Source organism: Hippopotamus amphibius, chromosome 1 (assembly GCF_030028045.1).
Source record: "Hippopotamus amphibius kiboko isolate mHipAmp2 chromosome 1, mHipAmp2.hap2, whole genome shotgun sequence".
In the NCBI taxonomy this organism is placed as follows: domain Eukaryota; kingdom Metazoa; phylum Chordata; class Mammalia; order Artiodactyla; family Hippopotamidae; genus Hippopotamus; species Hippopotamus amphibius.
Window position 1 is genome coordinate 116,501,121 of NC_080186.1, and position 70,392 is coordinate 116,571,512.

Here is a 70,392-nt window from a genome sequence, read left to right on the forward strand (position 1 = left end):
GCTACTCTTCATTGTGGTGTGCAGGCTCCCGTTGCCGTGGCTTCTCTTGTTATGGAACACGGGCTCTAGGTGCATGGACTTCAGTAGTTGCAGCACATGGGCTCAATAGTTGTGGCTCACAGACTCTAAAGTGCAGGCTCAATTGTTGTGGCACATGGGCTTAGTTGCTCCAAGGCATGTGGGATCTTCCTGGAGTAGGGATCAAACTCATGTCACCTGCATTGGCAGGTGGATTCTTAACCACTGCACCACCAAGGAAGCCCTTCCTTATTCATTTTCTGTTTGGATGATCTGTCCATTGGTGTAAGTAGGGTGTTCAAGTCTCCTACTATTATTGTGTTACTGTCAATTTTCCCTTTTGTGGCTGCTAACATTTGCCTTATGTATTGAGGTGCTCCTATGTTTGGTGCATAGATATTTACAATTGTTATATGTTCTTCTTGGATGGATCCCTTGATCATTATGTAGTGTCCTTCCTTGTCTCTTGTAACAGTCTTTACTAAGTCTAATTTGTCTGATATGAGTATTGCTACTTCACCTTTCTTTTGACTTCCATTTGCATGGAATATCTTTCCATCCCCTCATTTTCAGTCTGTATGATTCCCTAGGACTGAAGTGGTTTTCTTGTAGGCAGCATATATAAGGGTCTTGTTTGGTATCCATTCAGCCAGTCTGTGTCTTTTGGTTGGAGCATTTAATCCACTTACATTTAAGGTAATTATTGACATGTGTGTTCCTATTACCATTTTCTTAATTGTTTTGGGTTTGTTTTTATAGGTCTTTTATTTCTTCCCTCCTGTCCCTTGAGTCTGTCTCCACACAGCCAACAGTGTTTCTCACCCTGAACCAGTTCTCCAGTTCCCTCATTCCAGCTCCCAGACACCCGTACAGTGTGAACCCATGTCTTAGTTTGGGACCCACAGAGCCATGGTACCGACCCTCTGTGTATTTTTCACTCTTTCCTGTCTGCCACAGGTTGGCCGCTTCACCCTCTTTGGACAGTCCCAAATGCCTCCCTTCTGACTCAATCAAATGCCCCATCAGATAAGGGGGGTTTCCCCAAATTTGGCAATCTCTCCTGTTTCATCTCCCCCCCACCCCAGAGTGTAGGACCCATCCCTTTCCTTTCTTATCTTCCTCTTTCTCCTTTTTTTCCTCCTCTGTTCTGCCCAGCTATGTCAGGATCTTTGCAGTCCTTTCTGGTCTCCAAGGTCTTCTGCTAGTGTTCAGCTGGTTTTCTGTGGGAATTATTGCATCTTTTGATGTATTCCTGATGCGTCTCTGGAGAGAGATGCACTCCACGTCCTTCAACTTCACCGCCATCTTTTTCCTCCTAAATTTCTTAATTGCAAAAAAGAAGAGGTGAACTAGATCAGAACCTCTAAACCTTTATGTGCACATAAAACTTACCTGAAGTGATAACAATAAATGCAAAATTTTCAAGTTTCACCTCTCAGAGAGTCTGGAGTGGAACCTAGGAATTCACATCTTAATGATTATCCAAGGTATCGCTGATGCATGTTGACCTAAAACAAGTAGAAAGCCAGTTATTTCTCCACCAAAAATTGATTTATTCAAGATCAGCAAAGAATTGCAATATGGAGTCTGCAACCATAGCGAGCCACTTGTATATCTCCACACAGCAAGAAAAGGAGAACGTTTTCATAGAGGGGAAAAGGAAGTTGGGAGGGCTATAGCAAAAAAGAATCCACTGGAGGAATTGAGAGTTCAAAGTATAGTGACTTTTCATTTGCTGATTTATGACAGTCTCTCAATGGCTGAGCTCTTGCCAGGCAAGAAGAAGTCTTTCTTTTTTCCAGTTGGGATCTGCTGTTGTTGTAAGGTATAGGCGCTCCCCCTTCTGGTGTCATAACTTTATTTTAATTGAGGTTTCTCTTTATTAATTCTCACCTGCAGATGGTCCAAGGTGCATTCTTAGAAAAACACAGTTAGATTTTATCTCAGAGTGCCTCCAGTTCTGACAGTGACTTGTCCTAAGATTTGGCCATCACAGGGTAGGCATGTTGGTTGATCTAGTGTTTTGTATCTTGGTGGCCACGTGGTGATAATGTGGTGTGAGAGAATTCCACTTAATTTCCCTAAGGCTCCTTTTTCAATCACAAAATGCAGATAATCACTCTTATGTAGAGGAAAATGTGAAACTGAAATGAAATAATGTAGGTACAATTGCCCAGCCCACTGTTGGTGCTCAAGAAATATTAATTTATCAAAAGAGTTTAAAAGTGTGTTTTGATGTCCATTGTGAATTATCCCTTCCTTTAGTCCCTACTCTTTAGCTTTTCATGGAAGACCATCTACATCTTCCACCTACTTGCCCCATCTCCCATTATTCCCACTCACACCTTTTGCTCCAATCACGTCAAATGCTGCGCATTCCAGGAAACTTGATGTTTTCTTTAATGGTTTCATATAGCCCTTCTCCTTCTTCACCTAATTACTTCCTATTCTTCTAGGATGCCTTTCTCAATCCCCCAGCCCCTCACTTGTGTTGCCTTAGGGCCGCATATACCTCCATGGTAGCACTTCCCAGTTTTCATTGTTTTCCCACTGATATGTTTGTTTTATTCACCTGCCACATGTTAATATTGGGTTATCACTTAGAATAACCCTGGCTGACAGGACAGAAGAGAGTCCACACTGACCCATATCAGACTTGTCACGAGTGACAAGTCAATCTTTGTTGTATTAGGACACTGCAACTTGAAAGGCTGTGATAGCTAGTGAAGCCTATCGTGACTAATTCAATTTCCAACCAACAGCATAGAGGAAAATGTCCAAACACATATAGGGTAAAAGTTAAAATTCATACAAAGAACAGAGAGGAGTTAATATCTGACACCAATTTCAATGTGTGAGTTTTCCAATACCACCAAGTGAATCTCTGACACCAGCCGGGTATCCTAACAATTCAACTCAATTCTGACACTATCTATCTGGAAATAGTGTCAGATCCCACAGGTTAAGGGTTCAGTCCTATAAGATTTCCCCGCCACCAACACTTCAGATGCCAATCACAAGTCCAGGTTGTCACCTGTGCTGTAGATTGGCGGTTCCAACGACCTCCTGTTGGATTGAGTTAATTTACTACAGTGGCTCACAGAACTCAGAGAAATGTTTTACTTGCTCGATTACAGGTTTATTATAAAAAGATGTAACTCAGGGGTTTCCCAGATGGTGCAGTGGTTAAGAATCTGCCTGCCAATCCAGGGGACACAGGTTGAATCCCTGGGCTGGGAAGATTCTACATACTGCAGAGCAACTATGCCCATGCGCCACAACTACTGAGCCTGCACTCTAGAGCCTGTGAGCCACAACCACTGAGCCTATGCACCGCAACTACTGAAGCCTGTGTGCCTAGAGCCCATGATCCACAACAAGAGAAGCCACCACAATGAGAAACAGGCACACTGAAATGAAGAGTAACCCCCGCTTATCACAACTAGAGAAAGCCCTTGCACAACAATGAAGACCCAATGCAGCCAAAAATAAAATAATAAATAAATAAATAAATAAAGTAACTCAGAACAGCCAGATGGAAGAGATGCACAGGGAAAGGTATGAGGAAAGGGTGCAGAGCTCCCATGCCCTCTCCAGTGTGCCACTCTCCCAAATCCCCACATGTTCACCAACCCAGAAGCTCTCCAAACCCAGTGCTTTTCAGGGTTTTTTCTTTTTTCTGTTTTTTAATTTTTATTGCAGTACACTTGATGTACAATGCTGTGTTAGTTTCAGGTGTACAGCAAAGTGATTCAGTTACACATATGCATATATTCATGCTTTTTCAGGTTCTTTACCCATATAGGTTATTACAGAATATTGAGTAGAGTTTCCTGTGCTATATAGTAGGTCCTTGTAGGTTATCTATCATATATATATAGTAGTGTGTATATGTTAATCCCAAACTCCTCATTTATCCCACCCTCCCTTTCCCCTTTGGTAACCATAAATTTGTTTTTGAAACCTGTGAGTCTGTATCTGTTTTGTAAATAAGTTCATTTGTGTCATTTTTTAATTAGATTCCTTATATGAGTGATATCGTATGATGTTTGTCTTTCTCTGTCTGATTTACTTCACTTAGTATGATAATCTTTAGGTCCACCCATGTTGCTATAATGGCATTATTTCATTCTTTTTTATGGCTGAGTAATATTCCCTTGTGTATATGTACCACATCTTCTTTATCCATTCCTCTGTCAATAGACATTTAGGTTACTTCCATGTCTTGGCTACTGTAAACATTTGAAATGAACATTGGGGTGCATGTATCTTTTCAAATTATGATTTTCTCCAGATATATACCCAGGAATGGTATTGCTGGATCATATAGTAGTTCTGTTTTTAGAACTATCACATGTGTAATGGAGGCTTGTTTCATTACACAGGCTTGATTGATTAAACATTGACCATTGGTGACTGAACTCAATTTCCAGCCCCTCTCCCCTCCCTAGAGATGGGAGTGGCACTGAAAGTTTTAACCCTCTAATCACATGGTTGGCTCCATTGGCAACTAACCCCCATCCTTAGGTGCTTTTTTCCCAAAGTGGTGTTAATCCCCTCATTAACAAAAAAAAAAAAAACATTTTTATAGCTCTCATCACAGGAAATTCCAAGGGTTTTAGGAGCTCTGTGTCAGGACCAGAGATGAACAAATATGTATGTCTTATAAATCACAATGTTACAGGATATAACTTTATACTAACGGGCATCTGAACAGCTATGGGCTTAACTGAGTTCCCCTCCCCAAATTCATATGTTGAAGCCCTAACTCCCAATGTGATGGTATTTGGAGATGGGGACTTTGGGAGATAATTAGGTTTAGATGAGGTCATGAGGATGGGCTCCTCGTGATGGGACTAGTGCCCTTATGAGAAGAGACATGCTCTCTCTTCCTCTCTACCATGTGAGGACACAGCAAGAAGGCAGATGTCTGAAAGCCAGGAAGAGAGCTCTCCCCAGAACCTGACTGTGGTGGCACCCTGATCTCAGACTTCAAGCCTCCAAAACTGGGAGAAAATAAATATCTGTTGGCTAAGCCACCCAGTCTGTTGTATTTTGCTGTGGCAGCCCAAACTGACTAAGACATGGACTTTGTGACTACTTAGTAGATAACTAGCATATAGTTGATAAATTAATAAATAAAAGCCTTCCCTGAATTCTGCAGCTATACCCAGGAGAAGCAACACCAAAGAGTTCCCTTCAAAATTATCTCCTCTGCTCCTGAAGAAAGCATTTGGAGGTAGTGTGTTCCGTGTCACTGGGAATTTCAAATGGGGTCAGTTCTTTGGTGGACTGGGCAGGTAAATAAGAGGTAGAATTAACTGTGTGGAAATGTCATATATATGTTTGTAAAATTGTCACATCCACCAATGCGATGTGCCAGAAAGAGCCCAAGATGTGCAGTAAAATTTGGGGACCCAGGGCTTGCAAGGCCTTGTGACCTTGGACAGACCACCCAACCTATCTGAGCCTCTGTTAAATGAGGGCAATAAAGTCCACCTCACAGCGCCACTGTGCAGCTCACAGTTCTAAATCACAGTCTAGATGGAAGGAGAGCATTTTTGCTGCTTTTTAATCTCAACCTACCTAACAGTCCCTGACAACGTTCCAGGGTTCCTGCATCCCACACTTGAACAAGGGCAAACTCGCCCACCCCCTGCTGGTGAACAGTGGCACTGCACATTATCTCCGTCATTTGGAATCTGTCCAAGCCCTAGGTTTAAGGTTTCCTTTCCACTCCCACAAGTGTTTGCCTCATTTGATCTCAGGGCTGTACAGGTGGCCTTGTGGGTGATTAGCATTGTCTGACAAAGGCTCACTGGACTCAGTCATAATTTTCACAAAAAAAGGGGGTAGAGTGTCCCTGTGTCCCTATGACTAGAGGACATTAAACTAGAGGAAAGTGCACTGGCTTTGAAGTCAGAGTTTGCAGACCCTAACCCTGTGCCCTTTCCAGCTGAGCCACCTTGGGTTCCTCATTGGCACTTACTGAGAGCCACTTGGTTGTCCCTTTTCTGAGGCCACTTGATCTTTTAAGAAAATACCAAAATATTAAGAGAAATAAAAATGTGTTAGCCGAGACCAACAGTTTCCTTTTACTAAAAAGATTGTCACTCTGTCCCTGTAGAAAACAGAAGAAATCTCCCACAGCAACCATCTTACAGATGCAGATGAAAAAACTGAGGCTCAGTGAGATTAATCTGTCCAAAGGCAGCAGGTTTATTTTTATTTCTGTTTTTATTGTTGTTTAAGTGTGGTCATCATCTTAAACTCAAGGAAAAACTCATTATGGTAGAGGAGGAATGGGTAGGTGAAGGTGTAGGGAGTGGAGGGAGAAACCAGGAAGTCATTTCCCATGGAAGAAGGCAATTCTATTCCAATGAACCCCCAAGAGAAGCTCCCAGATTCCTTGCTGGGGGCTAACTCAGCCTAAGCCCCCACCTGCTAAGTATCAGCTGAACAATTTTAACCTGAGGGCATCCCCATGTCCTTATCCATGGTGACATTCAGCTCTCACTTTTCCATTCGCTCACAAAAGCTATTAAGTAACTATGACATTCAGGAAGCCAACCAGACACTAAAGACACAAAAATAAATGGCACACAGGCTGTAGCTCTTTCAGAGTTCAAGTTCCAGTAGGGAGACAACCATGTAGACCAACAATACCATTAGTTCATTAATCATGCCACAAATGTTTATTGATCCTTTAGGAGCTGAGAGTACATCAAAATATGTGACAATGTATTCTGTCCTCAAAAGTTCACAACCTCACAGGTGATACAGAGAAATAAGACAAATAAGCGAAAATCCAACAGAGTACAGAAAGCAAGAGTCCCAAGGGTCTCAGATTAGGGAATCTCTATCCTGGGTGATTGAGGAAGGATGAATAGAAGATGTGATATTTGTGCTGGGTTTTTAAGAATCATTACGTTACCAGGTAGGGGAGCAAAGGAAGAAACGCCCAAGGAGACAGAACAGCACATTCAAAGCACTGACCTCAGAATGGGTCAGGTAAATTCAGGAAACAGGTGCGTTGGTTGAGTCAGGAGAGAACCAAAGAAACAAGAAAGGGAGTGGATGCAGATTAGAAGGGCTGAGTGTGCAAAGTAAAGGGCCTGCTGTGTCAAAACAAGAAGTTCCGATTTTGTCCTGTGGGTAAAAGGAACCAGTAAGGCCTACAGGTCAGACGTGTTTTTTGTTTGTTTGCTTTCCTTTTGTTTTTAAGAAAGATTACATCATCAGCAGTATGAAAAATGAATAGTCAATAATGTGACTCATGAAGTACTTGGGTGAGAAATGATGACATTAACTCAGGTCTTGGCATGGGAAAGGAAAGAAGAGATTAGTCAGGAGACATTTCTGAGCTCAAAATCATAAGACCTGCAGCTAATTTCTTGTAAATAAATTTCATATTATTGAGGCCTGTTATGCTCTTGGTTGATATTAGGCACTTCATCTGATTATCTCATTCAGTCCTCACAATAGCCTTAGAAGTTATGTGTATATTCTTAGAATATACGTGTATATTCTATTTTGCAGATCAGGAAATAGAGGCTTAGATTTGGCCTCAGCTCTGTCCCAAGTATAAGCACTGAGCCAGTAACAATGCTGCTTCCCACACTGGCTGTGGATGAAGAAGAGGAGGAAAGGGTGACATGGAGTTTTCCACCTTGGAAAAGACTTTTGGGGAAAGGAGGCTCATTCACTGCTGGTTATGGGAGCACTGGGATGGCCGTCACACAGCCCTCACACGTGTGCATCTGGAACTCAGAAAAAGATCTTGGCTGGGCCCACAGAATTAAGCATTCTCAATAGATAAGAGGTTAAAACCATGACAATGGATGAGATCATCTGTGGGACATTACAGGAAAAAGACAAGAGGGCCAGGGACAGAGCTCTGGGGAACGTCGATACTCCCAGCAGCTGGGGGAAAAGAACCTGTGGAGGTGGATGATAAGAGGTAGCCAGTGAGGCAAGAGGAACAGCAAGAGAAGCTTGCTCCCTCACCGTGGCTCCTGTTGGTTTGGGTTTTCTCGGCCAAGGAAAGCTTGGTATAATCTGCACACCAGGATTTCAGAATACAGCTCCAACTATCAATCAAGCGAATGAAAAAACACATGCAGCCGGTCATCCCCTTGATGGTTCTCTGTTACCCCCAAGATAAAATTTCAATGAAAACATTGAAATCACACCATTCTAGGGCTAATCTCTCAGAAGTGCCACTTTTACCCTTCCCCTTGCTTAAGAGCTTTGATTTCTGTACTTAGGACAGACCCCTGCAGATGAGGGGGGAAAAAAAATCCCCCCCAGTGCCACATTGAGCCACTGGTATAGAATGCTGTCAACATATGTTTCAAAGTCCACAGAAATAAAATGGTCTGTTTTCACAAATGGCAGGATTGTCTATGTCAGAAATCCCAAAGGACTTACAAAACAAACAAACAAACAAACAACCCTCCTGGAACTAATAAGTGTAGCAAAGTCACAGGATACAAGGTTATAAGGTTAATATACAAAAGGATACAAGGTTATAAGGTTAATATACAAAAGGATACAAGGTTATAAGGTTAATATACAAAAGGATACAAGGTTAATATACAAAAGTCAATTGTTTTCCTATACACCAGAAATGAACAATTGGAATTTGAAATATACAATTTACATTAGCAGCAAAACCAATAAAATATTTAGGTATAAATCTAACTACATAGACATAGGATGTATACACAGAAAGCTACACAACTCTGATGAAATAAATCAAAAAATGATCTAAATAAATGGAGAGGGATTCTGTGTTCATAGATTAGAACACCCAATATTGTTAAGATGTCCATTCTTTCCAACTTGATCTATAGATTTAATGTGCTCCCAATAAAATTTTGACAAGCTATTTTGGAAATATTGCCAAACTGATTCTAAAGTTTATACAGAAAGGCAAAAGACCCAGAATAGTCAACACAATAGTGAAGGAGATGAATGAAGTTGGAAGACTTACACTATCTAACTTCAGGACTTGTTGTAAAGCTACAGCAATCAGGACTGTGTGGTATTGGTAAAAGAATAGATACATAGATCAATAGAACAGAATAGAGAGCCCAGAAATAGACCCACGCAGGTTAGTCAACTTATCTTTAACAAAGGAATAAAGACAATTCAATAAACAAGAGATAGTCTTTTTAAGAAATTGTGGTGGAACCATTAGTCTATATGAAGAAAAAAGCAATGAATCTAGACACAAACTTCACACCTTTCACAAAAATAACTCAAAATGAATCCTAGACCTATATGTAAAATGTAAAACTATAAAGCTTCTAGAAGAAAATAAAAGAGAAAATCTATGTGACCTTGGGTTTGGCAGTTTATTTAGACACAACATCAAAAACACAATTCATGAAAGAAAAACTGATAAATTAGACTTCATTAAAATTAAAAATTTCTACTCTATGGGACTTCCCTGGTGGTGCAGAGGTTAAGAGCCTGCCTGCCAATGCAGGGGACACAGGTTTGAGCCCTGGTCTGGGAGGATCCTACGTGCCATGGAGCAACTAAGCCCATGCGTCACAACTACTGAGCCTGCACTCTAGAGCCCATGAGCCACAACTAGTGAAACCTGTGTGTCTAGAGCCCATGCTCCTCAGCAAGAGAAGCCATAGCACTGAGAAGCCTGCATACTGCAACAAAGAGTAGCCCCTGCTTGCCACAACTAGAGAAAGCCCACATGCAGCAACAAAGACCCAACACAGCAAATAAATAAATATATAAATAAATAAATAAATAAATAAATTTATTTTTTTTTTAATTTCTACTCTGTGAATGACAATGATAAGAAAATGAAAAGACAAGCCACAGACTGGGAGAAAACATTTGCAAAACATATATCTAATAAAGGACCTGTATTCAAAAAATGCAAAGAACTCTTAAAACTCAAAAAGAAAACAAATAACCCAACTTAAAAATGAGCAAAATACCTAAACAGACATTGCACAAAAAGATACAGGTGACAAATAAGCACATGAAAAGATGCTACCATTTGTCATTAGGGAACAGCAAACTAAAACAATGATATCCCACTACACACCTATCAGAATGCCTAGAATCCAAGAAACTAAGCTGATGAGGATGTGGAGCAACAGGAACTTTCACTCATTCCTGAATGCATTGGGAACACAAAATAATATAGCTCTTTTGGAGGATGGTCTGGCAGTTTCTTACAAAGTTAAACATAGTCTTACCATATTGTAAAGAAATCATGCATCTAGGGATCTAGCCAACTGATTTGAAAACTCATATCCACACAAAAACTTGCATGCAAATATTTATAGCAGCTTTGTTTATTATCAGCAAAAACTGGAAGCAACCAAGATGTCCTTCAATAGGTGGATAAACAAACTGTGGTACATCCATACAATAGAATATTATTCAGCAATTAAAAAGAAATGAGTTATCAAGCCAGGAGAAGATATGGGTGACCCTTTAGTGCATGTTAATAAGGGAAAAAAGCCAGTCTGAAAGGGCTAGATACTGTATGCTTCCAATTATATGACATTCTGAAAAAGGTAAAACTATAGAGACAGTAAAAAGATCAGTGGTTGCCAGGGGTTCAGGGTTTGGGGTGGGTGGGTGAACTACAAATGACTTTTTAGGGAAGTTAAACTACTTTGCATAACATTGCAATTAGGAAACATGACTGTGTATTTGGCAAAACTCATTGAACTGTACAGCACAAAAAATGATCCTAAATGCATGCAAACTTTTTTTAATCATTTAGGAAGTAGGCACAATTCCAAGAGAGAACACAAGATGTATTTTCTTTTTTTTTTTTTAAGCTCCTTATTGGAATATAATTGCTTTACGCTCTTGTACCAGCTTTTGAGGTACACCAAAGTGAATCAGCTGTATTTATACATATATCCCCATATCCCCTCCCTCCCGCAACTTCCTCCCACCATCCCTGTCCTAGTCCTATGGGATGTATTTTCTTTAACTGTATTGCCAATGTATGAAACAACCTCACTGAAGGGAGTGTGTGCTGGAGGTGCAGGGGGAAGCCAGCGAGGCAGGAGTGTAGTGAGAGAGGGGAGAACTAGTAGGAGATGCGGTCAGAGGCAAAACAAGGAGGTAGATTGAACAGGACCTTTCAGGCCAGAGTAAGGACTTTGGCTCTTACTCTGAGTGGCATGGGAGAGAAACCATCAGAATGTTCTGAGTATAGGAGGGACATGATCTGACTTGGTTGGATCTTAACAGGTTCTCTCTGGCTCCAGTGTTGGGAATAGACTCCAGGGCTAGGGGACAGCGGAGTCCGGGAGACCAATTAGGAGGCCATTGGAGCATTTCAAGTGATAGATAGTGGTGACTAAAACCAGAGTGGTAGCCAGGGAGATGTAAGAAGTGACTGAATTCTGAATATATTTTGAAGGGAGAGCCAGCCGGATGAGGGGAATGAAGGAAAGAAAGGAGTCCGTGATGGCCCCAAGGATTTTTGGCCTGTGCAGCTAAAAGCCTGGCACCCACTTGCTAAGCTGGGGAAGACTGCAGTGGGAGCAGTTTCAGAGGAAAGACCAGGAGCTCAGATTTAGACATCAAAGTTGTTGATGCTACTAGTATCCAAGTGGAGATACGCACAGACTTAGAATTTGAACCTAGTGTTAAGGAAAGGTGTTTGGGCCAAAAATATCAACTTGGGAGGTAAAGATAATGAGTTTAAAAGGGGACCCCAAAAGAGCATGAACAGGAGGAAATTAAAGGAAGAAGCAGAGAGTTAGACCTTAACCGAAGAGGAGCTCATCAGTTTCTGAGGCTGATGTGAAGAAAGAAAAAAATGTGAAGAACTACATGTGGGATTATAGTTGCAGGAACATTTGCAAGGTCACAGGAAGTTGAGAGAGTCCTTGCTGGATGGGCCCCAATTTTCTCTGCTGAGAGTAAGCGGGTTGGGACGGAAGCCTGAGGAAGGAAGTGAAATGTGGGAATATTTGTGAGCACAGTGGGAGCAGGAGCAAGCAGGCGACTTGTCCCAAGGCAGCAATGGAAGCCCATCTGGGAGGAGGGTCAGGGCTCCTCTCAGACCTCCAAGTCTCAGGACAGGCTGCCTTGCCACTCTGCCTCCTGATGTGCCAAGAGTGGATTACAGCCAGAAGCACCAGGACTCCAATGCCTGACACACCCCTGCAGCCAGTGTCCCAGCACGTCTGCATCCCCAGCCCTTCTCCCTTCCTCCCTACACCTGCACCAGCTGGGCACCCCGCCTCCTCACCCAGCAGGTCCAGGCATTCAGCCCTGGCGAAGGTGCTCCACTCCACACCCACCAGGACTCCCCAGCCCCCAGCCCCGGCCAGGGAGCCAGCTCACCTGCACCACCTACTGGCCCACCCAGGGTGGGACTCTGACTCCCTTCTGCTGCTGTTCCCTCACCCACCTTCCACCCCAGAGCTGCAGGAGTCAGAGCCCTTATTGGGACCCTCTGACCCCAAAGCATCTCAAATCTAGAAAATGCCCAGGTCACTTCATTCAACCCCACAGTTGCAAAAGAGATACTGAGGACATTCATTTATCCCACAAATATTTATTAGGCTACTATTATGCACTGGGATACCTGACAGCATCTCAGGAGCTAGGGTTGCACTAGGGAGGTCCCTGCCCTCATAAAGCTAATGTCTAGTGAGGAAGACCGGTATAAAATAAATAACAGCAGAATTAAAGACAGAGTTCCAAATCATGCAGTGCTGGGGAGGGGCAAGTTTCTGAGTGAGCATATAGCTGGTGGGGAGCAGGGGAGGGAGAGGCTTTCCTATCTGAAGACATGGCATTTAGACTGGGAATTGAAGGATGAATAGAACTTGGCCAGGCAAAGAAATGGAGGGGGCGAGGGAGGACACCCCAGACAGAGGAAGCCCTGAGGTCTCTAGCCCATGACCACCTCATGTCAGTTCCCTGGTGGGTCTCCTCCCACTCCTCATTCCCACCCATCTGCAGATGAAGACCTCCCTAAGGAAAGTCACTATTGCTTGCCTTTAGTTTACTCAGCGTGAGAACATGTGGGTATTTTATTCTTCAACTTATGTCTAACATTGCAAGTTCTTCTTATTTCCTTTAAATACCAACTCAGAGAATTTTATTAGTACCTCAATTTGACAGAATAGAAAACCAAGAGGGTTGAGCAGGTATCCTTGGCTTCATTGGAGCTAGAATCTAAAACAAGATTTCCTAGACAATATGGTACTGGCACAAAAACAGAAATATAGATCAATGGAACAGGATAGAAAGCCCAGAGATAAACTATGGTCAACTAATCTATGGCAAAGGAGGCAAGGATAGACAATGGAGAAAAGACAGCTTCTTCAATAACTGGTGCTGGGAAAACTGGACAGCTACATGTAAAAGAATGAAAATAGAACACTCCCTAACACCAAAAATAAACTCAAAATGGATTAAAGAACTAAATGTAAGGCCAGACACTATAAAACTCCAAAAGGAAAACATAGGAAGGACACTCTTTGAAATAAATCACAGCAAGATCTTTTTTGACCCACCTCCTAGAGTCAAGGAAATAAAAACAAAAATAAATGAGACCTAATGAAACTTAAAAGCTTTTGCACAGCAGAGGAAACTAAAACAAAACAAAAAGACAACCCTCAGGATGGGAGAAAATATTTGCAAAAAAATCAATAGGCAAAGGATTAATCTCCAAAATGTATAAACAGTTCATGAAGTTCAATATCAAAAAAACAAACAACCCAATCAAAAAATGGTCAGAAGACCTAAATAGGCATTTTTCCATAGAAGACATACAGATGGCCAAGAGGCACATGAAAAGCTGCTCAACATCACTAACTATTAGAGAAACGCAAATCAAAAATACAATGAGGTATCACCTCACACCAGTTAGAATGGGCATCATCAGAAAATCTACAAACAGTAAATGCTTTAGAGGGTGTGGAGAAAAGGGAACCCTCTTACACTGTTGGTGGGAATGTAAATTGATACAGCCACTGTGAAGAACAGTATGGAGTTTCCTTGAAAAACTAAGAATAGAATTACCATATGACCCAGCAATCCCACTACTGGGCATATACCCAGAGAACACCATCATTCAGGAAGACACATTCACCCCAATGTTCATTGCAGCACTATTTACAATATCCAGGACATGGAAGCAACCTAAATGTCCATCAGCAGATAAATGGATAAAGAAGATGTGGCACATATATATAATGGAATATTACTCAGCCATAAAAAGGAATGAAATTGGGACATTTGTAGAGACATGGATGGACCTAGAGGCTGTCATACAGAGTGAAGTAAGTCAGAAAGAGAAAAACAAATATTCTATAGTAACGCATGTATGCGGAATATAGAAAAATGGTACAGATCAACTGGTTTGCAAGGCAGAAATAGAGACACAGATGTAGAGAGCAAACATATGGACACCACGTAGGGAAAGAGGCAGGGGGTTGAGGTGGGATGAATTGGGAGACTGGGATTGCCATATACACATTACTAATGAGAAAAAAATACCAAATTGTACACTTTAAATATATGCAGTTTATTGTATGTCAATTATATCTCAATAAAAGTTCTTAAATAAACAAACAAACAAACAAGATTTCCTGTGATTTTAAGCAGCAACACACCTTTACATTCCTCAAACACCAGAAGTGTACAGATTGTGAAGCTCCACCCACCCTCCACAAGCCATGCATCCATCAGAGAAGTCCTTATACATGTCATATGTGGCTTACTGTGCAAATACAATGCTGTTCCCACGTGCCTGCTTCCGTAACAGGCCAGCGGGCCCAAGTTAACTTGCAGAGTTACGGGGCCGTGGTGCCAGAAGATGCACACTCGCATTGCGAACCCCATCCCATGCATGTAAAAGCACTAAGAGAGGGAGGCCAGTGTAAGAGAGGAGGTAAAGCACACACGTGCCTTTTCGTGAAAAACAAGAATAAAAATTCTAGATTTGGGGCTCATAAGAATATTGGTGATTAGTGAAATGACATCTGTGGGCGCTGAAAAATGAAAATAGAATAATTGATAGTAATGAACAGTAGTGTCTGCACAACACACACACACACACACACACACACACCATATACACACACATGCACACATTTCAGACACAGTCCCTCTCTCCCTCCAGTAGTCACAGAGTTACAGGGACTGAATGAGAGTTTCTGTCAGTGCATTTGCGGTTGGTGCAACGAACAGCAGAGACTTATAGCTAATGGATCTCTGTCAACCTGGAGGTAGATTTCTGGAAAGACCATACAAGACAATGGAGGTGCAGGCAAGTGGCACTCAGTCTAGTTCAGGAGAACGTCTCCTCAGTCAACATCTGTGAAATGGGGATCACAGTGCTCTTCTCACGAGTTCAAATCGAGCTATGTGTGTAGAAGGGCCTGGTGCTCATTGCTCAATGCATGTGGATGTTTGGGGGATGGTACTGAAGAATTTGAATAAAAATGCTGAAGGTGTGGAAGTGAGCAACAGCTCATAAAGGATGATAAAATCGAAATTCAAAAAGATTTCAGCATATTGATTTTAACTCTGAGGAAACACTATTAAAATGACACTAAATAAAACACACCAGCGTTTTGCATTGAAAAATGGGCCTGGTGAGGGCGTCATGGGGTGAGAAGTGGGTTGAGAGCAGTTCTGATGGAAAGACCCACGGGGCCAATTGGGCTGACAATGTGACCAAAAGGTGATGCAATCTCGGACTGCAATGTTGTTTATTATTATTATTATTATTATTATTATTATTATTATTATTACTACTACTACTACATGAATACAGAGCTCTACATTTTACATAAGGTTTTACATGTATCACCTTATTAACTGAAGGACATTGTTGGATCAAGGAAAGTAATTGCTCCTGTGAACTCTGAGTCAAGGGACCCTTGGGTATTTTGTCCCCTCTGGTCACCAGTTGTAAAAGTAGTGTGAGCAACCAGAGGACAACCTGATGTTGTGCAAAGGAACAGAAACTCAGCTCAGCACTGCCATGCATTAGCTATGTGGCCTTAAGGAAGTGACACTCTATCCGAGCTGAGCCTCACTTTCCTCAGCTGTCAAATAGGAATGACAGCTCCTGTCCTACAGAGTCGTCAGAGGATTAAATGAAATCATGTGTATCACGTGCTGAGCAGAGTCCGCACGGAGAAAGGACCACTGAATGTTTTGGGCGCTGAGCCCTCTCTGTTAGCCACATATGGGTGTCTGCTCTGTGGGTCCACTATAATCTGGTGTGATCCCAGGTCAGTATCCTCCTGGGTCCCTCCATCTTGACACACTTTACATCACCACCCCCATGTGATGAACCAGTGGGAGCTCAATGGGGACCAAACAGACAAACCAACTGCACTTGCCACCTGCCCTAGGACAAGTCAATAGACAATCACAGCACCTGTTCCCCAGGCCTTGGGATTCCGCACGTCTGGATGTTTACTGAGCACCTGCTGTGCACCAGGACCCGAGACAGACGTGAATGCACTAAGCATGCTCCCTGCTGTTATGGTGCTTGTAACCTAGTGGGAAAGACAAATAATAAAATATGTACATATACAAACAGAAACACATAAAATAAATAATTACGAATGAACAGAGGGCCAAAGGAGAACAGAAGAGGAGATTACTAATTTGGGGGCCTCACAAGAGAGACTCTTAGAAGAAGGCACATGTGAGCGGAGAGCTGACGATGAGTAAGATATGCCCCAGCTCCCCTCCCCACAGGCAGCTGCATCAATCTTGGGTACAAAGGCTCTCGGCCACCCTGAGAGGGAACCCCCCAGCTCCCCAACATGCGGAGGTACTTCTTACTCCATCGCACTGCAGAAAGTCCCCCAGGGGTCCCTACCACACCTCCCGGGAGCTCCCACCCCCACCCACCACTCCTCCCAGCTAATAACACCTTCCTCACCCAGAGCCAGCTCCTCTAATGAAGGCCCTGTCCTCAATCAGCTGGCCTGGTAGAACCTGCTGGGCCAGAAACACACTTGTCCATTCTGTGTGGCTCTAAGCTTTTGGAAAAGTTGTACCTTCCCCACAGCCACCCCACCCTGGCCTTCCACCCCTTCCTTCCACTCCCCGGCACTCCTGGCAGCCCTGGGGCAGGGTAGGGCTTGATGGGAGGTAGAGTCTACAGTACTAAGGCTCCCTGATCCATCATCTCTTCTTCGCTACCATGGCCTTAGACATGGTTGAGAGCAAAAGAAAAAGGGCAAAGCAGAGAGAGACACAGAAGCAGAAAGACCGACAGAGATAAAAGGAGAAGCATTGAGAGGTGGAGAGGGAGGCAGCGTGAGAAAAAGCATGAAAGAGAGAGAGAGGCAAAGAGGTGGGAGGGAGACAGAGACAGGCACTGGAGAAAGACACCCAGGTGTGGGAAGAAAGAAGCCAAAGAGACAGAGGAAGAGCCAGGGAGCACAGGGAGAGGGTGGGCAGGAACCTCGAGGAGAGTGCTTTTCCTAAAATGCCAGCAGGGAGGGAGCAGCCTCCGAGGCCCCCACAGGGAGGTGGTCACAGAAGCCTCCAAGGGTTGGGGGGAGCATTGGTGCTGGAGAAGTCTCTTGCCCCAAATCTCACACCGATGGGGAGGCCACCGGAGTGTGGGAGCAACAGATGGCCGGGGATTAAGATGGAATTAACCTGAGGCATCTGATGTGCTACAAGAGTGGGTGCGTTCCAGGCAGCAAACAGACACTGGGATTTTCCACTCTGTGACAAACCTCCTAGACCAGCCAGGGGAAGAGCTGTCTCTGCTCGCCCTGCCCTGCCCGGGCGGAGCTCTACCCCTTCCATTCCACAGACGCGTAGGTGGCCCCCCCACCCTGGTGCATCAGGCCCAGGCAATACAGAGACTAGGGAGGTGCAGGCACAGTCTCGGGAATCCAGGTCAGAAGGGAGAGGGGAGGGGAGCAGTGATGAGCCAGCACGAGGCCCAGACAGAGGCCCTCAGCACCCAGGGAGGGAGATGTCCTCGCTGGTCTGGAGAAGCAGGAGGCCTCTGGCAGTACTGGTCTTGATAAGTCTGGAAACCTGCTGGAACTGGGGAGGTCAGGAGGAGGGCAAGGACAAGGGGTGGACAAAGTCCTCCAGATGTGCCAGCCCGGTAGGAGAACCCGAAAATTGCCCCCTGGGGCTCGTCCAAAGGATAGATTGGAGTGATTGCAGAAGGCCCTAAGTGCAATGCTAAGATGTCTTACTTCACCTCATCGGAAAGGAGGGGTCATATATGATTTTGACTGGAGGGGTCCTAGAACAGGGCTGTACTCAGCATCGAGGAGTCCTCCTTTATCTAACTCACTGAGTGAACTTCAACAGGTCATCTGCCCTCTTTGGGTTCAATTTTCTGGAAAATAGGCTTTAACCAGATTAGTATTCTATTCTAGAATCAAAGAAAAGTTTGTGTGGCATCTTCTTTTTTTTTTTCCCCCCAGCTCACAGTTGTGAAAAACAGCCATCAAGATGAGCTGAGAGGCCCCCCAGCCCCGAGAGTCCAGAGCCAGGAAGGAGCTGTGTCCCTCCTTCACCAAGGGCTCCTTCACGTGTGCCCGGCCTGTGGGGCGTCCGGCTCTGCCCTGCTCCCACCAGCCTGCACCAAGCTCCCCAGGCAGCTGAGGCTGGTGCCCACAACGGCATCTCCCTCCTTCCAGAGTCAAACAGCAGTAACAGATTGCAGCAACCACAACAGAGAATCAGGATACCGACACTCACTTTAATGGGACTACATTATACCCCAATCATGAGTTCTAAGACTCTCAATTCACTTAGTCCTCACAGCTACCCTCAGCGGGGGGATGTTGGTATGAACCCCACTTTAAATGATTAAAGCGGAACTGGGAAGAATGTCTCCATATGAAGGACGCAGAAGAGGCAACTGCATGGAATGGGCTGCCTCAGGATTTACCTTGAAAAAGCATTTGCCCATTGAGTGCTCTGATTTCACTCACATGGTATATTTAAGCCCAATAAAAGTAAACAATTTTGAGAAGACAATAAACCAAACCCTGCAATAATGCTGATTTGAGGGGTCCTTGATGAGCGCTGATGGAGATGGGGGAGTCTACAGCCCCTGGGGAAAGCCTGCTGGGGCGGAGGTCGGGGAGGCCAGTGAGACCCTGAGGCTGGGAATGTGCTTCAAATCAAAAGCAGGAGACCCTCTGCTTTGGAGGGTGGTGAGGAAGGCCAACAGAGCTGAAAGGCAGCTCTTTTGATGAAACTGTTTCTCATCATCTCACATCCACCCCTTTGGCTGCTCCCTGCAGGAAGGGCTGTTAAACTCACCCTGGATGCCGTAAGAGAAGGGGAAACACACTGCAGCAAGTTGGGGAGGTTTTTGCTGGAAAGTCTGTGCCCAACCCCCACCCCTAAGGAAGAATGGGTTGGCCAGAGCTTCTGGTCCAGGGACTCCCATCCCAGAGGGTCTGCCTCCCCCTTCCTCCTGGCTCTGTAAATCAAGATGGGGCATTGAGTCAGGCCTACCTGACTCTCTAAACCATTCCTTCCCCTGCTTGCGTGCCCAGGTGGCCTGAGGACAGAGTGAATCCAGCGAGATCAGAAGGACAGTCTTTGAAAAGCACACACGACTGTAATAATGTGAGGCTGTCAGAACCCGCCTTGTTCTAAGAGATGTGAAACACTCTAAAAGCAAAGACAAAATGTGAAGACCAAAGGTATGGGGTGGGGGGGGGGTCCATGTTTCTGACTCCTTCTATTTATCCCTCCCTTTCTTCCCCCTCCCCTTGTTTTCAGATCAGGAAAAACAAGAGCCAGCTCACGTTCTTCTAGTAAACAGCAGTAGGTTGTCTCCCCCGTCTGAGAGGACAGGGCTTCACTCTGGGCAGGAGGAGTCCAGGCGAGGAGGGCTGCAGAGCCACCAGGCTCCGGGTCCTCGCTCAGCTGAACGCCCAGTGGGCCCAGCCAGGCAAGTACAGGAAACGGCACTGTGTGGACACAGCCCCTGCCCTCAGGGAGCTCTGGGAGGATGGGGACGTGGGAACCCGGAGGCACAGCAACCATTACAGACAAGCGATCAGAGCCAGCTCGGAGCCTCAGACTGGGAGGGAACAGAACAGAGAGAATGCTGATGGGATGAGGGACCATTCAGCAAAGTTTCCCCAAAAGGGGATCTGGGCAAATTGGAAAAGGGAGCAGGGACTTGGTCAGTTTGTTCATTTATTCATCTATTTTTCCAACAAACATCTGTAGCACCTACTGGAATGCAGACACTGCTGAAAGACTGAGGACACAGACATGAACAAAACTGGACAACCTCACAATCCAGTAGAGAGAACAGACATGTCCACAAACAATTGCCACCCTGAAATAAGGGCCGCATCCAAATATGGACAAGTCAGTGTGTGCACAGAGAGGAGGGACTGGGACGTCAACCTGGGTCACGTGTGAGGCTGGAGGCTGCCGGGCAGACAGCAGGGGAAGGCACACCAGGAGAGGGGCGTGTACAAAGGGAAGAGAAGCCTCACCTGGCTGAGGAGGTGGGTGCCAGGGAGAGGAAGGTGAGGAGGGAGGAAGGCTGGGCCCAGACTCCGAGGGCTGGGAATGCCCCCCTGCGGGGTTTGAGGGACGCTGGAGGATGCTGGCAGGAAATGATCTTACTAACCTGAGACAGAGGGACAGGATGGGACTGGTGGGGGGGGGGGGGACACAAGGTGTTGAGCCAGGATGGAGGGTGAGGAAGGGGAGGGCCCAAAGTTGGGGTTGGGGAGGCGGGTGGTCTTGGAAGGAGCAGGGGCTCCCTCAGTGTCTGAAATGAGGCCAAGTCTTAATGATGTTGTACAAAGCCCTCCCAGGAGACAGAACGTTGGACACATCACTGTGTCCCACCAGCAGGTAGTTGGGAGCCAGGTGCCCCTTGGCCACGGAACACTGGATCAGGTTCTGGGCAGCCTCCAGCGCTGCAGCATTGGGTGGCTTTTCTGCAAAACACATTTAGCCCATCAGTCACTAGGGTCTTGAGGTTACTTGCCTTGACAGGGACAATCACCTAGCCCAGTCTCCTTCTGTCCCCACCACCACCACCACAATTGCCAACAAATTCCCATAAATTTCTGCAGCCAGGCACAGTGAGAAAACAAGATCATTGTGTTCCCCGATTCTTCCTTGCAAAGCTTCTTCTAGAAAGTCCCAAACCGCTCTGAAAAAGAACTGCAGCTCAACACACCACTTCTTAACAGTCACCATGGGGCAGACAAGGCACCACCGGACCATCCATTGTTTGGCCATAACAGACCACGGTGCTCCCCAACGCTGTTGCTGTGGTTACCAAGGAAGACGATACATTTGCCAACAGTGCCGTAAAAACATCAAAGTTTGCAAAAGATTTTTTTCTCTCTTGCCCCATGCTTGCCTTGGGTATGGTTATACAGAGAGATGGAGCTGGCATACCCAATGGATTCGGGAAAAATGTTCTGCCTGAGAGGGACTCCTGGGCACCTGCCTCCTGACAGTGTCAGGATCAAGAGTCCCACTGGCACCACAGTGCATCTTTTCCCCACTGCTTCCCAGACATTTCACATAATAATTCATCACCCAGAGACCCTCTGCCCCACATTCACCCCTTACCTACAAAGTTGCCTATGAAGGCAATTCCTAGGGCAATATCATTGTATCCGTAAGTGTGAGAGCCTTCGATATGCCAGCCAACTCCTTCATACACACCACCATCCTGGCCCACCAGGAAGCTAAGGTCAGGCAAAGGAAAATGGAGAAAGTCACTCTGGGGAGGAGAATTGGCTTCATTCACTCCTTGAATCATTCATTCATTCTTTCATCCATTTATTATTATTCTTATTATTACTATTTTTATTACTACTACCTTATGTGCCAATGTGAACAGAGACAAAAAAACAAAGGCAAAAAAAAACAACCATAGCCCCTGAACCCAAGAAATGAAGACAGACAGCGACAAGCAATGATGACAGCAACATCAATCTACTGCAACATGGTGACACTAGTACAACGGAAAGTGATTTTTCTTCTGACCCCGTTGGCACTTGCTTCTTTTTGTTTTTTTGTTTTGTTTTGTTTTTTGTTTTCTTAAGCTCTTTATTGGAATGTAATTGCTTTACACTCTTGTGCCAGTTTTTGAGGTACACCAAAGTGAATCAGCTGTATTTATACATATATCCCCATATCCCCTCCCTCCCACGACTCCCTCCCACCCTTCCTATCCCGGTCCTCTAAGTCATCACCCATTTTCAAGTTTATCTCCCTATGTTATGCAACAACTTCCCACTAGCTATCTATTTTACATTTGGTAGTGTATATATGTCAATGCTACTCTCTCACTGCATCCCAGCTTCCCCTACGCCCCCTTCCCCCAACCCCGTGTCCTCAAGTCTATTCTCTACCTCTGCATCTTTATTCTCGCCCTGTCACTGGGTTCATCAGTATCATATTTTTAGATTCCATATATGAGTTAGCATACGGTATTTGTTTTTCTCTTTCTGGCTTACTTTGCTCTGCATGACAGTCTCTAGGTCTATCTACCTCATTGCAAATAACTCAATTTCATTCCTTTTTACGGCTGAGTAATATTCCATTGTATATATGTGCCACATCTTCTTTATCCATTGATCTGTTGATGGGCATTTAGGTTGTTTCCATGTCCTGGCTATTGTAACTGGCACTTTCTTCTTGACATGCTTTCTTCCCTGGTGTTCCTTGTTTAGGACTCTGGTCTCGGCCCTTTCTGTCTTCTCACTCAACATATTCTCCCTGGACAACCATCCAGTCCCATAGCTCCAGTTACTAGCTCTAAAAACCAACATGTCCAAACAATCTGCAATCTCCTTCATCAGAAAACTGGGCATTGTCTTGAATGCCTCCCTTTCTTTCTCCCAGCCCCATCCAATCATTAGTCATGGCTTGTCAACTGTTTCTCCTGTTCTTTTTATTTACTAATGCATTTATTTCATGATTTTTATACATCTCTATTGGAGTATAATTGCTTTACAGTGTTGTGCCAGTTTCTGCTGTACAACAAAGTGATCTACTATTTTAAGTTCCTCCACTTCTCTCTATGCCGACAGTTGCCACACTACTCCAGGTCACCTCCACCTGCTGTCTGGATCATTGCAAATCTCCCTGCCCAGAGTGGTCTTGCTAAAATACAAATCCCATCGTAGGGCATGGCTTTCCAGTTGCCTTTCAAATACAGTCAGTCTGTCGGGACCAACACGTGATGTGGCTCCTGTGGGTCTCTCCAGCCTTCGCTCTCACCATTCCCCTCTTTGGAATCTGTTTTGAGGTAGGAGTTAAGTGTCTTTCACCTATGCTCTGTCTGGACTCCAGGCCCTTCGGTATGCTGCTCCCCTTGCCTGGAACTCTGCTCATCCTTCTTTGCCTGACTGACCCCCACTCCTTATCCATGTCCCAGCTTGGATGCCTCTCCCTCCAGAAGCCCTGCCCTGACACAGTTCAGTCCCCCAAAGTCTTGTTAGAGGTTCACCCTGTGCACATCCTCTTCCTCATCCTTCACGGTGCCAAACACTCAGAATCGTCATTGCTTGTTTACCAGCCTCTCTCTCTGCTCCACAAGGGAAGGAACCATATTCATCTTGCTGAGCACCAAGCACATAGCAGATACCCAATAAATATTGGTTAAAAAGTAAGAAAATGGTGAACGAGCAGGTGCTCTGTCCACACTGACCACAGTAGGTACCAGAATGAGAGAGGCTGCATCATGAGGCTGCAGCAGGACGGGGCACCGTCACAGGCTTCCAAAGTCAAGGAACGGGAATCAAGCCAGTCCCCAAAGAATGAATGAAAAAGAAAAACTAACGTTCCCTCAACTTCTGGCACTTTCCATTTGGAATTTCCACATTTACAGTCAATTCTCTATTATATGTGCTTAATAACCATAGTAAGGCTGTGGAACACCCTGCAAAATGCAGCAGTAGTTTTCTTCTGTTTGCAAAGGCTGCTTTTAAGGTGGGAGTTAAGAGGAGAAAGGCAGCCAGCCCAGAACGAGACACATGCAAAAGCAAATCCACCTGAGACTTGTAAAATTTGTTGTGATTAAGCCACAGATGAATAATTGATTCTTTTCTCTTGTAGGTTATCACTGAATCACTTTGCTGTACACCTGAAACTAACACGACATTGTAAATCAACTCTATGTCAATGAAATTAAAATTAATAATAATAGTAATTGAAAGTTATCATACTCTAATCCTAAATCTCTTCTATAAAAATTCCAAGGCATCTTCTAAGTAGCTTCTGCTGGTCTACTACCTTAATGTGTTTCTTTACTATAGACCTGGCATTAAAAGAACCAAAAGAGAACATTTTTTTATTTCACTCTATATCTTTAAATAGATAAGCTATTGTTGTCCCTTCTGTAGAGAGGAGGCAAAAAGGAGGTCCAGAGAGGTTAAAGGTTCTTGTGTCTACAAATGGGGTAAACAATATCAGAGGTATTTAAGGATTTTAACATCAGAGACAGCAAGTTTGGGGTTGGGCCAGATGGGGGTAGTGGGTGAACTGGGCCTGTGTCTCTGGCTGGTTGGAAGGGAATGCATTAAAAGGACACAATCCTTCAATGGCCTCCCATAAGAATCTCACACTCTTGCTTTATCACTATTGTTTTAAGTCTTCTTTTCAGAGTCTTCCCAACCACTCATGGAGAACATGCCCACGGGAGATAACCAACCCTGCTATGCTCTGGAAGATCCTCAGTCCAGGAACTTCCCTGGCGGTCCAGTGGTTAAGACTCCACTCTTCCACTACAGGGGGTGCAGGTTCGATCCCTGGTTGGGGAACTAAGATCCCACATGCAGTGTGGCGTGGCCAAAAATATAAAAATAAAAAATGAAGCTTGCTCAGTCCAGAATCTTGCACAAATAATAATACGATGTCTTATGTAAAAGCACCTGGCACAAAGGAAGAGCTCAGTAAATATTGGCTCCCTCCCCAAGCGTCCCTTCCTACAGCCTTGAAGAAAAGGAGGGTCAAGTTTGCACCCTCTTACTTACTGATATGCGATGTCACAGAAGTCCTGTGTGTCCATGTGATAGGACTGTATATCTCGGATGCGGATCTGGCAGTCCATGGATATGTTGCAGGTTGCCCCAACGGTGTGAATGATGATGACATATTTGGCTGGGAGTTTCATTGCACGGCAGTGTGTCTGTCTGGCTTTCCAAGCTGACCTTGTGATGATGTTGGGGCAAGCTGTGGTGAGGGGAAAAACCAAGATGATGGGAATTCACCTGGGCCCACATGTGGACAGTCTCACAACCACAGGCCGGTTGTTCCTCAGTCTCCCTAACCTCTGGTACCCACTGGCACATCCAAACACGTGGGATTCTGTGAGGTTCTGGGACGGTCCAGATAGGGATTGTCTAGGTCAGGTGGCTGGAGCAAGGGGCAGAGGCAAATTCTACAGGTTCTGATAACAGCTATGGAAATCAGCATGTGAGCAGAAGGGAAAGGACTGCTGATCATATAGAGGCATTGCCATTTTATTCAAAAAACAAAGTATACCGACATGCTTGAATATGCAATGCAAATAAATGCAGGTGTGTGTACGTATGCAACAGGGTCAATACACAGAAATCAGCTGACTCTCTGAACTGATCACGCATATATGGAAATAATTTGAAATCTCTAAAGAACTCTATAAATGTTAGAGTTATCATTATTGAAGATAGCACCTGTCTGAAAGCAAGAAAAACTTTAGAGATTGACAACTAAGAAAGCTTAATAAAAAGTATCCTTAAGTCCAAGAAAAGGTCCACTCTAGCAGAGAGTGTTAAACTTCTGAAAGTGCTTATAATTGTACTGGTTTTAGGTTGCTGCCTGTTCATTCCAAAATAGTGCATAATTTTCATTATCCAGCTTCTTGGAATATTCACACTCATGTCTGTGTAATCTGTGAATTCAAGTTTTTCTCAGTGCTGTGGTCATGTTGAGATTTGGCTTATTTTTGCATTTGGGAAATGTGTGGGTGTGACAGAGATTGTGTGTGTCTATATGTATTCATGTAATATGCACAAATATGTATATATGTTTAACCCACTCCATTTTCATGCTTTATTCTTCTATAGCCCTCATGCCATCTGACATCATACATATTTGACTTGCTGATTTCTTCACTTTCTTTCTCCACTGAATTGTGCAATTTTGTCTGTTTTGTTCACAGCTACATCCTCAGTATCTGGAAGAGTGCCTGGTATGCTGTAAATATTTGCTAATTGAGTGAAAATGTGTGTACATATATATTTATGTCAAGCCTGATTCTGTGGCCATATGGTTCTAGTGGAAAGGAGAGGAGGCCAGCAAGATAACCTCTCAGAATTTTCGAAATCTCAGCGTGAGATGTTCTTGGTCAAAGAAACCAATGAACACCAATAAGAAAAAGCATTCCCTACAGTAGTTGGATGGTAACAGGGAGGAGGGTGAGGCAGGACTGAGGGGCTTTACCTTTCCTGGGCGTCAGTGGCTGTTGAGGGACCAGGCAGCTCTCTTCTTTCAAGAGAAGTGGCTGAATATACCTAGGTGACAGGTGACCCTTCTTTATGGCATAGAGAATCAGGTCCTCTGCAGCTGATAAGGCAGCAGGGCTGGGACTGCTGCCTGAAAGAGGATGACATGGAACACAGAACTGTAAGCAAGAAGCTCCAACCTGGTCTAGACCTGGAGGGAGGATAAGTGACCACCTGAGTCTGAATAACTGATGGATGGGAAGAGAAGAGACTGGCCCAGCAGCCAGGACAGAGGGGCTAAAAGGCAAGGAAGTGCTTGCATACAGCTCTTAGAAACCAAGTTGGTGATCTCTTCCAAGTACCAAACTAAACTCTATCCAACCATCTCCAGGTGGAATCACTGGGAGAGAGGGAAAGCTACATACAGTGGGAGGCCCACCTGACCAAGTCAGGAATGGCCTAGTGTGGTGACAAGTGTAACAGTATTTACTTAGTAGCCTTCACAGTCAGACATGTGGCCAAGTGCTCTTTACATCCATTAACTCATGTAATCCTCACAGGAAAACTCTGAGATAAATGCTATGACTACCCCCAGGTGGCAGGGGAGGATCCTGGCAAGTGCCAGTTATTTACCTCCTGGCTCTTAATTCCATTCCTGCTCTGTGCTCTCCTTTGTTTTGCAGGGGGCTAGAAACCTGCACACTACATTTCCCAGACTTCCTTGCTTGCCCGCTGCTGGTTGGCTTCTACCAATGGAAGACGCTGGAGGAAGAGAGAAGCCATGTTTTTCTGCCTCTGCAGCCTCAGCCTCAGGGTCAACTTCAGACTCCAGAAGTGACGGCAATAATTGTGAGCTCAAGCAGTGGCAGTGGTGGCTTCAGCAGTCTCACAGGAGTGTGGACCAGAGAGGAGAACAAGGCCCCAAGAGTGCCATGTCACAGAACCCAAAGGAGAAAAGAACGTCAAGAGAGGGGCCATCATCGAAGAGGACAGTATGATGTAGGCTGAAAAGACAAGAGTGTTGAGACAACAGAGCAGAGGAGGAGAGTGTAGACAAGTCCCTGGCAGAGGGGCAGAGGGGATGACCATTACCTAGCTTATTGCCAAAGAAGGCGAGGCCCAGGGAGACGTTGTTGTAGCCCCGGGTGTGCATGCCTTGGACGTTCCAGCCGACACCTTCATACACCTTGCCATCGTCCCCAACCAGGAAGCTGTCAGGCAAGGACACATGATTTAATGGCAAATTCCTGTAACAGGAAACTTCACACCCATCCTCTAGATGAAGGGAAAAGAGTTCTAGAGGCTCAAGAATACTGTGCTTCAATGACATAATGGTGGGAGGGAGGGGGATAACATATTTTAGACTTTGGAGAGATGCAAGAATATATTTTAAATTTTGTGGTGACTTAGCTTGCATGGGTTTTCCAGAAGCTCACTTTAAAATACTCATTTGGTTCAAAGTGGAATTTGAATGTGTGACTCTCAAGAACCTGAGAACATTAGTTCAACACTTTTCAAGGGCGTGAGAATTCATTCGTTATGTTTTTAAATTATAGATCCAAGCACCTGAACACTGAAAGCAATCCACCGGAATTCAGGGATTCCTTTATGTTCCCTTTTTCTTCAGTTTCGTCTTAGGAATTCATAAGCTCTTCTTTATCTCAGAAATTTGTTTAGGATGTTCCTCTTCTCAGTTTATTTTTTGAAGCCAGTGTACCTATTTTTTTGTTGTCCTACCTCCTCCTTTCTTTCTACCTCTTTATAACTTTCTCATCCTCCACTTTCCGATTACAGTCTTAAAAATTGATGTTTTCACAACTCTTGCCGTATTCAGCTCTTAATAGGTCATGAACTTCCACAACAAACTGAGCACAGAAGGAACACTTCCCCAAAGTCACCAAAGATCCAGAATGGAGTCGGGCTGACCTCCCACCCTGTGCTGACATCGGCCTGAGGACCAGGTAGGGGCCTCAGGGTGTCCACTGTGTCCCTGGCTTTGCCGGGATACTTTCAGCAGGCTGCTCTGTCCCTGCAGGCTTTGGTCAGTCCAATGTGAAAATAGCCCCCATGGCTACAGCAGCTGCATCATACAAACTGGAGACTGTTACACTGCTGCCGCAGAAACCTGACTTCGAGCTGCAGTGGCTGAGGTAGGCAACACAGCAGTGACAATGGCAGGGTAGTGGGGGCACTAGTGGTAGGGACAGCAGCTGAGCTGTACTGAACATAGCATCCACAGAGGATGGACAGGAAGAGCCCCCACCCTGGCCCCCAGGGGCTCTGGTGGCTACAACAGGGGCCTCAAGCTGCTCTTACTTATTTGCAGCTAAAAACAAATCAAGAAGAAAACATGGGTTATCCAAAGTGGATAATTCAGAAAGCATTTATGTTTGTCTTTAGAAATCAGGGGTTTAGAAACACCATTCCCTCTCTCTCTCTCTCTCTCTCTGTCTTCATCTACAAATACATATATATCCTTACTCTTGAAGGCAAGTGAGGAGGTTGTGGGCCTTCACTCCACTGATAAGCCTCAGAGTGGGTACTCAATACACAATGGAAACATCTCCTTGCCTCACACATCTGCTTTCAAAACGGGGCCCTCTTTTCTGCATCCCCAGTGGGAAATCTCCTATGGGATCCCAGTCTCACTGTGAGGTGGCCCTTCAGGGTACCTGGTGGAGATTGCCTCTCGGGGTAAAAGCCCTGTCTGTGTGCTGAAGTGGAACAGGCAGGACTGGGAGGCAGTCTGGGAATAGTTCTAGGTCCACGCTCCCTTGCTGAGAGACTTTGAGCAAATTCTCTAACTTCTCCAGACCACAGCATTCTCACCTGTGACACAGGAGTGGTAATATTTCTCTTGTCCATTCCTCCAGGTGGCTGGGAGAGCCTACTTGAGTAATACTTGTAAAGACCTTTGTAAACTGAAATGTTTTTCAAGCTCCAAGGGGGCAACTGTACTTATTACACCATCTCCCTTACTTCTTTCCAGGAGCTCCCAGCCACCAAGACCACATCCAAATACATGGCTCACTAGGACCCACATGCCACAACTACTGAGCCCACATGCTGCAACGACTGAAGCCCACGCACCTAGAGCCCATGCTCCACAACAAGAGAAGCCACCGCACTGAGAAGCCCACACACTGCAACAAAGAGTAGCCCCTGCTCACCGCAACTAGAGAAAGCTGCGCGCAGCAACGGAGACCCAACACAGCTAATAAATAAATAAATAAATGAGATCAGAGGGTCCTCCTCATGACCCCTGGGGCATTTGGGATTTTGTTTGTATTAGTATTTTTTATGCATTAGAAAAGCAACATGAATGGGAAATTAAGAAAAACAGAGAAGGGGGAGCAGGAGGCCCCTTCAGAGGGATAACTCAAATGTGGGCTCCGGGGACCCCATCAGCCTCTTACTTGTAGGCCACATCGCACCAGCCTTTGCTGTAGACCGAGTGGGACTGCAGGCCCCGCAACTTCTGGCTGCACACTTTCTGCTCCTGACACTCTCTTCCCGTGACCTGGTCCAGGATGACATAGGCTACAGGCCGGGTCAGCTGGTCCCTGCAGGTCAGAGATCTCGCCCCCCACTCCTTGCGGGAGACAATGGTGGGCACGCCTGGTGAGGGGGAATCACAGGCTCGCATGCTGAGGTCCTGCCCGTGCCCACCGCAGGCTGTCCTGAGTCCTCCATGATGGGAGAGGCCCTGGGAGGAGGCCTACGCCACCACAGCCGCCCCTTCGCATCTCCTTATCCCGTTTAGACTAAAACAAATCCCTGTGCAGACTCCACACTCGGCCTGGGAAGTCAAGTGGCCTTTTTCTCCAAACACTTCCTCCTGTGCTTCCCTGGAGGACTTTTCCCATCCTCACTTCCTCTCTGGCCTGCTTCTGCTCCGGCCTGCAGAAAGCAGCCCCAGCCACGCCCCGCGCCCAACCCCAGGATTCTGAGCCAGCTTCCCGCGAAGCACATCAGCACGGATGCGTGCAATGTGTGGTCCCCACAGGCGTCTGCCCCGGTGCCTGACTTGTCTTCTGTCGGCTGTCCTCGCAGAACATGGCCCTCTGAGGAAAGCTTTGCCACTCTCCCCAAACCGCCCTCCTCACGTTCTCCGGCCACAGCCCACAGGATGCCCCGTGAGCACTGCGTGCAGGCCTCCCGCTTTCAGATGAAAGTGCACTGTGGCTGTGAGAGCCCCACACAGGACCCAGGACCACCCCCCCCCACCCAGGCCTCCCTCACTATCCTCACTTGGGAGCTCCCAAGAGCTCTCTGAGGGATGCAGTGTCTCCACCCTGAGAGCTGGGGACTGGGACCCTTGTCTTTTCCCCTGGGTTTCCTCTCCTTCTTGGCATCTGCCTTTGCCTAAGGACTCAGGACAATCCAGGCGAGGAGCTAGGGTTCCCCCCAGCCCCATCTACCCAGCCCAGCCATAGTGACGTCCTGAGAAATACTTCTGGTCCCCTAAGAAGCCCCAGGCAACCCCCGAATGGCCTCACCATTGCGACTCTTGTGAATGAGCTGCGAGATGCCACCAAATGGGTCCAGAAGCTCCTCTGACAGCCCTCTGGCTCGGGTTTCATTCCAGAACAACTGTAGGGAATCCCCTGTGAAGGAACATTGCACTTGGTGATGGTCCTTGGAGACCACCTGGACCAGCTCGTAGGTAGAGGCTCCACATCCATCCTGCCCCCCCAGCCCCCAGCCTCTTGGCCTCCCCAGGTCACCTGACTTCCTCTAGGAAACAAGGAAGAAGAAAACCACAGATGCGTCTGGCCTCCCCCCGCCTCTGTCTCTCACACCTGTCCCAATGAGGCTTTCACCCTCCCTCCATTTCAGGCTCAATGCAGTCTCTCCTGCCTCCTCATCTGAGCAGCTCTGCCATTCCCGTTTCCCCCACATACGCATTAATAGATCAGAGTGTCACGTGCCAAGATGGTCACCATCATGTTAACACGTATTCATATATTAAACACCTAGTGACCCAGACAGCAATGTCACCCACATCACCTCCCACAGGCCAGCTCTGTAATTTATGAAGCACTTTCAAGGCACTATCAGCTTTGTGGCTTAAAACAACTTCTGGAGATAAACAAAGCAAATTAACTCCTCCCTCTATACAGATGAGAAACTGAGGCTCAGAGAGATTATTTGTCCAGGACGATATGAGTTTTCAGCTGTGGGCTTGCATTCCAGCACAGGCTGCCTGACTCCAGAGCTGTGTTGATCACCACTAGACTCTGCAGCTGCCCCAAAACTGTCAGATGACCTTGGGCAAGTCACTGCCACAATGTGGCCTGTTTCTATATCTAGAAGACGAAGTTATTAAGGGTCTCCACCACGGCTCTGAGATTCTGTCCTTCTGTGAAATCATCAGGACCAAACACTTGACTATGACACGAGGCCAAGGTGTGCTGGGGCAGGCTGGAAAGTCTTCTTAAGATGGGAACCTGTCTCATCCGGGGAGGGGACACGTGAGCAAGGCTCTGAAGGTGAACATAGCTAGTGGGGTGGAGTGAGGACCCTGGAGAGGATGATTTATGAATAAAACCAGGCTGGGGCTGATGCCGGAAGCACTTGTGACCCAGTGAAAGAAAACTCACCCCAGACCCCAAGATCCAGAGCAGAGACGACAAGAAGCCACAGCAGCATCCTCGTGTGGTCCTAGGTCACCTAGGTCGCCGACAGGGAGAGTATGCACCACCGCTCTGGGAGAGACACTAACAGGTAGCTGACCACCTTCACCATTCAAACAGGGCACCCACCTCATTGCGTGGCCTCAGTCTGCCCCCCTGCCAAACTGTGCACCTCCTGGGGCCGGCACCTGGCGAGGCTTCTAAGGGTACCCAGCACGGACTGACCCTCAGCCGGTGCACAGTAAAGGTGAGGGTGTGAACACCTCTGTCAAGCCACCACCCTCACTAGCCTCCTGTTATCCTGAAAACCTCTGGTCCCTCCTAGGAGGCCTGTGTCTCATCTAAGCCCTTCCACTGTAGATAATAATTTCTAAAATCCTTGAGTAGCTATTAAGAATAAACCCTGTGTAGATATATTTTTACATCTAGCGCTGCAATTTTATATTGAATTCTTATAAAATTCCCATGAGATATTTGTAACCCCATTTTTATAGTGAGAACACTGAGGCCCAGAAGGAATGAAATACAATAGGGGCAGGCATGGGCTTCAACCCCAGCACTATTTGAGTCAGAGGTATGTTAAGTCATCCAGTTCACAAAGATCCCTGACAGATGCTCACCTAACTTCTTTTTTTTCCTTTGTTTTTTTTGGCTGCACCACGTGGCTCATGGGATCTTAGTTCCCCAACCAGGGATCAAACCCTCAGCCCCTGCAGTGGAAGTGTGGAGTCTTAACCACTGGGCCACCAGGGAAGTCCCTCACCTAACTTCTTGGGTGAGAATAGTAACAATAAGAGCAGCTGCCACTTACTGATCACAGCCTACATTCCGAGTATTTGCTGAGGACCTCACAGTTATTTCGTTAGGTATCTTCACAATGCGCTATGACACCTGTACTTATCATCAGGAACCTGGGCCTCAGAGAGCTACAGTCACTTGCCCAAAGTTACCCAAACCGAAGGCACAGACCTGTCTGACTCCAGAGCCTCTCCCTGGAACCTCTCCACAGTCTTCTTGAGTTTCTGATGGTGGAGATTCTCAACGAGAGCCCAAGAGGCTAAACTCCGGGATTATTACGGTCCTTTCCAGCTGCAGGAATATTTTCTTGCTGTGTCCGGCAGAAATGAATTGTTTACTCAGGCTCAATCCAAATGAAATATCGATTCCCTGAGATGTCAACCAAAACACCAACTTTTCTCCCAATTATCCTGCTGAGAAACTATAGAGAGAGGTTTGAGATAAAATGGGGTAGATCGCTGCCCTCCAGAGATTCTATATTATAATCAGTAGTCCCTAGATGGAAAATGTTTAGAACCCCAGTTTAAGATGAACATATAGGAGCTTCCTAGATCAGGACAAGCAATCTCTTGGCCATTAACATCCAGCAATCCATTCATTCGAGAAAACTGCGTCCTGATGACAAACAAGCCTGCCAGAGAGGAGGGCAGGCACCTAATGAACATGTGGGAAAGTGTTGAGCCTCTTTCATTGGCCAAATGAGAGGCAAGGATTAACTTGCCCAAGGTGGAAGCCCTGCAGGCTGGCCTCGCAGGAAAGAAGCTGGCCTCTTGCAAAGCTACCTAGAAACCAGCAATCAATTCTGCCCAATAGAAGTTTTAGACCCTGGTCTCTTGATCACGGTGCTTCCGCAACCATGAATGATAATGTGGGGCGTGTTGTCCCGAGCTTGTCACATCACGCAGCTGAAATTGCAGGGCTTGAGCCCAGGCCCTCACCTTTCCAGGGCAGGGACTGGTGGGGTCTCCCACCCCCACCTCCAGCGGCAAACACTGAGCTGGCGGGACAGGCTGCAGCCACAATGTGGCCACCGTGGCTCACATTGCTATTCATTCTCTGTACTTAAAATGAAGATGAAATATTAGGACAGGAGACAAATGAGACGTCATAGAAAGGGATTCCAGGCTAGACAGAAAGGGAAGAAATTGGGTAGAGGTAACCCCAGGACCCAGAGCCTTGGCAAGAAAGATCCAGGCGTGGTAGAACCAAACCCATTTAGAGCAATTTAGGATAGAAAGTTTCCTTTGTTTCCTTTGAGGAAGAATTCAAGAGTGGAGATCAGGCAAACGTTCTCCCCTAGGTTAACTTTTTAACCTGATAGGGTCCAGTCCCTCCGATAGGAGAGGGCTTCTCAAGAAGACACACACACACACTCAGATATACCTGTGGGTCCTTTGCTGTCCCAGACTCACAGGTCAGGCTGCAGCCGGCTCACCCCTCATTGGCTGGCAGTGCCTCCCTTTCAGGCCTGGCCTCTGGACCTGCCTTCCTTCTCCAGCTGCTGCCTCCTCGGCCTTCGCTCTCCCTGGCACTAGAGGGCACTCCCTCTCTGTGAATGGAGACTGGACCCTGGCTTTCCTGAGAGAAAAGGCCAGGAGCCCTAACAAAAGGGGGAGAGGAGGAGGAGGATGGCCCGGATCTGAGGCCCTGAGCAGCTCCGTCCACAGCACCGGGAAGGAATCCGTGAGATGAGACAGGTGCTGACAGCAGGGAACCGGCCCTGTGAATAAGCCCAGGTACTTCCTCCCTGAGAAAGGGCGGGGCTGCCCAAGGCTCCCCAGGCTCCTTCCTCATCCCCAGCCCCGGGGAAGCCCTGCCAACCTGGGGGTTGTGCCTGGTACTGACTAGCTCTTTGGAGGGTCCCCACCCTCAAAAAGCTCAAAGCCAGAAGTGGGAGTCTAGGCCAGCCCACCAACAACCACCTTACAAAGCAGAGGCTGCCCCTAACTGCTTGGAAACATGTTTTATTGGGCCTGCATATTACTTTTAGTTTTGTATTTCAATTAAATCAGTCACTATTATTTTTAAATCTGGAGATATATAAGCACCTTAGTCAGCTCAGGGTACCATAACAAAATACTCTAGACTGAGTGACTCAAACAGAATTCATTTTCTCACAGTTCTGGAGGTTAGACATCCAAGATCAAGGTGCCAGCAGGGTCAGTTTCTGGGGAGAGCTCTCCTCCTGGCTTGGAGTCCACTGCCTTCTCACTGTGTCCTCACACAGTGAGGAGAAAGAGAGAGAGCAAGCTCTCTGATATCTTTTCTCATAAGCACTCTAATCTCATCATAAGGGCCCCACCCCCATGGCCTCATCTAGCCCTGATTACCTCCCAGAGGTCCTATCTCCAAATACTATCACATTGGGGGTTAAGGCTTCAACATATGAATTTTCAGGGGGACACAACTCAATCTATAGTGACTGGAATATGAGGAGATCCAGCTCACAATTCAGAAATTAAGAAAATTTACTCACTGATTCGTACAACAAATATTGAGCTGCCAGGGTGACGCAGTGCTCCTGCACCATGTTAGGAACTGGGAATACGCCAAGGAGCAAAGCATAACCTGTGTCTGCCCCCATGAAGTCTACATCCTAGTGGGGAAGAGAGACATGAAGCAACCACACAGATGCAGACAACCTCAAATGATGAAGGTGCAAAAGAGCAGGGCGCTGAGCAAGTTTGTAAGCGATGCTGGAATTGGGACATAAAAGATGAATACATGTTTCCAAAAAAGTAAAGGGGAAGAGTGATGCATATGAGACGACCCTGAGGTTCACAGCTCCGTGACCACTAGAGCCCAGACCACCTCCTTCCAGCCCTCTCACCTGGATCTCTCCTCTCACAGAAAGGAGGTGCTTGGGTGAATCGCATGTCAGTTCCCTGGCAGGATCTCTGCCTCTCCTCACTCCAGCGCACCTACAGATGAAACTGAACTGTGTACCTATATGAAAGCAAGAGGTTCACCTTTACTTTAAATACCCTAAAGACATTTTGACATTTGGTTTTTTATCCTATTATATTTGCAGTGTTCTAAGCTCCTATTTGAAGTGTAAGTTCTCATCCCTTCTCAACGACCCAAGCCCGAGGTATTTCAATATCATCTTCATTTGACATGAAAGTAAACAGAGAAATAACACGTACATTTGGCCTCACAGGAACGAAGATCTAAACAAGTTTCCCCAACATTTCTGTGGTGATAGGCACACTCTGAACTGTCCATAGATCACATATGTATCTTGTGATCCCAGACTTGGGATCAGTCATTTCTCCGAGAACCTCTGTCCTCCCATCACAAGTAGTCACCACCCAGCAGTACCCTTTACACATGTCACGTTGTAAAGGTAATGCTAAACACATGTGGCTCTGTAACTGGCTAGTGTCTGACATTAACTTTAGGGCCTCATAGGTCACCAACTGCCAGGAAATTTACACGTGACATGTGAACTAACAACTCCATTTTGGAGAAGCTTCTCTACTATTTAGTTTTTCATTTGTGTTCTTTGCATAGAAGGAGCAGAATAGGTATTTTATTCTTTCCCCTTTTTACAAGTTTTCAAATAAAGAAGTAGATTCACATTTTCCAAAGGTGATTAATTAGGCATTTTGTATCACTACGAACTTATGAATTTAAATTTAATGAGCTCAGACCCATAGAAATTACTGTAGCTATCAATGCTCAAATTGTCCCATAGATAGATATTAGACATTGGAATTCTCCCATTATGCAGCAGAAGTCTCCCAAGAGCTTTTGACCTAAAATAAGAAATATTGTTTGGCTTCATTGCTATCTGATATGAGAAAATTTCACACATATCTCATACATGTTCTATCCCAGACCTGAAATTGTTCGTTTCGCCAAGAAGTTTTTATTTCTTTTATTGGGAAATGGTATTTTCAGCCCACAATCTGGTGCTAACTTATTGCTAACAGATTGATCAAAGTTTCCAGACCTCTTCAGTAGACAATGGTTAAAAATGTTAAGATGGGGACTTCCCTGGTGGTGCAGTGGTTAAGAATCCGCCTGCCAATGCAGGGGACCCAGGTTCAAACCCCGGTCCGGGAAGATCCCACATGCCAAGGAGCAACTAAGCCTGTGCACCACAACTACTGAGCCTGTGCTTTAGAGCCCACGAGCCATAACTACTGAAGCCCATGCACTCTAGGGCCCAGGAGCCACAACAACTGAGCCCGCATGCTGCAAATACCAGAGCCCACATGCCTAGAGCCCATGCTCCGCAGCAACAAGAGAAGTCACCACAATGAGGGGCCCGTGCACCACAATAGAGAGTAGCCCCCACTCACCACAACTAGAGAAAGCCCGCGCACAGCAACAGAAACCCAAAGCAGCCAAAAATAAATAAAATTTTCTTTAAAAATGTTAAGATGAAACACCTCATGAGTTCATAAACACCTCGTGAGTTTATACAGGTATTTTCCATTCAAATCCAGGGATCTGGTGTATTACTTAACCTCTTCTAAGTTAGTCTGCATCTCCTTTCCCACCCTGAGAACACCAGGGGATGATGAAATCAGAATATCACATAATTACTCCTTTGTTTGCTCCCACATCTCACAGTAAACTTTCTTACAAAAACAATACCAATGTTAGCACCAACAATATAATTACTAAAATGGTTTAAAATTAACTTGCAGACACTCTTCTCATTCCCACCACACTTTTTTTTCAGTTCTGTCACCTGCTGCTTTGCTAGAGCTCATAAACATTACATACTCTACTCTTGCTCTAACAATCCTCATTTAGTCTTAATTTACAAATACACATACATTAAATGCCCCCTCTGGTCATGATGTCAATGTCTCATTTTGGTGGTTTGAGGTCATTATCTTGTACATTCCTAAGGAAGGGGTCATGAGACTATATTCCCAGAGTCCTTGTACGTTGATGAGAGTTTGTCTGTGACCTTTGTATTTGAAAGTCAATCCGTAGATCACATTATCACATATTTCCTTATATTTTAAACGTTATTCCACTTTTTCTTAGCCTAAAATGTTGTTGTCAAAAAGTCCAATGACATTTTTCCCTCTCATATTTGTCACTTATTTTTGGTTTTTATCTTGACTGCCCAAAGTAAATGTCTTCTTGAAAATCCATGAGTTTAACATACCTTGCAATTCATCATTTTGAGACATTCTTTTTAGGTACAAAGCATGCCTCTTTTTTTAAAGTCATTATTGTATTTATTTATTTATTTATTTAGGCTGCATTGGGTCTTCAGTGCTACAAGTGGGCTTTCTCTAGTTGCGGCCAGCAGGGGCTACTCTTCGTTGCAGTGTGTGGCCTTCTCAGTGCAGTGGCTTCTTTTGTTGCAGAGCACAGGCTCTAGGCGTGCGGGCTTCAGTAGTTGCGGTGCATGGCCTCAGTAGTTGTGGCACATGGGCTTAGTTGCTCTGCAGCATGTGGGATCTTCCCAGACCAGGGATCAAAAGCATGCCCCCTGCATTGGTAGGTGGATTCCCAACCACTGTGCCACCAAGGAAGTCCCAAAACATATCCTTTAAAAGTAAATTTTCAAAACTTTTTTTTCAGGAAGTTTTTCTAGAATTACAGCTTTTAGTATTTGTCCTATTCCCTTACTTCACTTTTCTTGTTTAGGGACTTCAACCATATGTACCTTGTAACTTCTTTGCTTATCTACTATATTGATTACTTTCCCTCTAATTGTTTTACTTTTACTTTTTAATTTCTTTTTGATTTCTGAATTTTTCTTTCATTTGATCTTCTTTTTCTTCTATGTATAGTCACTTTTATCCTCCTTCTTTTAACTGGTCATTTCTGAAATGGTTTTATTGCTTACTCTCTCATGAGTTCTATTATCTGATTTCTCAGTGTTTACACTTCTTGGTAATTGTTCTTTCCTATCTTATACCGTTTTCCTGACATTTTTTAGCTAGATCTGAGATGTTAGTTTATAGTTCTCATCTACGAGCATCTATGTCAGCAGGCACTGGGTGGCCTGGAGGAGTGCGTGGTCCCTGCCCTCAGGGAGCTCTGGGAGGAGGGGACGTGGAACCTGTGGGGCACAGCATCCATTACAGATGAGCGACCAGAGCCAGCTCGGAGCATCGGACTGGAAAGGAATGGAACAGAGAGAAAGCTGACAGGATGGGGGACTGTCCGAGGTCCAGCAAGACTCTCCCAAAGAGGGCATAACCAGCCAGTTGGAAAGGGGAGCAGGGACTTGGTCAGTTTGTTCATTTATTCATCTGTTTTTCCAACAAACATCTGCAGCACCTACTGGAATGCAGACACTGCTGAAGGACTGAGGACACAGACATGAACAAAACTGGACAACCTCACAATCCAGTAGAGAGAACAGACATGTCCACAAACAATTGCCACCCTGAAATAAGGGCCGCATCCAAACATGGACAAGTCAGTGTGTGCGCAGAGAGGAGGGACTGGGACGTCAACCTGGGTCACGTGTGAGGCTGGAGGCTGCCGGGCAGACAGCAGGGGAAGGCACACCAGGAGAGGGGCGTGTACAAAGGGAAGAGAAGCCTCACCTGGCTGAGGAGGTGGGTGCCAGGGAGAGGAAGGTGAGGAGGGAGGAAGGCTGGGCCCAGACTTCCGAGGGCTGGGAATGCCCCCCTGCGGGGTTTGAGGGACGCTGGAGGATGCTGGCAGGAAATGATCTTACTAACCTGAGACAGGAGGGACAGGATGGGGCTGGTGGGGAGGGGACACAAGGTGTTGAGCCAGGATGGAGGGTGAGGAAGGGGAGGGCCTGAAGCCGGGGTTGGGGAGGCGGGTGGTCTTGGAAGGAGCAGGGGCTCCCTCAGTGTCTGAAATGAGGCCAAGTCTTAATGATGTTGTACAAAGCCCTCCCAGGAGACAGAACGTTGGACACATCACTGTGCCCCACCAGCAGGTAGTTGGAAGCCAGGTGCCCCTTGGCCACGGAACACTGGATCAGGTTCTGGGCAGCCTCCAGCGCTGCAGCATTGGGTGGGGTACCTGCAAAACACAACAGACCCATCAGTTGTAGGATTCCAGAGCGCTTGTTCTAGGGCAAGACACACTCCTGGATCCCCCCTAACCCACCCTCTCCAGCAAACTAGTATGTTCCACCCTATAGACAGACAGAAAACCAAGTCAAGACTTTAGATTCCTCAGTGCCAAAGTTCTTCCTGAATCAGAAGAGCAGAGCCTGAGATAAAATATACAATCATTCTGGGGATATACTAAGCCTTCGGCCACTGCAAAAGTTTAGCCTGGTAGTTCTCTACTGGGGGCCGTCGACCCGCCCAGGGGACATTCGGCAATTCCTGGAGACATTTTTCGTTGTCAGGATGAGGGGAAGGATGTGGTAGGCGTCCAGCGGATAGAGGCCAGGGATGCTGCTAAACAGCCGGCAGTGCACAGGGCAGCCCACAGCAGGGAATTATCTGCTCAGATGCATCTATAGTGCTGAGCCTGAGCAATGCTGTGTTAGTCATGTTGTGTTTCCTCCACCTTCACACGCCCAACCCTATCTCCAGGCATGTTCCTGGGTCACCCCTCTCCCTCTCCAATGCCCATTTTGGTATCAGCCCCAGGGACATGGCTTCCTCTTCCCAGAGGCTCAGCAAAAGGCCCCTGAGTTTAAACAAACTCTGGTCAAGAGCTCTTAGCAATGACCGTTTTCAGTGTGCGCTCTGGATGCAGAGACAGCGCTCACCCCTGCCTTTGGCAAATAAGGTGAGTGTCCTCACATCGCTGTCGTGGGGAAAACGTATCCAAAACATATGCACAAGGACCTTCTTTCCTTGTCTTATGTGCCTTGGATATTGGAAGACAAAGGCATTTGTTTGGGAGTGAAGGAGGTAGATCTAGGGTGGAATTCTGTCCTGGAGGCCGCCGGCATCAGATTTGAAGCTGGGTAGATCAGGCACTAAAATGATGCCTGAGTCTGATGCCACTGTCTTCCGTATCAGACAGTCTCCCTCAAACACCACACAGTGACCAGTACTGCCCAAAGCATCCACTTACTGGAGAAGATGCCCATGAAGGCAACGCCCAGCGCAATGTCGTTGTAGTCAGGGGTGTGGGAACCTTGGACACTCCAGCCTACTCCTTCATAAATGACACCATCCTGGCCCACAAGGAAGCTAGAACACGACAAGGGGAGATAGAGAGTGGCATGAAAGAGAGGCACGTTGCAACGGTTCCATTCATTCTTTCATTCATTTATTCATGTCTACTCATCAGACATTGATTACTATCAAGTTCTAAGCACTGAGTTACAAAACAGAGTCCTTGCCAGGGCCGTGCTGGTCAGCCAGCCCTCGTGGGGGAGGGGCAGGGTCAGGAGCCCTGATCTGTAGCCTTTACTGATTCCCCACCACCGCTGATTTCAGGCTACCACCAATGATTGAACTACCAGCTCACAGAATTCCTGACAACAATCTTTCCTAGAAGCAAAGAGTGCAGCCTGACCTCAGCAGTGAAACGGTTTCCCCCAGGTGACCTGGACCTCCCTACCACTAAGGACAAACAAAGCACACTTCCCTGACCTTGACTTCCCTGATGTCTCTGTTCCATAGGCCCAGCCGACCCCCCAAACCTCCCCCCCCCGGCGCCCCCCCCCCCCCCCCCCCGCCTCCTCCAACATTCGTAGCTTCCATCGCACCACCCTCTTCCAGCTGCTTCTCTGGCTGCTCCTCATCACCTCATCTTCCTGTGTCCTTCCCTGCACGTGTGCGGTTCCTCGGGATGCCGCCCTAATACCCTCCTCTTCTCACTTGACACACTGTTCCAGGACTAACCCGTTTACCTCCTTAGCTTCAGCTGCCATCCAGAGAGTCCACGAAACCACACCTGAACCCACCTGTTCCCCTTTCTGGGCTCCCCATCTTGGTGAAAATTACCACCACTCCCTTCTCCTACTGGAATAATCCTGCATAGCAGGGCCTAGCAAAACACATTCTTATAGGTGATAGGTGTTGGAGGAAAGGTTTCTCCCATCTTGAAAGGAATGTTACTAAAGGGGGATGGAGAGAGGAAAGGCAGTCAGCCCAGGAGCACATACCAAGTGGCAGCAAACCCATCTAAGGCAGGGCCCCTGCATAGAGCTGTGCTGGGCTTGGGGACAAGTAGGGACTAAAATCCAGCCCCACTAAGTCTCCTTTGATTCATGTGTACAAATATGCCATCTGGGCTAGTACTGACCCATCTTAAGATACACAGTTCTGCGCAATTGTTTCTGATGCGACATTAGATGATATCTAACCCCAGACATCTTATCCACAAGCTCTGAAAGTTTCCTTCAAGAAGTTTCTACTCTTCCGTTAGGTCAGTGTGTTCTTTATTAAAGAATTACAGACCTTGGCATTAGAGAAATCAAAAGGTATTATCTAGTCTCTCCCCTGCCTTTAGACAGGAAAGATATCCTCCCCAAGGAGGTTGACACGTTCCAGATGCAGAAGAGAGTCTAACATGAGGGAGATAAGCTTCAGGTTGAGGCCGAACTGAGTGGCAGAGCCTGAGCTGCTGAGTAGTGAGAGGTGATTACATGAAAAACACACAATCTTTAGATTATCCTTTCTACGGGTTTTACAATCTTCCCTTCATGTGATGTCCTCTAGTATCTTTTCAGGGAGACTTGGTTTCCATCAAGTCAATGTATGACCTTTCAAAAGGACACACATTCACACTGCTATATATAAAATCGAAAACCAACAAGGACCTACTGTATAGCACAGGGAACTATACTCAATATTTTGTAATAACCTATAAGGGAAAAAAAATCTGAAAAAAAAATATATATACACTAAAGAAACTAACAGAGTTGCTGTACACCTGAAGCTAACACAACATTGTTAATCAACTATACTCCAATATAAAATAAAAAACTTTTCAAAAGAATGAATATATGTATAACTGAATCACTTTGCTGTACACCTGAAACTAACACAACATTGTAAATCAACTAGACTTCAATTAAAATAAAATAAAATAAAATACAAATAAAGACACATTTTGAGAACATGATCAAGGGGGATGACCACCCTTAGCTACATCCTAAATAAAGCCCACTCAGGGTGAGAGAGACGGAGCGCCTCTCCCATGCTGGGCTCTCAGTAAACAGTAGTTCCTCTTCCCTCCCTTTCACAGGCTCAGCACCTGCCCCCACAGGAAGAGAAGCCCACATGTCCTCGGGTCCACTTACTTGTACCCAGTATCACATGAGCCCAATTTGTCCATCCAGTAGGACTGGATATCTTGGACCAGCACGAGGCACTCATCAGACTTGCTGCAGGTTCTCCCCATGGTGTGGCTGATGATGACATACTTAGCTGGCAGATTCATCTTGGGGCAGTGGGTCCCCCTGGGCTCCCAAGCAGACCGTGGGACAATGAAGGGACAAGCTGTGGTGGGGCAGAAACATGGACATGAGGATTCTCTGTGCCCACCCGGGGTCAACCACCTCACTACTGAACATCCCTGTCACCCTCTGGGCATCCTAACCTGACCGTGACTGTGGACCTTGGGAGAGCCCAGCAGCTCCAGGTGGCCCACCTGGGAACTGGGTATGTTTGCACTGAGGGATTGGGTTCAAGAGGCAGGAGCCAAGAATCACGGGTTTTAACCCCCAAAACAGAACCCAAAGAACAATGGGAATGTTGATCCCAAGGGGACATAGATGCTTTATTCCAAAGGCAAAGTGTACTTATTAATCTGCATGATTGTCGTGTGTGTGTGTGTAACAGGGCCTTTTTGGAGAAATCAGCTGAACTTTCATCTGAACTCATGTCTTTGAAAATCACTTGTGGTCCACAAAACTCTCTATCAATGTAAACAATTATTCATACTGACAGATGACACCAGTCCAAAGGCAGAGATCAAATTCACTTCGAGCTCTGATACAACAGAGCCAATTTTCTTTAAAATTTTATTAAGTTCAAAAAGGGGCTTAAAGTGCCTATTCACTATACTGGTTTTGATGTTGCTGCTTATTAAATCCCAAATCTGCCTTTTATCTACATTTTATTACCTGAATTACATTACACTCTTCCTCTAAATCAGTACAAGTACTGCCTTAAGCATTTCAGTCTATTACTGCTCTTCTAGTTTTTGTATTCAGAAAGATGTGTATTTGTGCCTGAGTGTTTGTGTATCCTATCCCCCCTCCCCCCACCCAGGCTTTTTTTTCCCTGCATAGCACTTTTCACCATCTCACCATGTAACATAGCAGCTATTCTACTTGTTTGTTTGCTTATTGTGTTTCTCTACCATCTAGATTAAAACTTCATGAGGGCACTGCTGTTGTGTGTTTGCTTCCTTGGTACATCCTTGGTGACGAGCAGGTGCTCAGTAAACAACCGATGCAGAAATGTGTCAACACACAGTAGACCAGACTTAGTGCCACGGCTCTATCATGCTAGAAAGTAGGGACAAGTAGGTGACCTGGAGAGTCCCTCTCAAGATTTGCCAGCCCCAAACGCTTCAGAGAGTTGAGTGACCAGTTGCCTGTCAGAAGGACTCCAGTGAGAACTGGACTGAAAAAGTCACTCCCAGTGCCATTTGGAAGTGAGTGGGTGGGGGAGTGAATCTGGAGGGAGGTCCAGTAGGATTGAAGGTCTTACCTTCTTTGAGACTTGCCTCCTGCTGAGGGGCCAGGCAGCTCTCGCCTTTCACAAGAAGTGGCTGGACATACAGGGGTGACAGGTGGCCCTTGCGCACAGCGGAGGAGATCAGAGCTTCCATGGCTGCCAGGGCGGCAGGGCTGGGGCTGTGACCTGGAAGAGAGTGATCTGGGGGAAGCCTCGGTCTGGCCTGAGTTTTAGAGTTCTGTGGGGTAAGAATGAGATGCCCTGCCAGCCCCTGCACAGCATTTGAGGAGGAGGAAAGGGAACAGGTTCATCCCAAGGGTCAGAAAGCCTGAACATCAAGGGTCCACCTGGACAGAGCTCTCGGTGGCCAAGGAAGACCTTTTCCAAAAACTCACTGAGACTGCATTCATCTCCACTCTGTCTCCCTGGGGAAGGGCTAGATGGCGGCACCACACTCACGCGTGCCCAGGGGGCCACGTCATGGCCTCCCATCACTAGGGGCCCTTCCAGGCAAGTGCCAGCCTCTCTACCTGCAGTAACTGCCTTAATCCTCACCGCAAGCCTCTGACGCAGATGCTACTATTAACCAATCACGCACAATGAAGAACTTGAGGCTGCAAGAAGTAATGAGCTCAAGATCCCACAGCTCACAGGTGACACCCAAGAGGCAAAGAGTGGTCATGGGGACTTCCCTGGTGGTCCAGTGGTTAAGACTCCGTGCTCTCAATGCAGGGAGCCCAGGTTCAATCCCTGGTCGGGGAACTAGATCCCACATGCATGCCGCAACTAAGAGCCTGCCTGCTGCAACGAAGATCCCGCCTGCCGCAACTAAGGCCCGGCACAGACACATAAATAAATTAATTAAACAAATTTTTTTAAAAAGTAGGCAGCAGTTGACTTTAAAAACAACAACATATATGGACACCAAGTGAAAATAGAAAAGTGGTACAGATCGACCGGTTTGCAAGGCAGAAATAGAGACACAGATGTAGAGAACAAACATATGGACACCAAGTGGGGAAAGCGGGGGGATGGGGGGGTTGGGATGAATTGGGAGATTGGGATTGCCATATATACATTACTAATAAGAAAAAATATCAAATTGTACATTTTAATATATGCAGTTTATTGTATGTCAATTGTATCTCAATAAAAGTTCTTTAAAAAAATAAATTTAAAAAATTTGAAAAATAAAACAACAACAAAGAGTGGTCATGAAAATCAACCAAGTTGAACACCAAGAGTCCTCTGGTATGCCGGAAGCCACCCTGGAGCAGAAGCTGAAGGTGTGGGCTTGTCTTCTGATTCCCCTCCTATGGTTGTATCAGCTGGGTCACTTACCTCTCTGAAACGCAGTCTGCACCTGTTGTAACAGTAATCATGAAACTTATCTGGACCATATGAAAGGGAATTGGGAGGGGACCATGAGAAATTAGATGTGCAGGAGCTTTGTTCACTGTAAAGGTGCTGAAAGTCAGTGAATGTGTGTTGGGATGCAGGTGGGGAGGGGCGGCAATAAGATTAGAAGTCAGTGGAGGGGACTCGGGGATTGGAGCCTCAACATGGCTTTTAAAAATTGCACAGAAAATCCCCGAGTAAGAGAGATGGAAGGAGGAGGTGGCTGGCAGGAAATGGGAAAGCCCGAGCTGGCACTATAGAAGCATCTGAGCTAGAGAGGAAGATGTGATCATCACTGACTTAGAAGTGAGAGCTGGAGCCTGGATCCTTCCAAGGAGAGAGCAGAAGTAGAACCAGGCTGCAGAGAATAGGATGGAGAGCCCCTACCCTGCGGTGTGGCCAGAGGAAGAGGGGCCTCTGCGGAGGCTCAAAGGAAGCCAGAGCAGCAGGAAGAGGACCGTTCACAGCAGTCAGGGGAAAGAAGAATTCCAGGAGAGGGTGGATTATCACGAGTATGAGGCGGCTGAAGAGACAGCGTGAGACAAAGAACTAGGTAACTCTATGAAGAAGGGCAGGTGGGGTGACCATTACCTTCCTTGGTGCCAAAGAAGGCGAGGCCCAGGGAGATATTGTTGTAGCCCTGGGTGTGCATCCCTTGGACGTTCCAGCCAACACCTTTGTACACCCGGCCATCGTCTCCAACCAGGAAGCTGTGGAGAAGGAAATACGGGCTTAGTGGCTGTCCCTGGGCACATCCCCCAACCCCAATCCAGCCTCCAAAGGGAGAAGGGCCAAGCCATGTTCACGAGAGGGAATTTGAATGGACTTGTCCCAGACAATGGATAGACCAAGCCACTTACACTCATTCTTAGAATTCAGAAGGACAAGAAGAACAAAAAAAACCCCAAAGTGAGCAGAAGGAAAGAAATCATAAAGATCAGATCAGAAATAAAGGAAAAAGAAAGGAAGGAAACAATAGCAAAGATCAATGAAACTAAAAGCTGGTTCTTTGAGAAGATGAACACAATTGATAAATCATTAGCCAGACTCATCAGGAAAAAAAGGGAGAAGACACAAATCAACAGAATTAGAAATGCAAAAGAAGTAACAACGGACACCGCAGAAATAACAAAAGATCATGAGAGACTACTACAAGCAACTATATGCCAATCAATTGGATAACCTGGAAGAAATGGATACATTCTTAGAAAAATACAATCTTCCAAGACTGAACCAGGAAGAAATAGAAAATATGAACAGACCAATCACAAGTATGGAAATTGAGACTGATTAAAAATCTCCCAACAAACAAAAGCCCAGAGCCAGATGGATTCACAGGCGAATTCCATCAAACATTCAGAGAAGAGCTAACACCTATCCTTCTCAAACTCTTCCAAAATAGTGCAGAAAGAGGAACACTCCCAAATTCACTCTATGAGGCCACCATCACCCTGATACCAAAACCAGGCAAAGATGTCACAAAAAAGGCCAATATCACTGACGAATATAGATGCAAAAATCCTCAACAAAATACTAGCCAACAAAATCCAACAGCACATTAAAAAGATCATACACCATGATCAAGTGGGATTTATCCCTGGAATGCAAGGATTCTTCAATATACACAAATCAATCAACGTGATACATCACATCAACAAATTGAAGGATAAAAACCATATGATAATCTCAGCAGACACAGAAAAAGCTTTTGACAAAGTTCAACACCCATTTATGATAAAAACTCTCCAGAAAATGGGCATAGAAGGAAATTACCTCAACATAATGAAAGCCATATACGAAAACTCAAAAGGCAACATCATTCTAAACGGTGAAAAACTGAAAGCATTCCCTGTAAGAACAGGAACAAGACAAGGGTGTCCACTCTCACCATTATTATTCAACATAGTTCTGGAAGTTTTAGCCACAGCAATCAGAGAGGAAAAGGAAATGAAAGGAATCCAAATTGGAAAAGAAGAAGGAAAATTGTCACTCTTTGCAGATGACATGATATTATACATAGAAAACCCTAAAGACTCTACCAGAAAACTGCTAGCACTAATTGATGAGTTTAGTAAAGTAGCAGGATACAAAAGTAATGCACAGAAATCTCTTGCATTCCTATACACTAACAACGGAAGAGCAGAAAGAGAAATTAAGGAAACTCTCCCATTTACCACTGCAACAAAAAGAATAAAATACCTAGGAATAAACCTGCCTAAGGAGGCAAAAGATCTGTACACAGAAAACTATAAGAAACTGATGAAAGAAATCAAAGACGACACAATCAGATGGAGGGACATACCATGTTCTTGGATTGTAAGAATCAACATAGTGAAAATGAATATACTACCCAAAGCAATTTACAGATTCGATGCAATCTCAATCAAATTACCAACGGCATTTTTCACAGAACTAGAACAAGAAATCTTACGATTTGTATGGAAATGCAAAAGACCCTGAATAGCCAAAGCAACCTCGAGAAGGAAAGATGGAGTTGGTGGAATCAGGCTTCCTGACTTCAAACTGTACTACAAGTTCACAGTGATCAAGACAGTATGGTACTGGCACAAAAATAGAAAGGAGGATCAATGGAACAGAATAGAGAATCCAGAGGTAAACCCACACACATATGGTCACCTTATCTTTGACAAAGGAGGCAAGAATATACAATGGAAAAAAGACAGCCCCTTCAACAAGTGGTACTGGGAAAACTGGACAGCTACATGTAAAAGAATGAAATTAGAACACTTCCTAACACCATACACAAAAATAAACTCCAAATGCATTAAAGACCTACATGTAAGGCCAGACACTATAAAACTCCTAGAGGAAAACATAGGAAGAACACTCTATGACATACATCTAAGCAAGATCTTTTTTGACCCACCTCCTAGAATCATGGAAATAAAATCAAGAATAAACAAATGGGACCTCATGAAACTTAAAAGCTTTTGCACAGCAAAAGAAACCATAAACAAGACAAGAAGGCAACCCTCAGAATGGGAAAAAATAGTTGCCTACGAAACAACGGACAAAGGATTAACCTCCAAAATATACAAGCAGCTCATGCAGCTTCATACCAAAAAAGCAAATAACCCAATCCACAAATGGGCGAATGACCTAAATAGACATTTCTCCAAAGAAGACATACAGATGGCCAACAAACACATGAAAGGATGCTCAACATCACTCATCATCAGAGAAATGCAACTCAAAGCCACAATGAGGTATCACCTCACACCGATCAGAATGGCCATCATCACAAAATCTGGAAACAACAAATGTTGGAGAGGGTGTGGAGAAAAGGGAACTCTCCTGCACTGTTCATAGGAATGTAAGTTGGTACAGCCACTATGGAAAACAGTTTGGAGGTTCCTTCAAAAACTACAAATAGAACTACCATATGATCCAGTCATCCCACTACTGGCCATATACCCAGAGAAAACCATAATCCAAAAAGGAACATGTACTATAATGTTCATTGCAGCACTATTTACAATAGCCAGGACATGGAAGCAACCTAAATGTCCATCAACAGATCAATGGATAAAGAAGATGTGGCATATATATATACAATGGAATATTACTCAACCATAAAAAGGAATGAGATGGAGCTATATGTAATGAGGTGGATAGACCTAGAGTCTGTCATGCAGAGTGAAGTAAGCCAGAAAGAGAAAAACAAATACCGTAAGCTAATTCATGTTTACGGAATCTAAAAAAATGGTACTGATGAACCCAGTGACAGGGCAAGATTAAGGATGGAGATGCAGAGAATGGACTGCAGGACACGGGGTTAGGGGACCAGGGCAGGGCAAAGGGAAGCTGGGGCGAAGTGAGCGAGTAGCACAGACATAGACACACTACCAACTGTAAAACAGATAGCTAGTGGGAAGTTGCTGTATAACAAAGGGAAATCAACTCGATGGTGGGTGATGCCTTAGAGGGCCAGTACAGGGAGGGTGGGATAGAGTCGTGGAAGGGAGGGGATATGGGGATATATGTATAAATACAGCTGATTCACTTTGGTGTACCTCAAAAGCTGGTACAAGAGTGTAAAGCAATTATATTTCGATAAAGAGCTAAAAAAAAAAAATAGTAGAGAACCAAGGGCTCTGCGAAAGTCCTTTCCTCTTAGAGTTCTGTTGCTCAAATTAGAGGCTGGGCCAAGGAGAATTCAACTGTGCTTGCAATAAAATGTTTTATTGAAAAGACAAAAAAAAAAAAAAAAAGAATTCAGAAGGACCCCCTCCCACGTTCCTCGCCCCCTCTCCAGTTCAGATGCCCAGGTTTTACATCATTCATCCTGCACATTCAAAAGAGAAAAGGGTCCTGGAGCCACCACAGAGGCTTAACATGGACCCAGCCACACAACATAAGAGTCCTCTCAGCCTCCACATTTCCTCAAACTGACTCTCCTTCCTCCAAGATGTTATCTTTGTGATCTTCACACAGGCTGTTTGTGTGATTTCTCTCTGCCAGGGTAATCTCTTACATAGGTTTCCCAGGAAGCAGAGCCTCAGACGAGGCAGTTTATTTGGGAAGGGACTCCAAAAGCCAGAGTGAGGGGGCAAGGGGAGTGAGACAGAAGGGAGAAACTTGACAGAAGGAAGAAAGCGTGAAGAATTGGGCTGGCTTCACCTGAGGCTCGGAACCCCCCTCCCTCACATGTGACTTTCCAAGGAACCATGTACTTAGAATTGTCCCTCAGAAGGGCTGGGGGCTGAAGAATTTATCCACAACACCTTCTCCCCAGGAGATGCACCGTCAGGGATTTGGGTGAAAAGCTGAAGCAGAAAAGCAGAGACGTGCAGGCGCCCTTGAGGTGGGAAGCCATCCCCACGTACAGGAACCGTCCACAATGAGCTGAAGTCAGAGGTGGGCCGAGGGATGTGGTCCTGGGCACCAAGAGAGCCTGCTAGAGTGACCATCGGAGAAGAGGTGGATGCCTTCCTCACCGAGGTGAAAACCCGGACTCGCGCTGTAGTGGGATGAGCAATGGGCAAAGGGACAGTTCTGAGCCAGTTTGGACTCCACAACTTAGCAGCAGTGTGACCTGAAAAAACTGAACAACCTCCCTGCCTTGGTCCCATCGCCTGTAACATGGAGATGGGGATAGCTACCCAACCAGCCTCACGCCTGACAAATGCACCCCCCATACCTACGGACAGGGAAGTCATTCGTAACCTGCAACGTGCTGTGAATTAGGAGGCAAACAGAACCTACAGTCATTACGTAACCTTCCTAGCTTCCTTGTAGGAGAGCTCAGAGTCAAGGACCTCATAGAAAATTCCAAAGGATTTGGAATTTTATAGGATTTTTTTTCATTTTATTCAGTATTAACCTGATACAACCACAATCCAGAAAAAGAGGGAAACAGGGGCGAGAAGGGGCGAGGGAGGTACCCTAAGGAACAGCTGTGCCTCGTGCCTCTGGCCGAGCCTCTTACTTGTACGCCACGTCGCACCACCCATTGCGCACGTGATGGGCCTGAAGCTCCCGCAGCCTCTGACGGCACTCAGTCTGGTCGTGACACTCCAGCCGGGGTATGTGGTGCGTGACAAGGAAGTTCACCGGCAGGGCCAGCTGGGCTCTGCAGCCAACACTGTCCGCCGCCCGCCGCTTGCGAGAGACCACAGCCGAGACGCCTGCGGGGGAAACCACGGGGGCGTCACTGAGCACCCCCTGCCCCACCGTTGCCACGTTGGTCCCCTAGGTGGCATGTGCCATCCGGGGCCGCGTCTGCCCCGGGGTGGAGGAAGAGCCGCAGGAGGAGGCCTTCCATAGGCAGGCACACCCTCCCCTTCTCACCACCACGTCCGCGTTTCACGACGCTCGCCCCAGTGCGGGGTCTGCGCCTGCCCAGAGCAGCCCAGGTGCTTGGCTTTCCTCCCAGGACGACCCCCTCCAATCGCAGCTCCTCCCCTGCTCTGCTCCAGGGAGCCTCTCGCGTCACCACGTGCCCCGGGGAAAGCCCGGAGCCGCCGCTCTCAGTTTCCCCCAGCACTACCGCCCTCCGTGTGTACCAAGCTCGCTGACAGTTTTCTCTGTGACTCTGACTGCATCCTTCATCCTTCTTCCAGTGCTTCCCTGAGGGGCTACATATTCTCCTCAACCTGGGGGCTCCCTTCAGGCAGGGCCTGTGACTCCCCTTCAGTCTGAGGACTCCTGGGGGCAGGGTGTGGGTCTCCATCCTCAGGTTAGGGGGCCCCTGAGTGCAAAGGCTGCCTCTCCCTTTCCTGGGTTTCCGGCCCCTCCCAGCAGCACCCCCCCCCCAAGGCCCACCCACCCCCATTCCCACCACAAGTGTCTGGTCCCATGAGAAACCAAGCCAGTCCTCAAGCCTCCTCACCATTGAGACCCCTTTGTCCTTTCTCAGCGAGCTGGGAGATGTTGCCAGACAGGTCCTGAAGCCCCTCTGACAGGTGTTTAGCTTGTGTTTCATCCCAGGAGGAATCACCTGCAAAGGAACATTCCATTTTGCATCAGTCCTCAGAGATCCCCAGTACCAACCTTCTCTGTGGCACAGGTTCAGGTCTCTCTCCACAACCCTCTGCCTCCCCATATCCCCGAGCCCCTCCTGGAAACCCCTCTGGGTTGACCAGAAGACCACCTCCATCAGTGGCATGTGGTATGCTTTTCTCCAACACCAGCTCCAGGTAACCCCCAGGGAAGATAGTTAAACAGCCAAGGGTGGGGAGTTGGAAATATTGTCCTTTTCTCATGAGCCGCGTTTCCACGCACGATTAGAAATAATAACAACAACCTGGAAACGCATCCAGGCGCTTCAAAACCACAAAGTTTTTTCTTGTGTGAATTTTGCGTAATGGAAGCGATGGGGAAGACTGTGTACAGAAGGGATGGGAATTCCCTACCTGAATCAAGCGAGTTCCTCTGGGATCGATTTTGAGGGCATTTGCTATGCCCATGCTCCTGTGTGAAGGACTGCGGAGAGGTCAGCCGATTTCCCACCCCGAAGGAACTTTCTCTTGTTGACAAGCATAAACCCGTCATAGGCTGACTCTGACTGACATAATAATAATGGAAATAGACCCATTGCCCCCACTGCTCAAGTGCTAAGTCCTTCCTGCGTGTTATCCCATTTGATTCTCACAATACATATAGACCATAACCTTATCTCAGTCTTCAGGTGGGAAAATTAAGGTCTCAAGAGTTGAATAGCATATAAAATCATTGCTGGAGGCAGAACAAGGATTTGCACCCAGGTCTACAGACGCCAAGTTCTGTGCTCTAAATGCAACGCTATCCTTCCTCCCTAAGGGATGGCAGGCATTTAAAGAATTCCTGTTGTGAGACTTTAGGATGATCCTTTTCAGTTACTCCCTGAGCCAATGAATGAAACTCACCCCAGGCCCCGAGACCCAGGGCTGAGAAGACAAGAAGCCACCAGAGCATCCTCACGTGGTCCCAGGACACTGACGGGGACAGTGCAGATCTCGGCTCTAGGAGAGACATTGACAATTAACCCAACCATGCTCACTCCTCAGGCGGGACACCCACCCCACTGCATGGCCCCGTCTGCCCCCCTGAGGGCCAGCAGCTGGCCAGGCTCCTCTGGGTCCCCAGCACAGGCTCATTTGATGGGTAAACACCCTCATCTTGTTTCCCTGGGCAACTCGATTTCACTGAGTTCCTACCATGTGTGAGGCCTGTACAGACATTCATACATGCATTTAATCCTCACCCCAACTCTGCAATCTAGGGTTGCTAACCCCCGTTCTTGTAGAGGAGGGCTGTGAGGTCAAGGGGTAGCTGAACCGAGAAATCCAAACTCACTTCGATGAGTCTAATGCAGAGAATTTCTTCCCAGGTGGGGACAGAGTGGGATGAGGGCAATACAAGAGTTGAGTGGGGAGGGTCCTAGTTCTAGGACAGAGGAAATCTCCTGATCTTTACACTCCATCTGGTGGAGTCCAGTCCCTCCGATAGGAGAGGGCTTCTCAAGAACACAAACACACACACAGACACTCAGAAATACCTGTGGGTCCCTTGCTGTCCCAGACTCACAGGTCAGGCTGCAGGCGGCTCACCCCTCATGGGCTGGCAGTGCCTCCCTGTCAGGCCTGGCCTCTGGACCTGCCTTCCTTCTCCAGCTGCTGCCTCCTCGGCCTTCGCTCTCCCTGGCACTAGAGGGCACTCCCTCTCCGTGAATGGAGACTGGGCCCTGGCTTTCCGGAGAGAAAAGGCCAGGCGCCCTAACAAAAGGGGGAGAGGAGGAGGAGGAAGGCTGGGCTCTGAGGCCCTGAGCAGCTCCGTCCACAGCACCGGGAAGGAATCCGTGAGATGAGACAGGTGCTGACAGCAGGGGACCCGCCCAGTGAATAAGCCCAGGTACTTCCTCCCTGCGAAAGGGCGGGGCCTCCCAAGTCTCCCCAGGCTCCTTCCTCATCCCCAGCCCCCGGGAAACCGGGCAAACCCAAGGGTTGTGCCTGTGGGACCTGGGGGTCATGTCCCAACCCCTGGGAACTTCCTGCCCGTGGGGACAGATCTGCCCCAGGAGTTTGAAGGCTGTGGATAGAGGTCGCTCACCAACAACCCCCCCACCCCAACCCTTTCCACTGGCCTCATCAGCAGGGGCAGGATGAGGGCAGAGAAGTAGAAAAGGACATCCCGGGAGGCGGCACACGCTGTGCCCTCATCACTAGAATTTATTCCCACCCTGTGGCCAGGGGGCCCATGCACCCACCACTCCCATCTCAGCAGCCAACGGTCACCCACCCAGGAAGCTGCCCGCACACCGAGACTCTCCAGCCCCTCACTGACTCTCAGCTTATCACCTAACACACTCCCCCGTCTGCGCCTCTGGTCTCCAGAGCCCTTGAATCTCCGTGGAGGAAACTCCACGTGACACTTTCCACAAGCGCAATAGGACATGTGTCTCCACGGGGACCTGCAAGGGCTCCCACCTCCCAGTGGGAGGGGCAGCCTCCTGAGTCTGCTGAACAGTCATTTCTGAGGGAACGCCCCCAAACCCGGACAGGTTGTGGCCTTCGTGGAGCTGTCAGAGTCACCCTGAGGCCTGGGGTCCCCAGAAAATCTCCCTTGAAGGGGCCCCTTGAACGCACTGGTCCCACCTGCTGTTCTCCCCTTTCGACTCGCCCAGGCCCAGGGCTGGGCAGAAGGGCCCCTGGAGCTGTGGGAAGTAGAGCAGGGGTGTTTCTGACCTCATCCTGGGCCAGGGGTGCAAGTGGGAGCAGCCCCAGAGATACGTGAAGGGGAGGAAGAACTGCAGCCTGGGGACCGATACTGTAGCGCCCAAAGCTTTCCCGAAACTGCTGACTTTTTCCAGGCCTCTGCTGTCTCCCAGGCCCAACCAACAATGAAACTCTCAGTGAGGAGGCCTGTGAGTCCCCAGGGCATCACGTTAGGCAGTTGAGGAGAACGGTTCCCTTCTGCAGTCGGGCTTGGGGGATGGGAACCCCGAGGAGAGGCTGGGTGATGGCTGCCTGAGAGACGGAGGGAAGCAGGTGAGCCCGGCTCCAACCCGAGACCACCAATTTCTTGGGGACTAGGAGGTCGAGGGGCTCTCTGAGGCAAACCCCTGTTCTGGACGGAGGGCATCAGGAGAGGGAAGAGTGCAGTGTGGGCTGCTCTCTCCAGTTCTGTGCACTTAGGACCTAAATCCTAAGTGCACCTGCTAAGTTGAACGACCTGGCCATGGTCACGCTCCCCAGGCCCCTCTCTTGGCCAGAGCACTCCCCTTCCCGAAGGTCCCCGCCTCACTTCTCACCTGGGCCAGGAAGTACACATTAGCCTGCCTTCTTCCAAGAGACCCTCTTGGGAGGAAAAAAAAAAAACAGGCAGGCACACAGGCTGCTTCGAGTAATGCATTTCCTGAAGCAGTGGTTCTCAAAGAGTGTTTCAGGAAAGCCGGGGGTTCCCAAGACCCTGCAGGGGCTCTGTGAGGTCAGAACTGTTTCCAGAATAATATACACTGAACCACCCACCACAGGAAACCTCCCACCAAACAAGAATCCCCAGGTTCTTCCATTTCCTCACGGTGCTGATATTTACACAGATGACACAAAAACAACAGTAGGTTGGACTTAGTATCTTAGCCAGAACCAAAGGTGGCAGCAAACTGCACTAGCTAGTCATCGTATTCCTCATGATGTAGTCTTTCACAGGGGAAAAATTTTTCACTTGAGGATGTCCTTGATGAAGCGGTAAAAATTATTCATTTTATTAAATCTCAACCATGATCACCTCAAGGAAAAGCACGTGTGTGATTGAATGGTGAGCTGAACTAGCCACTTTTTTCACAGAAACACCATTTTTACTTGAAAGAACAAATAACAGCTAAGTTACAGATATTTATGCTAGGGTGTCTAAGGCAGACATTTTTCTCGAAAATGAGCAGAGTGAAACTTTTACTTCAAGGGGAAAGAACCAACAGGATGTGTCAGCCTAATAAAATTGGAACTTTCAAGCAAAAATTAGCATTTGAAAAATGTGGGTCTGCCCCCACGAGTTTGACAGCCTCCCAAAACTTAAAAGATTTTTTTGATGAGATCAGTGGTGATAGTAATAAATGTGATTTTTATATATGGACATATTAGATCATGTATATATTAGATCATGAAATGTGTCAGCGTTTGGAAGATGTGGGTAACTCAGTGAATCAATCTTTTCCAAATGACCAATGTATTAAGTTACAAAATCATACAAGATCCATTCAAGTTTCATGACAGACCGTTGGATTCTAATGTAACAAAGAATTCATTGATACATTGATACAGATTCTAGATTGCAACTAATCTTTATGAAACCTGCACTTGTTAAGTTTTGGTGAGTTATCAAAGAAGAATATCCACGACAATTTTTTTTAATTCTTTATTGGAATATAATTGCTTTACACTCTTGTACCAGCTTATGAGGTACACCAAAGTGCATCAGCTGTATTTATACACATATCCCCATATCCCCGACAATTTTTAAACACTGTTAATATAGTCGTCCCCTTTCCAACTACTTATCTGTGTGAGGCTGGATTTTCTTCACATATTTAATTAAAATAACACAGCACACTGACTACAGAAGTAAGCAGGAAAGTCCAGTGGTCTTCTTATAAGCTGTACAGTAAAGAGGTGTGCAAAAATGTAACAAATGACATCACTTTTCTCACTCGCCTTTTTTTTTTTTTTTGGAAAATATAATTATTTTTTACTTTAAAAATGTGTTAATATATAATGGGTTTACTGAGACTGCTTTAAATGAATTAATATGTATTTTAAAACTTAAATTTTCTAATATTGTAAATAGTAGTAGATGTAACCCACATAAACAAAAACTCTCTTAGATACTCCATAACTTTTCAAGCGTGAAAGGGCCTTGAGAACCGGAAGTTTAAGAATCAGAGCCCAAGGAATGCCACAGGGCAGGTAGGCCACCAGGGGGCAGCACGCACGCTGGTAATCCTAGGCCGCCTTTCCTCCACGGAATCTCCTCCACCCTCCCCTCTTCGCTTTATTTCCTTCTGTGCATTTTCTCGTGCTGCACAACTTCTTAATGACAGGAAATGATCATCTTCTCAGCATAGTTTCCACCAAAACCAAACACTATTCTGCTACCGTTTATCAGATGTCTTCTCACTCAGGGCTGAGTAAACAGGAGAACCCTGTTCTCAGGGAGCTAATAAGCTAGTGAGGGAGAGGGACCCCGAGGCCAGTCGTTAGAACCCCGACTTGGTGAGGCATGTGAAAGCCCTTTATTGTCTGTGAAGGGCTGTATACTTCAGAGGCATTCCGCTGAGGTGGAGGAAGCCAACAGGGAGATACTGAGATACTCACCAGGGACTTCCGGAAGGACCTGGTACCTCAGGCACATACTGAGGACAAAGGCCAGGTTCCGCGAGAGAGAGGAGGGAGAAGGGCTGGAAAAACGGGAGCCAGGGAACAGAAAAGGGGACACCAGGTTTGTCGATTTGGAAGGAAGTGTTTCCCAGACACCACAAGGATTATGAGTGAAAACAGGGAGGGGAGGAATGCAGACTTGGGAACGCTGCAGGGAGAGGGAGATGCGCACCGGCCGTGGGTCCTGGCCACGGGGCGGCGGACAGAGCTCGCTGATAGGCCTGGAGATGCCAAGCTGTTTGCTTGTTTGTTTTTGAAAGGAACCAAATGGAATGTATTTATGGATTACTTTATTTTTCCCCAATTATGTTAAAGGATACTTTAAGAGTAGTTGAAAATACATTTCTACATATTAAGGCATATACGCAAGAGAAAACAGAGGAGCAAAAAAAAAAAAAAAAGCGCACTTTAACCTTATACCTTAATCTACTTTTTAACTAAGTGCACAAATCCTGAAAAACATTCCTGAAGTATTTCTGGGTATAAGGGTTTGGGGGGGGTTGTTTTTTGTGGGGTTTGTTTTTTTTTGCTTGTTTGTTTTTAACACAGCTGAGGAAACCATACTCTTTTCTCCCAATGGCAACCTCCAGAGCCCCTGTCCAGAACCAGGAAAACTGCCCCAGTTCATGGTTCTGAGTCTGCCTGAGGAGAAGACCCCACTTCCCACCACCCCTCCTTCCAACCTGTGGCCTCTGTTGGCAGTGAGGGAGGCTGGGAGGGGTCTGGGCACCCATTGATCAAGCCAGGAATATCCTGCCTGGGTTAGGACCTCCACAGCTCAACCCTGGCCTCACCCAGGCCAGGGTTAGCCTGGGACCATGGGGCCCGCAACAGCCTTCTGACATGAGGGAACCCACCGCCAACACAGCATCCAAAAGTGTGGACTCCCTTCTGTTTCAACACCTGTCCAGCTGCTCACTCCACCAACCACTGACCCTGTTCTCCTCCCCCTACCCATTTACGTTCCTCCTGTATGGTCACAGTCAACGCCTCTGCAGAAAGTCATAGGACAACAAACAGAACAGTGTGTGTTTCACGTGCACCCTTTTCTTCATTTATTCGTGCACTCCTGGGTTTATTAATTCAACAAATGTTCATTCAACACCTACCAAATTGGGCCCTTGCTCTGTCCTGGGACCACGGAGGTGAGTCAGGCCACATCCCTGGCTGGGGAGCCTCAGCGGAGCAGAGAAGATAGATCTGAAAGTGAAGAACTTTGGGCCGAGCAGAGGTCATGCCCTTCAGCCTGCCGCCATGCTTTATTCAGCACACGCCATGCTTCATTGTTAATGTTTTTATTTTCCGTTAAAATTAGTTGTCGAATCTTAGAAGCAGGAGTTTTCACATAAAAATTCAGCTTTCCTGGACTTTCAGGAGGTCCATGAACACCTGATCCACTTTCCCACGTGGCTGCCTTCACCTGAGGCTGGGTACCAGCTGCCCCTTCAGGTTAGGAATGCTCCCGTTTGCCACAGTCCCCACCATTCCCTAGTGTCCCCAACCCTGAGGCCCCATGTCAGTTGTCACGAGTCACACTACTGATGGTGCTCTCCAGCCCACATCGCTTCACCACTTTACTCCAGGTCCCTAGTTCCCGCAAGCTTGTGTCCGAGATCCTTGGTGCGGAGTGAAACATGCCCTGATAGGGGCAGCAGAGGGCGCTGTGGACACACACAGGAGAGGCGCCCCAAGCATCTTGTGCAGATGGCCTCCAACAATAGAGGTTTCCTAAAGGAGGAGGGAGCCACATGGGATGGCGGCAGGCTGTTGTCTGTGCTTCCTCCATCAGCTCAGACAATGGAGGGCAGGCCCCTAGCCCTCCTAAGGGTGCTTGTCACAGGGCCAGGCAGGTGCAGGAAGGCTCGGCCATCCATGTTGGGCTGCCCACGTGGGGAGACAGAGTGGGGCTGGCCACCTCGGGGGTCCCCAGCCCACCACCAGCCACTGGCTCTCACAGGTGGGAAGGCACGACCTCAGCGGGGGCAGGGGGAGAGAGGGGTGCCAGAGAGGGCAGCATGCTGGCTTGCTCAGGGAGGGCAGGGCTGTGGGTGGAGGGGAAGTGGACTAACCAACCAGCTTCCTCCCAAACCAGCTCCAGGCCAGGGTTGGGAATTTCACAAAAAGGCAAAAAGAGTTATGTGAACATTTCCTGTCCCAGCCCAGCCCCCTTCCTGGCAGTGACACAGCCCAGCTCAGGGTTACCACACTGCTCACCTGTGAAGCAATGTTCCCGCGAGAAGGCTGGGTGTCTCCGCCAGAGGCCTATAAATGCTGGGCCTGCGTGTTGCTGTCAGACCTCTTTGTGTGGCTCCTGGGCTTGGGTAAGTGTGCTGCCAGCTTCCGCAGGGCCAGAGCCTGCCGACTGACTCTTTACTCCCTTCACCCATCTTCCTTTCAAACCTCCTCCTGGAAGCCCTCCTTGACTGACCACCCATTTTAAAGCCTCCTTCCCATCTTCTTAGGTCACCTTCTACTGCAGCCTCTTTTTCTCAGAGGCGCTCCTTTTTGGCATTTCCTAGATATTCTATAAACCGTTCCTCCCACGTGTGAAACAGGGAACTCTCCCAGTCCAGTTGCAACCCCATGTTCTTTTTATGCTGTGTTTCCCTCTTCCTCCCTGCATGCAGCCAGTAGGAGGTGTCAAGGAAGCCTGACTTTGCTTCTCCTTCGCTCAGAGTGCAGCAAAATGGCAGACCAAATGTCGCAGCTGGAATGCAGCATAGAAACCATCATCAACATCTTCCACCAGTACTCTGTGAGGCTGGGGCACCCGGACACCCTGAACCAGAAAGAATTCAAACAGCTGGTGAAGAAAGAGCTGGCAAACTTCCTCAAGGTAGGGCTGGACCCCTGGCAGACCTGACCTGGACAGTCTGGGCTAAGGATGGAGAATGAAGGTGCAGTCTGCAGTGGTCAAGGAGAAAGCTCTAGTTCCTTCAGCTCAGCCTCCAGAGGCAGTGGGCTCCGTGTTTGCTGCAGGACTTGGACCCTGTCACTAGCGGTGGTCCACGTTAGGTGGCACCAATAGACTGAACGTGTGCAGTGTGCCAGGTTCCGTCCTGGGTAGGGCATGTAGTAGCCAACAGGGACCCACTGTCCTGACGGGAGAGACACACGGCAAGGGGTGGGGGGAGGGGGGTAGGGGAGAAAGGGTCTTGTTGACCAATCAAGAACACAGATAGACCCACTGCCAATCAGAGCCCGAAAGAAAATCAGAGAGAGCACTGTGGGTGATGTGGCTGGGCAGGGAAGAGGTGACGAGTTAAGTGGACGTGAAGGGCCCCTCCAAGGAGGTGACCTTTGAGCTGAGACCTGAATTTTGGGAAGGGAAGCCAGTGAGGATGACCCTTGGAAGGAAGCCAATGAGATTGCAAGCCTCGGATGGACTTGAAGTAGAAGACGCGAGAGGGCTTTTCTAATCCAAAGGCTCTCTGGTAGGAAACAAATGAACCGCATGTGGGAAAGGACCCAGCCCAGCACCAGTGTGTACAAAGCGCTCAGTAACATGTTAGTTTATTTCCCTGATCTGAAAATGATTAGGCAGCTCTAGGAAAAGGAGGATTCGTTCCTCCAGATCTTTTCATTTACTTTACAAATTTGGTGATTTGGGGGGCACAGAGGCCTGGGCTAAGAAGTGTGGGAAATCTAGGTCCCAGTCTCAGTTCCATGCCTGGAGCAGGATGTCCCAGGGTATGTGGCCGGCCCTGCCTGGAGCCCCTCCCCACCTTGGACAGGTGGAGAATCGCAGCAGTCAGAGGTACTGGGGGTGCTGACAGCTCTGTGTAGGTGCAGACCTCAGCAAGCAGGATGCCAGGTCAGGGTAGACAAGAGAGGATACAGCCAAGAGGTTGTGTGGGCAAAGTTTTCCCCTGTGTGACCCCTACCCCACCCCATCCGCCACTCCCAACATCCAGAGCAGATAGACCAGGAGGGGATAGCTGCTTAGGAGGGAGGTGATGGCAAACGTGCAGAAAAGCAGATCACGTGGAAACATAGCAGGAGTGGGAAGGGCATGGGAGATGAGCCGGGCACCTGCAGGTTCTCAGGAGGAGACTCAGCGGAGGTACCCCAGCTGGTGGGCGGCAGAGCTGGAACCCAGTGGGGCCTGGATTCTTCACCTCCCCTCTCGCACACTTATCACACCACACTGCTTCTGTCCCCTTCTCATTTCCCTCAGGTGCTTCCCCGCCATGCAGGCTGAAATGAGTGTCACTAAGGAGTAACATGGAGAGAGAGTGGGGAGGCGGGAAGGAGAGGGCGTGACGTGGGCAGGAGTGGAGGGAACGGAACAAGACCGGGCTCTGAGTCAGATCAGAGTGTGCGTGTCCACCCTTCTGCTCTCAAGCCTTGTCAACCTGCACAAGCTAATTAGCATCCATAAGACCGTTTCCTCAAGTCTTCCTCAAGGAAGATTCCAAGTCTCCCTCTCGTTGTTACAAGGACCAAGTGAGGAGACATCTCTGTACTTACTGTGACCTCAGTCACTCGACCTCAGGTCCTCTCCTGTAAAATGGGGAGAATGGTGGTGCCCAGGAATTAAAAGGTGTCCAGCAGATGCTCAAACTGAGGCCCGGGAACCCCCGTCCCTGTGCCCTTGCCGTCGGGTCACGTGCTGTGCTCCCCGTCCTCAGCCCTGACCATGCCCAGCCCTGACCGCCCTGCCTCTCCCACCCGCAGAAGGAGAAGAAGAATGAAAAAGCCATAAACGAGATCATGGAGGATCTGGACACAAATGTAGACCAGGAGCTGAGCTTCCAGGAGTTCTCCATGCTGGTGGGCAAGCTGACGGAAGCCTCCCACGAGGAGATGCACAAGACCGCGCCCCCAGGAGAAGGCCACAGGCACGGGCCAGGCTTCGGGGAGGGCACAGGCTCATGCCCCGGCCAGCCCGGCCAGCCCGGCCAGCCCGGCCAGCCAGGCCCGGGTGGCCACAGCCACAGCCATGGAGGCCACGGCCACAGCCATGGAGGTCACGGCCACAGCCACTGATCAGGAGGCCAGGCCACCAGCCCCTGCCCACCTAGGGCCACGGGGCTGGCTTAGCTGTGGGGCAGGGAGATGGGGGTGAAATAAAGTCCTCTTCCGAGCCAGTGCTCTGTGTGCTTCTTCCCCCACCCCCTTCTCCACCTGAACTTCCCGGGGGTCTGGGCGTTTGACAGCCCTGTACCTTAACTAGACCTCAACCTCTTCATTCACTAATAACAAAATGAGAAGCAGAGAAAATGCAGGTCTCTTCTGGGCCCCTTGGGTTCACCTCCCTGACAACCTCTTCACCTCTGACTCCAGGACACACCGCTCAGGTCCCGTCACCCCACCCCAGCTCAGGATGTCCCTGTCCAGATGGTCCAAGTGGCCCTTGTCACCATAGAAAGCAAAAGGGGGATTTCCCTGCCCCTCAACCTTCCAGCCACCCTCCAACACTGCCCTGACACCCCCTTCACCCAGTGCTGTCCACACGGTCATCTCTCTCCTACCAGAACTTTAGTCCTCTAGAAGCCCTGCAGAAGCGCACCCAGACAGAACGTGTCTGAGGTGGAACACTGGAGTCAAGGACAGATGGGGTGTGTTACCCACAAATGGACTTCTGAATCCACGGGGCCATCGGGTGTCTCTCAGCAGAGCTAGCATCCTCACCGTGGACACCAGGGCAGGTGTGCACGCGGGTAGGAAGCAGGGGTCTGGCCCCAGGTGGACGGAGTGTGAGAAGGGCACCTGCCTGCCCGTTAGAACAAACGAGATCCATCCCTGGCCCTGCAGCTGCAGGGCCTGACCACCACCATGAGGAGGTTGGACGCTGGTCCAGAGAGCCTCTCAGGCCTGCAGATTCTGATCCTAAGCCTCGAGGGCAAGCTGACCTCCCGGAGGTGGCAGGGGTCCCTCCAGGCGCCGATGGATGGCTGAGAGCTCAGGCCAGCAGAAGCCCTGGCTCCTCTGCAATCCCACGGCCGGCCTGGCTCCCAGCTTCCCTGCAGCCGCTGCCGCGGCTCCTCACCTCAGCAGCCTCCAGACCGCTCACTTCACAGACATTCACGAGATGTGTCCCAGTAAAGTCCCTCTCCCGGCTCATTACCAGGCTGGGGTGGGCTTTCCAAACTCCAGAGCCCAAATCAGGGTCGTCTGCTCTGCCCCATGCTTTCAGCAGAGAGAAAACTCAGACAGGATTAGGGGGTGCTGGGAAAAGATGAACAGCATCCGTCCCCCAGGTTACAAGTGCAGAAAGCAAGGCAGAGTGGAGAAGGGACCCGTTCAAGGTCATACAGTGGTGACTGGTGAAGATACTGCAGAGAGCCTTGACTCCATCTTCTCTGCAGCCTGGCTCTCACAGCTCCTTCCCCAGTGCTGAACAAGAAGCCAGAGGCCGGGGTCAGTTTCCAGCTCCCCCATGCTGCTTGGCTATAGCCTGGCCCCTAGCCTGCCTCCCGTGGACCGTGCAGGCCCTGCTCTAAGAGCCTTTGCTGCAGCAGCAGGGATTTCAGGGCTCCCACTTGAGGGTATGAGGGTGTTTCCAGGCTGTGAGCTTGGGGAGGAGAGTTCAGAAGCCCCCAGTCCCTGGGGGACCTCATAGATGGGGAGACTCATCTCCTGACAGCCCTGCTAACCACCCTCATATCTCTGCTGTGCAGCTTGGGGCAGGAGAAAGAGAGCTGGCCTGGCAGATGGGAGGCCTGGGTTCTACCAGTGGCCTGGCCAGGACTGGATGCCACAGGTAGGGTGGGCTCCCCCCAACCCCTCTGCCCACCAGTACTTTCCACAATGTACCATAGATACATCTCTGACTCTGCCTCTCCACTAGACTGGGAACTCCACAAGGGTGAGTCCGTGGCATCTGTCTTATTCTCTGCTTTGTTCCCAATACCTAGAGTAGTGGCTGGTACACAGTAGGTTCTCAACAATTACCAACCACACAGATGTTCTAAAATTCCCCACATGTTCCATGCTCCCTTCTTGGAGGGAGGTATAGAGAAAGGAGGGAGAGGAGGTGGGAATAAAACCAGCAAAAAGTCCCCATATCCAGTCACCAAAGGTTCAATAAAATGCCTTAATCACTGGAGGGAGGAGGACCCAGAAGGTTCCGGATATCATCATGGCATCTCAAACGGGAAGGTAAGGGCAGCAAGGGGATGGGACTCCAGAGCCCCCTCCCCAGCTTTATTCAGTCTTACCAGTTCTGCCTTCATCTGCTGCACACTAGATGCTTCCATTTGAATAAAGCGTTTTGTCTTGAAAAAAGTTTGAACTTTTTTTTTTTGCCCTCCAACCGTTTATTTATTCAACAAATATTCATCGGGCTCCAATGTGTCAGAGCCATACTAGGCGCTGGGAATACAGTGATGAAATCAACTAGTTCTCGTCATCACGGCACTCACAGCTTGGTTAGGGATAGACGCTTCCACATTAGCCACAGAAATTAAAGTTTAATTATAAGTAGTGGAAAACACCATTGAAGAGGGTCAAGAAATGCGTTGAGACTCAGAAGCGAGAACTAATTTTGTTTGGAGGTCAGGTGGGAGTTGAGTCAAGTGAGGCACCCAGCTGAAACTTGACAGATGTGCCGCCACTGGCCAAGCTAAGAGAGACATAATGGCTGTGTAGAGTCTGGGGGAGCTGGGGGCTTAACAGGCAGTTAGGAAGCTATTCTAATGGTCCAGGCAGGTTCCTGTTTCAGTTTGAACATTATTGGTTTAACCCAACCTGCTGTGATCCTCCCCAGCACCCCTGCCGAGCGGCTGGCCCAGCCCTGCCTGGACTCCTCCAGGAAAGGGAGCGTCCTCCCTCCGTGCCGACACTTACAAAGCCCGTCATTACTTGGAGGCAAAATCTGACTCCTCGTGCCAGCCAAGCATTCACCCTGATTTCCTCCCACACGACTGGGGACGCGGAACAAGTCTAACCCCCTCCAGGCACGCAGCTACCCATCCACTTCTCCAAAACATTTTCCCTGAATCACATCCAGGCTTTCTCCAGCCTCTCCACAGTTGTACCAGGGATGCTGTCCCCACCCTGAGCTCTCTAGTGAGTCCCTTAGGGCACATGAAGGCTGAGAGCCTGTGTCACTGCCTCCATGAAGATTTCCCTGACCACCCACCTTCCTCAAGCACATGGGGGCTTCCTCCTCCAGGTCCATAGAACTCTCTGCGACATCTACCATTCCACTTGCAAGAGGGAACTGTAACCCCTTATCTGCAAGTCTGGCGGTGGCCCTGGAGGCAGGGACAATGGCTGATTCGCCCCAGTCCCCAGGTACCAGCATGCAATAAGCTCTCAGTGAACATTACAAATGAGCAAGGGAAGGTAGGGTGTCCTAGGACCCTGTGGAGCTGGAGGGTGAAGTTGGCGCTTGCATGGGTAGAGGGTGAGGTGGGGACCACTTTGGGCATTAAGGGTGTGCCCAAGGTCTGGCTACCTGGAGGCCAAAAGATGGTGGAGTAGCTAAGCAGCAGGACAGCAGGGGACAGAGCTTCTTAGATCCCACAGGCTCCCCCTTTTGTTTTATCTCTCTGCTAGCTCAGTCTGAGAGGAGGAGGTTGCTCTAGACCCCAGGGGAAGGTCTACAGCAAGCCACTTTCACAAAGCCCTGTGGGATTTTCTCTTTCTTTTTTTTTTTTTAATTAATTTATTTATTGGTTGTGGAGCACGGGCTCTAGGCTCATGGGCTTCAGTAGTTGCAGCACACGGGCTCAGTAGTTGTGGCTCGTGGGCTCTAGGGCACAGGATTAGTCGTTGTGGCACACAGGCTTAGTTGCTCTGCGGCATGTGGAATCTTCCCAGACCAGGGATCGAACCCGTGTCCCCTGCATTGGCAGGCGGATTCTTAACCACTGCGCCACCAGGGAAGTTCACCTGTGGGATTTTCTTAAAACAGCTGATTAAGGTGACTTAGCCCTTCCATCCCATTAGCCCCTTCCACCCCAAAAGACTGGTTTTATTGAATAGAGAAGATCTGGCTTCCTCCCTCAGATAAAGAATGAGAGTGTCAGGGTCAAGTTTAAGATGTTCCTGCCAAGTGAGAATTGCTGACTACCTCTGTGATTAAGGAGTCCTTTTGAGAAACAAAAGCTTTAGGGTTTCCCTAGCATCATGATGATTAAAGAACAGAAAGCCTGTTGACAGAAGCCTGTCTGCCAGTTCCCATAAGAGGGAGTTGCCCTCCTTGGCAGTGGAATCTTAACTTCTGAGTACCTTTATGGGAGGGGTGAGCAGTGGCAGCTGCCGGACGCTGCCCAGAGGCTTAACAAGGTTCAGAACATGTTCTGGGGCCTTCCAGAACTGAGGGCGGAGATTAATTCTTCTATCATTCACTTGTCTTTTCATTCACTCAGCAGGCACTAACGACAGACATTGTATGTCAGTCTCTGCACAATGCTCTAAGGGGTCCCCATGACAAAAAAGGCTTCATTTGGTCATTAAGGAACTCCCAGGACAGTAGAGCAGACAAGACAGCTCCTCAAATGATTCTGCTATGGAACATGAAAGGCCAGAGAGGGACAAAGTTCCAAGGGGCTTAGAGATGGGGAGGCTGTCCTTCAACTGGGCGCCCTCCCTGAAGGGGTGAGTTAAGGCTTGTGGCTGCTGGCATCTGGGGATAAACGTGCAGGTGCTTCAGGAGGCGAGCATGTGTGCAAAGGCCTGGATGTGGTCGCAGCAATGAGGGGCCCTGGGAGTGGAAGAGGGGGAGATACGAGGCCACAGAGCTACACTTTCAGATGGAGAAGAGAGGGCAGAAGCAGTGGAGGTTTGGGGAGGGAAATGATATAATCATACTTGTATTTGAGAAAAGTCTGTCTGTGGTGTGTGGGATGATTTGGGGTGGGAATGAGATGGGTTAGGAGGCTGCTGAGAGAGTCCAGGTGAGGCTAGGAAAGCCCGAGGTGGTGCTTCTCAGAGAAGACGATGCTTTCAGCCAGGATCTCAAACTGCCCAGGCCCCATGCTAACAGGCAGGCACGGCCCACACCCCCAGAGGAAAAAGAAGAGAATTGTATGCTATTTCCCAAGACCTTGCCGGGAAGAAAGGCCTCAGGTTTCACCAGCTGGCTGAGGCAATCTTACACAAGCCTGACACAAGCCCTGCTGTGAAGTAAACTCCAGAATCCAACCTCAAAGCCTTGTACCCTCCCAACAATTGCTGAAAATGTATGTTTTAGATAGCTCTGTGTCATGGATTTTGACACTCCCGTTAGCAAAGTGACAACAGGACTGAAACAATTGGTTGCTCAAGTCCTGTTGCCTCTTAAGACTCAGGCCTGAAACCGTTCCTCTACCAAAAGACTCCAGTCATCCCCCTGGCTGAACTGGACCCCCAACCCCTGTCCTCAGAGGCCCCCACCTGCACACACAAGACAGGGAAAGTGGATACCGGGGGACAGCTGGCCTCCTGTGAGCGTCCCAGTGTTTCCCTTTTCTCTGCGAGCTCTCCCACTTTTACCCATGTACCCAGCATTGTCACATGTACGGTGAGCTTGTGCAGTGAGAGGGGGACTGTCGCCAAGACCTGAGGCAAGACGTGAAGCCGAGGGTGGTCCCAGTGTGGGTAGGTGCACCAAGATGGCAGGATTCCTGCGTGGGGCACAGGGCAGCCCAGGCCACTTCCATCCATCCCCCTCCTGTCTTCTCCCTTTCTCTCTTGGTTTGCCCCCTCTTTCTCTCTCTTCCCTCCCTGCATTCTCTCCCTGAGTCTCTCCCTCACGTGCTGCTTTCTGCCCTCCTGGTCTCGGGGCTGAGATGCAATCCCAAGTAGCTGGGGTGCTGCCAGGGAGGGGAGTGCCTTTGTGTAACTCAGGGTCACATCTCACCAGGGATGACACCTCCAAAACAAAAGATGTTCAGCCCCTGGGATGCCCATTAACAATGAAAGGAGAAGACCACAAGGGCAAACAGCTGAGGCGCTTGAGAGTATTGAACCTGGGAAAGAGCAGCGGGGGCGTGGGGGGGTGGGGGGATCATGACAACTGCCTTCATATATTGCCGGTGTCTGGGGAGAGCGGTCCTCTCCCCAGCAATGTCTCCAGAGCCCTCTGTGATGGGGTGTATTTGCCGCCAGGTCCCACCACCCTCCCCAGCACCACCACAAGCATCTCATTTTCATTTTAGCCATTGGCCCCCTCAGTTAGCAAACAGTAACTCAGTTCTAATAAACCAACATTCATCAGTTATTCATTCACTGAGGGGTAGCTGTAGGCAAGACACTGTCACAAGCCCACAAAACACAGCAGGTCCCTGCTGGGCTGGAGCTTATGTTTAGGGAGACTCAGGCAAGAAACAAACTGAGGAACAAAGAATAGATCATTTCAGCAGGAGAGCTCCCTGGAGGATGTGACATTTGGGTGGGGCCTTGGTGAGTAAGCAGGAGTTTCAGAGCGAAACAAGGACCCGGTAGCCTGGTACCTACAACAGAGTATCAGACACTTTTTAAGTGTTTGTGAATGAAGGGAAAAGAGGGCACTTCAGACAAAGAGAACAGTAGGACACCAGTGGCAAAATCCAAGAAGTCTGACACCCCGTGGGGAAACTGGAGAATGTTCTGGAGTGGCTGGAGACGAGGGCTCATGGTGGTGGACAGGAGGTCACGGCAAGATGCTGGAGAGGACACGTCCAGTCTCTGTGGTCCAGTGGTTCTAAATGTCCTCATGTCTGTTTGCTTGTTTCGTGATACCTGCTATCGTCTGGGGACCAGGCTTTGCATTTTCACGAAGGGACCAGAGATCATCTGGTCCACACATGGTACTTTACAGATGAGAGACCAGCTCAGAGAAGTGAGATCACTCACTCAAACTCACAGAGCCAAGAAGCAGTTGAGCTGGGAGGCTAACCTAGTACATTTCATTCCACGCTGAAGGCTCTTTTCATCACCCTTGGGTGCCTCCCACTGATGGATTCTGACCACATTTGGGGGCCTTAACATTTTTCTAAATATGATTTAAGTTCAATTTGTGGTTCACTTGGCTATTTTGAAACAAAATCATGGCTGGTGAGTATTTTCACAGTAGCAAATGTGCTCGCTTTTTTTCTTGTTGGTTGGTTGGTTGGTTGGTTGGTTGGTTGGTTGGTTGGTTACTGGTTTTGACCAGATGCTAACACTACCATATATGTCAGAAGTGGCCATAGATACACATGAACACATTAAGCAAGGGCACAGCTTGTTGCTCTGACCTTTCACTTAAAGGCATTTAGAGAAAGGCAGCACCTAACTGCCCATAGTTACTTGTCTAATACTGGTCAGCTTTATCCAAGTTATCTCTAAAATATAACCTAAATCTGTGCTTTGGTTTAAAATAATCTTTACCTGTTGTGGCTGCAGCAGAGAGAAAATAGCTGACCAGCTGTAACTATAATCTCCTATATAAATTAGTATTTTACTATTAATGCTAACATCTACTCAACATCAGATGCTGTGCTAAGTGTTTTACACATGCTGCTAGGCTATCTAATCCTCACCTCAACTCTGGGGAAGGTGCTGCTGTTACTCCCATTTTATTGATGGAAAAACTGAGGCTTAGAGATTTTAAGTAACTTCTTGAAGGTCTCACAATTAGTAAGTGGTAAAACTAGGATGCAAATCCAGAAATATAACTTGAATCCTCATACTTGGGCCACTACCCTTTCAGTGCCCAAGAATCCCCTCATTCCCATCCTTCTAGATCCTACTCAAAGTTCTCCAT

At 47.7% G+C, this 70,392-nt stretch overlaps 3 protein-coding genes across 16 annotated transcripts; 1 reads left to right on the forward strand and 2 right to left on the reverse strand.

Moving 5' to 3' along the window:
* Nucleotides 1-16,902: 16,902 nt before the first annotated feature.
* LOC130846330 (peptidoglycan recognition protein 3-like) lies at nt 16,903-53,903 on the reverse strand. Of its 12 annotated transcripts, none has more exons than XM_057724586.1 (10): nt 34,289-34,634; nt 33,077-33,326; nt 32,075-32,144; nt 30,971-31,078; nt 29,888-30,063; nt 27,564-27,682; nt 26,470-26,622; nt 25,020-25,218; nt 21,607-21,725; nt 16,903-20,960 (listed from the first exon to the last, which is right to left on the reverse strand). In XM_057724586.1, exons 4-10 carry the CDS (start codon nt 31,052-31,054, stop codon nt 20,782-20,784), a joined length of 1,029 nt encoding a protein of 342 aa, XP_057580569.1. In that variant the 5' UTR covers nt 31,055-31,078; nt 32,075-32,144; nt 33,077-33,326; nt 34,289-34,634; the 3' UTR covers nt 16,903-20,781. The 12 variants fall into 12 exon arrangements, with proteins under 12 accessions (XP_057580569.1, XP_057580535.1, XP_057580552.1 ...); XM_057724552.1 differs by having other exon boundaries at nt 29,888-30,089; XM_057724506.1 differs by having other exon boundaries at nt 16,904-20,960; nt 29,888-30,089; nt 32,075-32,179.
* Nucleotides 36,653-54,029, reverse strand: LOC130846388 (peptidoglycan recognition protein 4-like). Of its 2 annotated transcripts, none has more exons than XM_057724612.1 (9): nt 53,890-54,029; nt 53,229-53,324; nt 52,214-52,321; nt 51,311-51,509; nt 46,453-46,571; nt 44,497-44,649; nt 43,080-43,278; nt 40,901-41,019; nt 36,653-39,886 (listed from the first exon to the last, which is right to left on the reverse strand). In XM_057724612.1, exons 2-9 carry the CDS (start codon nt 53,275-53,277, stop codon nt 39,708-39,710), a joined length of 1,125 nt encoding a protein of 374 aa, XP_057580595.1. In that variant the 5' UTR covers nt 53,278-53,324; nt 53,890-54,029; the 3' UTR covers nt 36,653-39,707. The 2 variants fall into 2 exon arrangements, with proteins under 2 accessions (XP_057580595.1, XP_057580587.1); XM_057724604.1 differs by having other exon boundaries at nt 36,655-39,886; nt 53,861-54,001.
* Nucleotides 54,030-59,904: 5,875 nt separating this feature from the next.
* On the forward strand, nt 59,905-62,820 carry S100A9 (S100 calcium binding protein A9). 2 transcript variants are annotated; one of them, XM_057724624.1, is made up of 3 exons: nt 59,905-60,055; nt 60,362-60,570; nt 62,412-62,820. In XM_057724624.1, exons 1-3 carry the CDS (start codon nt 59,959-59,961, stop codon nt 62,721-62,723), a joined length of 618 nt encoding a protein of 205 aa, XP_057580607.1. In that variant the 5' UTR covers nt 59,905-59,958; the 3' UTR covers nt 62,724-62,820. The 2 variants fall into 2 exon arrangements, with proteins under 2 accessions (XP_057580607.1, XP_057580616.1); XM_057724633.1 differs by having other exon boundaries at nt 59,908-60,055; nt 60,410-60,570.
* Nucleotides 62,821-70,392: the final 7,572 nt, after the last annotated feature.

Coding starts and splice junctions, on each gene's coding strand:
- S100A9 (XM_057724624.1), top strand. CDS start 59,959: ATGTTCCCGCGAGAAGGCTGGGTGTCTCCGCCAGAGGCCTATAAATGC. Junction 60,056..60,361: donor TGTGTGGCTCCTGGGCTTGG/GTAAGTGTGCTG, acceptor CCCTGCATGCAG/CCAGTAGGAGGTGTCAAGGA. Junction 60,571..62,411: donor AGCTGGCAAACTTCCTCAAG/GTAGGGCTGGAC, acceptor TCCCACCCGCAG/AAGGAGAAGAAGAATGAAAA.
- LOC130846388 (XM_057724612.1), bottom strand. CDS start 53,277: ATGCTCTGGTGGCTTCTTGTCTTCTCAGCCCTGGGTCTCGGGGCCTGG. Junction 43,279..44,496: donor GGAGGCAAGTCTCAAAGAAG/GTAAGACCTTCA, acceptor GCCCCACCACAG/CTTGTCCCTTCATTGTCCCA. Junction 39,887..40,900: donor CTTCATGGGCATCTTCTCCA/GTAAGTGGATGC, acceptor TGTGTTTTGCAG/GTACCCCACCCAATGCTGCA.
- LOC130846330 (XM_057724552.1), bottom strand. CDS start 32,123: ATGCTGCTGTGGCTTCTTGTCGTCTCTGCTCTGGATCTTGGGGTCTGG. Junction 25,219..26,469: donor GCCACTGACGCCCAGGAAAG/GTAAAGCCCCTC, acceptor CCCTCACCACAG/CTTGCCCCAACATCATCACA. Junction 21,726..25,019: donor TTCTGTGACATCGCATATCA/GTAAGTAAGAGG, acceptor GCCTGACCTTAG/CTTCCTGGTGGGCCAGGATG.